Here is a 72,089-nt window from a genome sequence, read left to right as displayed (position 1 = left end):
AAAAATATATATTATTAAAAATAAAATAAAAAAATTAATAAAGAATCCAATTCAAGAAAGCAAATAAATTTGTAGTTTTTTTTTTCTGGTTGTGTGTGTTAAAATTCATGTCAAGGGGTTGGGCCGGGCCGATCAAACAAAAAAATAACACGGACAATTTTGGTCTTGGGTTGGTTAATGGGTTGGGATCATTAGGCTCAATCGATCTAGTCTTTTCAAAGCCAAATCTAGCCTCTGTCACTCTAGGCTACATCATGTAGGGCCGCACTGGATTACAAACTGCTTCATTTTTAATCAGAAATTTCAGATTCGATTCCTGGATATAGAGAAAATCCTATTAAGAGAATCACTACCAAATCGGCCGAATTTAATCAGAGTTCCACTACAAACACCGAACACCGAGTAGAAAATAAATAAAAAAAGCAAATACATTGTACTTACATACGTTCCAACTAGAATCACATTAATAATAAAATAAATAGATAAAACGTAAATGAAAATAATTTTAAAATAAAATGGGAGAGCCTTGATGCACAAACCAGACAGATACATAATGATAAGGAGGACACATGAATAGTAGACTGAAATTCTTGCCATTTAGAAATACTTTGATTAAATATGCTTGTACTTTTGAGAGAATATTGTAAATTGTCCTGCCATGATTTGCAATATATAAAGGAGCAAAAAATGTTATAAAATTCAGTGAATTACTTGAGTCAAAGATTATATTAATTCAGTCAATATAATAATATCTTTCCTCTTTTCAAATTAGTAAGTAATTTAACTATTGACTGGTCAACAAGCTATTTCCGCTCTTCCTTTTTAATTGTCATGTAGCAATTTTTGAGAGTCAATTAGATTAATTTTCAAAGCTAAATTAGATTGTATTAATTTGATATTTTAAATAAAAATTTAGATATTCAAAAACTATACAAAAAATACTATAGATTGCAATTCTTTTCATATCAATATGATAAAAAAATGCATCTTAAAATGTTAATTAAAGTTCATATCGTTTGACTCTAAAAAAAATGAAAATTAAAAAAAAAACAAAGGGAATATTAAATAAAAGAACAAGTAATAAGTGATAGAGTTTAATGAAAAGTCAATAAAATTATACAAAGAGTAAAACTCAATTCTTATTTGCATGAAAATTTATTAAGGAATTCCATAAAATGAGCTGGTTTGGTAGTCTATTAAACTTAGTAGCATAGATCATTGATGCTAACAAACAAAAAACAAAAATAAAATATAAATCATATAAATCAATATTCTTTTGTTCTTTTTTTAAAAATAAAATTAACCAAAATAATCGTCCAATAAATAGATAAATTGAAAATAATTGATGGGTATATAATATATGTATAATTCATGTATAATATGTATATGATCATATGTAATGAGTGATTAATTTATGTTTACCAACTAGAAAAAATAAACAATACATTTATCTGCATATTCGTGTAAAAATAATTTGTTCTTTTTTTTTTTGGGTGGGGTGAGGGGGTTGAATCATCCAAGTGAGAGATATAATATAATTATGTGCCCTCTCTTTAGCAGTCTCTATGTACGGTTAATCCATTTTATAATCACCATCTTTTATAACTGTATTTTATTACAACATGCATGTTTTTATTAAAATTGAATTTTTACGTTATATCTTACCTCTTTAAAACAGTCTTTTACCAAATAATAGCAATATTCATCATTATAACGATATACACTTTGTAAAAAAAAATATTTTTCTATAATAGTCTTATGCAAATTTCTATACATTATTGAAAGATAAAGTTGAAGACTTTTTGCATTCTTTCATTGTTCTGCACATTCCACCTTGTTGGTATTGTATGTATTAATTTATAAAAAAATTCAACTGATGAATAATACTATCTTTTCTAACATAAATAAATTGAACAAGTAATGAATTTCTGGTCTTTTATTCTTTTGTTTATAATCCTAAATAAAATTTAAATATCAAATATTTTGTACATGTATATAACAAATAGCTATAAAAGTGAACTCAATATCTTTAAGAAACGAGGCTATTATGGAGAGGTTAGATTGTATTTACATTATCAATTGAGTGGTATAAAAATAAGTTGTTTTTGTTTTATTTTTATAATCATGGCGTTAGGACCAATTTGTCTTTTTTCAAATTGCTCTATTATGTGTTACTTGATCTAAGAGTCTTTCGGAAACAACCTCTGTATCTTCACGAAGTAGGGGTAAGAACTGTTTATACTCTTCCTTCCCTAATCTACACTTGTAGAAATACACTGAATATGCTGCTAGTGATGGCGGTATTCGAACCAAGTTACCTCGATTAATTCCACGTAATACTTAGCATCACCTCCTATAGATACACAATTAAGTTGAGAACACGTCAAATTTTCTCTCCATAAGCTAAAAGTTAAAGTCCCGCACTGGTTGAGGGTTCAAGTAATAGTATCTTTTATATGATCTCGAACAATTTTCACCTCATAGCGGCTCAACGTCCATTTTCATAACATGATAGAAGATACAAGTGCTCATACTTCAATAGACAATATAGTAGAATGGGACTCCTATATTTTACGTCCAATGTTGTTTTATTTTTATGGAATGAGTTACTAAATTTCATTCCTTTGGAGGATTTACATCACTGTACAGTGTATTGAAAGTGCTTTTAGCAAGGAATAAATGAGCTGACAACACAAAAAAATTACACCAAACAATGGAATCTACAGGGGTTTAGATACAGATATACATCACTGTACATTGCCTTTTAACATTTCAACCAAGGTTGAAGCAGCGGCAAAGGAACTTATCTGAATTATTCAGGCAAGAAAGGCAGTCGAGCAACACCAGTGCCTCCGTTCTTACCAATCCATGAGTCGGAACCTGTGTTGTTCTGACTTGAACTGGATTTCAAGGTCTTAACAGAAGTCTTCCTGTATAGTTTCTGTGGAAGGATTTGTAGTCTCGGGTTTGATTCGGTACCTGAATACTCTGCAGCCAGTTGATAACTCTCAACCAGCTTGATTTGTTGGGCAACTATCTCAGAGCGCCTTGGGAGAAGTTCAACAGCCTCGCCACCAGGTATGACTATATACTCAATTGCAAGGCGAACCTCCTATCACGAGACAGAGAAATGTACATTCCATCAATTGAGTTTCTAATGTGAGGAACTAACTTCTTTGGTTGTGATCATCATACATATTTTGATCAAGTTAAAATTTTGTTATGATGATCATCCACCAATTATATTACTATTATCCTCTTATAGGAGTAAGAGAAAATTAAAAATAAATGGGTTAATATCTCCCCTAGAAATGCTACTGATTCACTAACAAACATATATACTGGAAGTTAAAGAGGCAAACCTCTAAGGCGTCAATCTCCTCCAATGTAGGCCTCCTTTTTGGTGCATCCTCTTGAATTTCAATATCGAATGAATCTTTTAATGGTTGTTTTGAGTGAAGAGAATCCACTCCAAGAATCATACGGATAGCTTTCACCATTTGCGCCATGGTATTTGACTGCATAATAAGCAAAGAAATGGTAATTTCAAAATACCATTTCAAAATTGCAGCTAATCTTGAGTAAGAAAAAAGATAAATCTTGGGCGTCTTTCCCCAGCCAAAGAGATAACAATGGAGGTCTCTAGATTCACAACAATCTAGAAGGTCATGCGATTGGCCCAAAACAAACAAATATGTAAGTAACGGGACATTAAGGATACCTTTACAACAAAGACAGGCACTTGATGAAATTTGGCAACGCTACGAATCCAAGGATTCTGATTCATTTCAGCACTAGATGCTAGAATAGCATCTGCAATACCAATATCATCCGTTACTTCAATTTCTTCCTCTAGCCCCATAACAGTTGCAACTTGCAATAGATCAGCTTCTTGAATCTATAATAAGACAGAAATAGATTATGCTTGAATCTACACATCAATGTCAAGTATGCACATAATGAGGAGTTTTTGTGCATCCATGAGTCCCAACATCATCATAATTTCAAAAAAATTCATATCTGTTTGCAGAATAAACACATTTTTAAGTTTCATTTCGTTGACAGGCAATATGTATACAAGTCAGTAAAACATATACTTCAAAGTAATTTCTCCAGTGTCCCCTTACAAAGTATGTGCTGGAAGCAGAAAAGCAAACAGAAATATGGCAATGTATGTAGCTCTCCAAATGATAATAGCCTAAACGGAATGACAAACTTACCTTATAAGTATAAACATACACAGGAGAGGTCTTTTTTCTGGCATATCCACTGATGCCCGATTTCTTGGAATTGGGATGCTCATCATCTTCCTCATCTGATTCAAATTTTACCTTTCTGTCTTCTTTACTGGATTGCATACTAAAATTTACATACTCTACTTTATCTTTCTTTTTTACATACTCCCTATCAGACTCTACTTTAACTTTCTTTTTTATATACTCCATATCAGACTCCACTTTGTCTTTCTTTTTTACATACTCCATATCAGACTCCACTTTAGCTTTCTTTTTTACAAATTCCCTATCGGACTCCATTTTTTCTTTCTTTTCCACTTTATCAGTTAGCTCAAAGTCATTAACTTGATCCTCTTGAGTGAACAGAGAAGACTCGATTGAATTTTCAGCTTCACTCTCTAATCCCCGTATCTCAAACAAAGGAGATTTTCCTGCGTCCACAAAAAGATAAAATATAGAACCTAATATCAGCTGCTGAACGTAGTCCAGAGATTTCGCAATGTAAGAAAATTCTGAAAGGGTAGGAAAGCAAACTCTAATATACCTGCTAATAAAGCATCTACTGTTAAATCTAGTCTATGGTGAACACGACACTGAGTTCTTGATATCATCTCAACAGCACATGTAAAGGTTGGAGGGGCTTTCCTCTCAAGAATTGTTTTCTGTACTTTCCTTTTCCTTGCTTCCTCATCACCAAGAGTAACACTCTGATTCAAAGTGAATAAAACATAATATATTAGGACTAGATGAAAAATGTTCCCTGTGAAAATCCGACTAAACATTGTTCTGAGAAACGTTAAACAAAGTTGAAACTTAACATACTGTTCACATGTATTACAAATTATAGTGCAGAGTACAATGTATAATCAGAATGAAGAGGGACAGGGTTCAACACCTCTATGCCACCAACAAGCATCTGTAAGGATGGATTTTTTATTATACTCTCAATGGTACTTCCATGAGCAGTCCCAACAAGTTGTACTCCTCTCTGAGCAATTGTACTAGCAGCCAACGCCTCGAGCTCTGTCCCTATTTCATCTATTATAATGGTTTGGGGCATATGGTTTTCAACTGCTTCAATCATTACCTGCTCGAAGTAAGAGAGACATAGCGAGAAATTAGAATACAGTTAAGAGGTTATCCAAATAGCAGGAAAGGTAAACGAATGTTAGTCCACTGCTCACATTATGCTGCAGGTTAACATTTGGGACTTGCATCCTCCTTGCACAACCAATACCTGAATGAGGAACATCTCCATCGCCTCCAATCTCATTAGATGTATCAACAATAACGACTCGTTTCTTCTGGTCATCTGCCAGCATTCTGGCTATTTCTCTGCACAGAAAGAGCTTCACATTCATTGATAGGTACCAGCCATTCTTGATTAAGATTATCAACAACAATAACATATCCAATGTAATCCCAGAAGTGGGTCTGGAAAGGGTTGTGTGTACGCAGACCTTGCCCCTATCTTGAAAGATAGAGAGATTGTTTATGATACACCCTCGGCTCAAGTAAAAGCAGTTTGACAAAAAGAAAACAACGAGAGAGAAGAAGCAAAGACACAATGAGAAAGAAAACATGACAAAACATACTTAAAGAAAAGGAACCATCACTACAGCAAAATAATACTATAGTTAAAGTGCAAGAAACACTAAATAGTAACAGAAATGGAACAACAAGAAACTCCCAAAGTAATACTACAACTACTAACATAAAGGAAAATCATGGGAGAAAAACTTAGTAACAAGTAGCGCTAAACAATAACAAGCAATTACTTTTTGGAGGTTAATACAAAGCAAACAGAAATTTGATACCTGATTAAGGTAGTTTTACCAACCCCTGGAGGACCTATCACCAATATGGAGCCACCTCCTTCAACCAAGTCACGTATGATCTCAGCACTTCCAGACACAGCTCGACCTACCCGGCAGGTAAGGCCAATAATTTGCATTTTACGGTTTCTAATTGCACTTATACGATGTAGGGAACTGTCAATACCAGAACGGTTGTCATCTGAGAAATCCCCCACCTAAAGAATGAAGCAAATTTATCAACTTTAAACAACAAATTCCATAACCATATATTCACACTATTTTTCACATATGCACTCACAGACAAAAGAGAAGTACTTCTATTCTATTTTATTACTATAAGTAGCATTCGGATCAATGAGTTTTGACTCCCACTAATCAAATCAAATAAAATAAAGGTAAAGCACAAGCTTTAGTTTTAATTTTGAACTTCTATTCTAACAAAGATGATCTCATAATCAGATCCACAATTTTCTATCCTGCTACATGACAATATTGCTAACTATTATAGTACTACATAATAGAGTCAATTCAACAATTTTCAGTTAAATTAGACACATCACACCTGCAATACTTCCTACATTTTAATTTGTTTATCTGATTTTGATTTGGCACAGAGTTTAAACTAAAGATATGTGATTGTACTAAAATGTTATTTAATCTTGTGGTTAGAGTTCACAACAAAGGAAAGATGCATTCTTTTTAAAACAGACTAAAAAGGAAAGTAACACAAACAAATTGAAAAGAGTAATATTTTTTTACTCATACAACCTTTGAAATGGCATGGTGAAGATCCTCAAGCTTTACAGGCTGTTCAGAAATGATCCAATCACCGGAAGGAAATCGTGCGAGGGGCTTCCTACCTAAATCCATAACGACCTCAATCAACTTCCCAATCTCCTGATGCATAAAGAGCTCATTTCTCATCCTCAGTGGCACTAACTCCAAGAACAAGTCCAAATCCGACATAACCTCATCCCCAGAACTCGAAGTGGAAGGCAAATTAGGAGAAAACAACGACAATCCATTTCCTGCACTGGAACGTTCCCTCGGTCTCCTGATTTCCGGTGATTGAATCGACGCCGCCGCAGCCGGAAATTTACACCTCCCACCACGTGTTCGACGAAATGCCGCTGAGAACGTAGAAGAAGCAGATTGAGACTGGTTTAAATAACAAATAGTGGAATTGGGTATGTGTTTAGCTGAATACCAAGAACTCTGAAGATCAATCAAAATAAAAGTGGAATTCAAAACACTCATTGTATCTATCTCTTCACCTCAGCTCAAAAAAAATACCCAATTTCTACACTCTTTACTGTACAAGATGTTGTGTAAATGGTTTTTGCTGAAATGTGATGAGAAATAGATGATGATGAAGAGAAGAAAGAGAAGAAGATTCGAAAGGATCTCCTACAATGGAGGTAAAGTAGGGTCCATTAAAAAGAAGAAGCCATTACAATGACCATGGAGGAGAAACCACGTGGGTGGCTTTGTTTACGGACCACACAAAATTGAGACCAACTTCTCACTACCTTGCTTAAAAAAAATTTGAATACTCATTTGCATTTTTTCCATTCAATTTGTTTATTTGATTTTAATTTGATATAAAATTTTAAAAAGTAAATTTTATTTTATTTTTGCATCGAATTATACTTTATGTTTTGCATGGGTCATAAATTTATATTTTTACATCGAATTATATTTCATGTGACGTTTCTTATAAAAAAAATGATGTTTGCTAAATAAAAATTCGATTGTTAAAAATAACTAAAGTTGAATTGAGTAAATTTGAAAGGCAATTTTATCAAGTTTGAAGTGTTCTGTTTTGGCATGTGAATAAGGCGTGCACGATAATCAAATGAAAGGAGGAAAAAACGGATTCTTCTTTGACAAAGAAAAATGGGTTTAAGGGAAGATATTTATTGGGGGGAGGTGGGAGAGAGATTATAACGTTGGGGACTATCTTTCTACGTGAACTGGACATTAATTTAAATAGTTCATTTTTTTATGATAAGAAACATCCATTATTGCTATCTTTTAACGCATACATAGTAAAATTTGCAAATCATACAAAAAGAGGTAACTTGCACTAGATAAGTCCAGTGCGACGAGCTCGACTCAGATAATAGATTTCGAACTTGAGATCTCCAACATGGAAGTCTCAAACCCTTAAATAGTTCATTTTATAAAATAAGCTAAATAAATAGAGTTAGTTTGAGCATGAATTACTTCATGTATTGAATATAGGGTGGTGAATTATTTAGGTGATTTATATAAGTAGGTTAATTTTACGATACTACTTAAATTTTGACATCATTAAAATAAGTTTTGCAAAATAGTTTCCTACTCAGAACTCGGAGCTTGGGGTTTCAAAGCTTGTCTCCAACATGGAAGTCCTAACGGATTGTCATAAGTTATAATGAATATGCATATACTAATTTTGCCATAATTTTTGTCAGAGCATTGTGACTTAAGTATGAATTGTGTGAAATTGTTCACTAGTCCTAACATATCGCCATATGTTCTAATGGATGAACAAGACTGAAATTATCAAAAGTGATAAAAATAAAATTACTTTAAAAGAATCTTGGCTTATATAAAGCCCATTATTTTGTAAAAATGTTTGAGTTTCTAATAAATTGGATTGCCTTCGATTTGATTTTGAAATCCAAATGGGTTCTTAGGTTCCATAGCCTTGATAAATGGGCCTCCAACTTTTCCAATTCATTTTGGGCCAATTTTCCTTTTACTTCACCCCAATTTTCTTCTTCGAAGCCCTTCCTTTTTTCTGTCCCTCCCTCTTGATATAGCGCTTTGCTTTCAATTCCAATTCCAAATAATATCTCATACAAAATAAGATAGGACAATTTGTGCTCGAAACTTATAAAGTGGACAAAATTGTAAACGTGGCGAACGAATAGAAGCTTGCCGTTTCAAACTCCCAGTACGTGTCTTATAACCAAGTGAATAATTTTGCATGCAGCATTTAAGACTACATTCCCAAATTGCCCCTCCACACCCATTTCTTCCCCCACAAATTATTGACTTTATTTTAATTTTTTTCAACTTTTTACATTCATATATTTAGAATTATAAAAATTACTTCCCATATTTTTAATATAAGACTATAAATTTTATTGTATTTTAATTTTTTTAAATTTTAAACTACTTGTAGTCAAATGACCAAAATAGTAATTCTACCACCTTGTACCAAGAAACCGTTTGCCTATTTCTTCTTCACGAGAATTGAAAAGGCAGAGCAACAACTTCAACAATTAGCAAAAGCACACAAACAAAAATGGAAAAAGGAGGAGGTCTAACATACGCTATAAGCGTTATAATTCTAACATGCGCATATTTTCTACTTTCCTTCCACCATACCACAACAGCAGCAGCAGCAGCAATTCCAGAAGAATTCAAAATCCGGCAAGTTACCGACGACCAAAATCCAACAACCACCGTGCACGGAGGAAGCAACCACCACCTCCTCGGTACTCCTGCCGAGCACCGATTCAAGTCATTCATTCAGGAATACAACAAAGAGTACAGTACACGCGAGGAGTACATACACCGCCTCGGTGTTTTCGTTAAGAATCTCCTTAAGGCCGCTGAGCACCAGGCTTTGGATCCAACCGCTGTTCATGGCGTTACGCAGTTTTCCGATCTGACATCTGAGGAATTTGAGAGGATGTATATGGGTGTTAAAGGTGGTGACCGGAGCTCCTTGTTGGGAGAAGTTGGGTCCCACGCGCCACCTCTGGAAGTGAAGGACTTGCCGAAGAGTTTTGATTGGAGAGAGAAAGGTGCGGTTACTGAGGTGAAGATGCAGGTGAGAATTCTACTGTATCAGTAGACACTATTTGTTGCTGCAACTGTGCTCTTCTTCGTTATATTCATGTGCATGACTTCTTCGCTGCGTCCTCATTTATGTGCACGTCGTATTTCGAAATTTAAACAAGTCGATTTTTCACTCTAATTTTTTTTATATATCTTTTAAACATTTTGAATTTTCAATTCTAGGTCAAATTTAAATTGTTGGAGTTTTGAAAAACAAAAAAGTGTAGAACTAGCTCGAGATTTCACTAGAAGGTGAAACTCCCAGCTAGTCCGCGCTAGAGGAATTGGTTTATCAAATATGCATTTCTTTTAAAGAGTGTAGGGGTTTTAATATGCTTTACTTTGAGTTGATGGTAAACCTCTCTCTAACATGTGAAGCCGTAAGATTGAGCACAACAATAACTTTTTCTCAGTCTTACCTCTCCACATTTAGTTTGAATCCCGCATTCATGTGAATCTTTATTTCAGGGAAAATTATGATTCCTCATAGTTTAGGCTTGCATAGTTTAGGCGTGCATTTAATAGTGTCCCAAGTTTAACGGAATTTTAATTATTAACTATATTTTGTAACTCTATTTAGTAAGATATACCCAAATATAAATGCTTGAAGCCACGCTCAAGTATTATATTATGCGATGATGATTGATGCACGATCTCTAAGTGAATCTTACATGTGTCTTGTTTTTTTTTTTACCTAACTTGGGGAACACATCTCCCGGTGGTTATTAATAGCACTTTTGATATTTCAATTTAAAAAAAAAAATCTTTTTTTCTACTTCAATCTATCAAAATTTTCAAGTCTGTCACATTGGAAATCCTAGTGTTTTTAGCACTTAAATTTTTCTAAATAATTAAACCCAATGTGTATATTAAAAGTTGTAGTAGATGAGAATTAATTTTAGAGGTTTTAGGGTTCAATGATAGGAATTTAAACGTCAAGCTGATCAAATTTATATATTAGTAATAGTGGACTTATACTCTCAAATCCTGTAACATGATCAATCTAGTTTTAACATGTGATGTGATAGTAGATTAGTTTCATTTTTATCGGGCTATTAGTTATTAATGCTTATTGTAAAGATTTACTATCTAATTACCCTATAGATGACCTGATCTCATTTGGTATAAAAATAAAAACAATTTCTACTAGCAACTACCATAGAAAAGTATTACCACTATATGAGTACAAATTGAGGATGATTTTTTTTTTCTTGATTTCAGAAAATTAAAGATATACTTCATTAAGCAACTCCAATAGATTGACAGTCTATTTGACAGGACGAGCGCTACTTTGAAATGATTATAAAGTCTGTAGTTTAGATTTTGGCAATATTTGTAGTATTTCATTATTTGAACATATGACTTGAAGCTTCTTATGCTTTGGAAAATCCTGTATTCGTACTCAGTTAGTAAGCACATTTGTTCAGTCGTAGTAACAATTAACAAAAATCGTTGTGGTTTTTAATGATAGACGTTCATACCATTTGTACAAACAATGCAGGGGACTTGTGGGTCATGCTGGGCGTTTAGTACGACTGGATCCATTGAAGGAGCCAACTTCATTGCCACCGGCAAGCTTCTAAATCTTAGTGAACAACAGCTTGTAGATTGTGATAACACGGTTAGCTCTTCTTCGATTTGTATATTAGATGTCCTGCATCATGCCTTTGTTTAGCACACGATACATTCATGAATCATGAACTCTCTTTTTTCTCTACCAAAGTGTGATAAAAAGGACAAAAATGCTTGTGATTCCGGGTGCAAGGGAGGGCTAATGACAAATGCATACAAGTACTTAATCGAAGCAGGAGGAATAGAAGAGGAAAATCCATATCCCTATACTGGTAAACGTGGCGAATGCAAGTTTAGACCAGACAAAATTGCTGTAAAAGTTTCCAATTTCACCAATATTCCCATCGATGAACAACAAATCGCTGCTTATTTAGTCAGTCATGGACCTCTCGCAGGTAAGCACCAACCATTTCTCAATATGATTTGTGCATGAAGGTTTCCTTTAGACTAAAAGGGTGGTTGGAAATTTGTTTTGTGTAGTCGGATTGAATGCTGTGTTTATGCAAACGTACATCGGAGGTGTATCGTGCCCATTAATATGCGGAAAGAGGTGGGTTAACCATGGAGTATTGCTAGTTGGTTATGGCTCGAAGGGGTTTTCGATTCTGAGATTGAGCAACCAGCCATATTGGATCATAAAAAACTCGTGGGGGAAGCGATGGGGAGAAAACGGCTACTACAAGCTTTGTAGAGGACATGGCATGTGTGGAATGAATACAATGGTTTCTGCTGTTATGACCCAAACCTCCTAAGAAGATGAATTTAGTAGCTAAGTTTAGTCTCTCTGGCTCCTAAATTCTTTCAAGTTAAAATAAAATTTGTAGTCAACTTCTCTTGTTAAAACTTTTAGGTATATGTATTATAAAGCTCTATTTTCTTTAAAACTTGAAAGTAGCTTGGCCCAATACCACTATGGATTCTATTATGTGGTTTTTATTGGTTAATGTTGTGAATATGTATCTGTTATCTGTTTTGATTTATTGCTTATGTTACTTCTTGATCTATTTTAGGTAGTATTTTGGTGAAGATTATTTGTTATGTTCTATTTTAAACTATCGGAAACAATCTTTCTATGGATAATAGAAGTTAGTTTTCGATTATTGATTCCAAAACTGCTGGGAATGATTTAATTTAAAGGGTAAACAACGCAAATGGTCTAATTATGTCCCTTTTCGTGTGTTTCTAAAATTATCATTCATACCATATTTTTGGTCTCTTGATATATACATGTATCTGGATGCGATTTTTGTTGTATGTATCTGAAATACATCATACTTTTTCGTTGGCTTCTCTTCCTATGTGTGTTTTAGAATGTATTTGGTGTCTCAGATTTCCATATGTTTGAGATATAATGACTCTTTCGTTCGCCTCTCTCCTCTTTATATAGATTTTCATGTATTTCGTGTGTTTCTAAAATTATCATTCATACCATATTTTGGTCTCTTGATATATAAATGTATCTGGATGAGATTTTTGATATATGCTATCAAAATTAAGTGGTGTTTGTTTTAGATATATTGTATTTAAGCGAATTTGTATGTATCTGAAATACTTTGAGATATAATGCCTCTCTCGTTCGCCTCTCTCCTCTTTATAAAGAATGTATTTATTTGATAGCAAAAGCATATCTATTCGATAGTAAAAACATATGTATTTAAGTGTGTTTGACTTGAAATTGGATATAAAATTATTAATTTCTGACAAATTACAGAATTGATAAATAAAATATAATAGAAATGTTTGCGTAATAAGATAGTTTTTTCTAATTTTAGAAGTTTAATAGATGGGCCAAGGCCCATTAATAACTTAGAGAGAATGTGTACTGGACTGAACTGGTTGGGCCTAAGGTGAAATCTATGGATTGAAATAGTTTCTCTACGGACTGAAATAGTTTCTCTACATTTGAAGTGTGGTAGGGGGCGCTTGCTCCTAATGGTGTGGTTCCATAGGATCCAAATCAGGAACGGAGGGGTTTTCCCCTTCCACCCGACTCTTTGATTTTAAGAATGAGTCATTGCTCTTCTTCGATCCTAACTGTCCAATGTGAGAAAGGACATTTAATGCGTACTACTTATTGAACCCTGGTGCTAATACGAAACACTGAATGAGAAATTATCGAGAAAGTGAAATAGAGTCACCATTTAAAGTTTAAAAATTCTAAATTTATTAATTATCTTGATTTAGTAATTATTCAGTTCACAGTTTAAATATTTACATATATTTAATAAAAAATTTAATATGAATACAATTTTTTTTAAAAAGAAAACTACTAAATTTATACGTAACATTATAGCTATACCTCTTACAATTGTTGTTTGACACGAATAATGCACCACGAAAGAAGCCTGATTAATTAACTAACAACCAAATAGTTTTTTTTTGTGCTATTTCATAAATATCACACGAATTATAGTTCGTTTGGTTAAAATTTTGAAATAACTTATGTTTTTTTTTCAAAAAAGATTCTAAAAAAGATTTTCAAGAAAGTAGTTGATGAGGAAAAAAATTGTATTTACATTGATTAATTTTTTTAAAAAAATTGAGCAATAATTCAATATTTGTTAAACTGGTTAAAAGTATTTCTAGATGTATTTTCTCAAAAAGTAGAATTTATTTATTTTCGTTTCTCAAAATAATTTCTGTTTTTATTCTAAAATATTTTTCTTCTTCTAAAAACTTGAACAAACGCCTCATTTTTTATTATTGTTTTTAAAATACAATCTTTGTTGAATCATAACAACTTTTGGCTTTAGAAAAACTTTGGCCAAACAAACTACTACTTAATTTATTGATGTGTGATTCTATAAGCTACTAGAAAATGTTCCAAAAAGAAATACTAACTACTAGAAAAGATTTTTTTTTTATTGATCATAAACTCTTAGAAATAAATGAGCTAATTTTTTCGTAACTCGTAGATTATTCATGAAAGCTTCGAGTACCTACCTACAAACATTGTTTATCGTATCTAACAACTAGTGACGAAGTCAAATTTTTTATTAAGTCGATTTAAAATTTGAAGAAGTAAACATATGAACTAGCAGAATAGTGTTCAACATTTATTATATATAAAAAATAGTTCTAACAATGTATAAATGATATAATTTTTCATCGAAGAGGATTTGGATGAATCCCTAATCATAAACTAGCTTCGCCTTTGCCAACAACCATTTTGGCCAGATGAATATTTTTTTTTTTTTTTTTAATCAGAGTTCTTGAGTTTGAACCTTAAATATGAAAGAAAAAAAATATTATAAGGGAGCACTCTTCTCCTTTTAGACTTTACATGATGCAAATCTGAAGTAAGTGAGTCTTAATGCGAAAATCGATTATTGGATAGGAACCAAAAATAAATTATTTCTCATAAAATGCCACACAATAAATTTATACTACATATAGTACCAACCACCAACTATTAACTATTGTTAGTTGAAACTCTAATTGATATTATTAATTGACTAACTAAACAAAGCTAGTTGACAACTTTTGCCAAACTATGTAACAAATTAAAGTGGAGACACCTCATTATTTCAAAGATATCCATTTTATATTTTTGGTAACTAGATTTATAGCCTGTTTGAATTGACTTATTTTTAAGCAGTTTATAAGTAGAAAACTATTTATAAGTTTAAAAAAAAATAGGTGTAGACTAACTTTTTTTTTTGACTTATAAGCTGTTTTCAACTTTTAAACTGCTTAAAATAAGTTCATTCAAATAAACTCAACTATTTATTGGGGCTTATTTTAAGCACAAAATAACTTTAAGTTGGCTAGCCAAACAGTCAAAAAAAATATTAAAAACAACTTATAAGTCAATTCAAACGGCCTCTTAATTTTTTTTACTATTGAGATTTTGCCTTTTTTGATTCAATAATCTTGTATTTATGTCATCATTATCCACTTTATAGATTTTTATTACTATATTTACTGATGGTGACAAGTTATCATATGGAGTATGATTTGTCAATGACAAATTCCTTTAAAAAATTGTTGGAAAAAGAAAGTCTATTTTTTAAAGAAAACAACATACCTCGTGTTGCACGCAAGCAATCATTTATATTAATGTAATGTAATGTATATATAATTAAAGAAAACAAATAATTATAAAATAAAAATCAAATATACTTTTTCATATATTTTCTTGATTTTCTAAAGTGACACATACCTTGTGTTAAATTTACAAACGAAATAAATCAGAAAGAGTAGAATTAACTACTTATATTGATACTATTCATATTCACTTATTTAAAATTGTCTCAATTAAAAATTTTACGCATAAGAATGAGACATTTTCAAATTTCAAGAGACACTGATTTCTTCTTATGTTTATACAAGATTTAGTGGACGTAATTATTTAATATTTGTATTAATAAAATATAACATATATATCATATACGTTATAAAATTAATCAAAATGCATATAGTCTGTTTCAAATACTATACCATAAAAAATTCATTAAATATTTTATCTTTTCAATATTATTTTCTTACACTTTTTATTGACATGACTCAAACAATTAATTAAAAACCAAAAATAAATTTTCCATGCCCCCACCATAGATCCAATTAGATACTATTTTACTTTTCATTTCAAAAATCCAAATCACAACACAAAAGACACAACTACCCCTGTCAACAGAGTTGGTACAGGGTGTGTTTAGTCAATTCACACAACACATAGCTTTATCCGCTCACAAAGACCAAAAAAAACGCCACGTCATATAGAAAATGATAGAATGAATCTGAGAAACCAGACTACTGTGGACAGCTGAAAAACATGATCCTACCAAATCTCCAAAGCCAAAAAATAAATAAAATAAATTAATAAATTGTTTATACTCGGTGTGTTGTTGATATTCGTTTTGAAGTTTGATTAATTTAAATTTATGCAAAAAAAAATTTATTTCACATATTAAAGTTTAAAGACGACTTCATTGACCCAAACTTAAAAATCAGTTTGAATTGATTTATTTTAAGTGTTTTTAAGTCAAAATAATTTTTTTAAGTAATAACAAAAATAAGCCAAAAATTAATTCAAACAGACTCGAAAAAAATGGATAGCACTTAAACTTAAAGAGTTGTCAAAAAATAAAATAAAATTATTTTTTTGAAATAAATTAAAAATGAAAAGAAAATAAATAAATTAAAATAGATAAAATATTATAATATTAATTGAGTTTACGAATAAATATTTATAAACTTTAGTACATTTTTAATGTATATATAAAATTTAATAAAAAATTATTGAATTCAGATAAACACGATAAAAGTCAATAAAATGATATTTTAATTCCCTTGTGGGTACCCTTTAAAGAAGTTCATCTATAAATATACCCACTTAGCCTCTTTACTTCTTTCTTTCTTTCCTCCCTTTTCTCTTGGGTGTCTTCACAGCAAAAAAAGAAAAAAGAAAAAAGGTACTTATCAGTCTCTAATTTTCCTTTTTTTTCTTGTTTTTTTTTATTTTTTTTATTTTTATATATTTTTCTGTTCATGTTTTGGTGATTTTTTGCATGCACTTGGTGTGTTACATTGATGTATGATTGTTAAGATGATGCCATTTGCTTTTAAATGTTTGGGAATAGAGGGGCGGAGCAGGTAGTATCGAGGGGTGAGCTCATTTAATAAAAAATTAAGCAGTTTATATATGGTTAGAATTTTTTTTTTTTTTTTATGTATATATAGCAGAATGTATTTGACTTCTTTGTGTTTACTTTTCATATTTTGAACCCTTATTAAAAAAAAATCTGGTTCTCTACCCTAGAGAGTTGTGGGTTTAACTGGGTTTTGGTGTTTTGATTGAAATTGTTGTAGGGTTTCTGAAATTTTTTATGTTCTATATCTTCAATGTAAGATGAATTGGGTACAAACTGAATTTGCTTGTCTATAAAGATCTTTCAAGTTAAGAAGAAAAAAATAGTTTTTGGCAGCTGAAATGGGAAGTAAAATTGTGTTTTAGCTGTATAATTTTTGTGAAGTTCTTTTTTTTTTTAATTACTTCTTTTTTGGATTGGGGAAGGGGAAATGGGGGAGGGGATTACAAGATGGGAAATTGAACCTCACCATAAAAGGTAAAAGTTCAGATAGCTAACCAATTGAGCTGCTAAAATAGATTGATATAATTTGGACTTATAAAAAGGATTGACATAAGTTAGGCCTTTTGATTTTGAGTTGACTTGGATGCAACGTAGTGTAGTTAGTGGATAATGGACAATTTGATGTTTTTATTATATGTTTAGATTATGTATGTAAAGAATTAAAAGTTTGTTCACTTGTTATGTTTAGATGAAAGCCTTTTGCAGTGGGGCGGAGCTTTTGAGCTAGGGCATTTGTGAAGTTCTGTTCTATATCGAAAAGGTAACAATTGTAGATGATTAAAGGATATCAATGTAATCGTTCTATATCGAAAAAGGTAACAATTGTAAATCATTTAAGGATGTCAATGCTGCTAGTTAGAAGCTCAAACTGACTTAATAGTCTCTAACTCATGATTTGTCTATGGAATGTCGAATCTAACATCTCCATAGTCTAGTTATTACTTGTCTTTAATGCTGGAAAAGAGAACATTTAAGATCTAGCTGCCCGTGGCTGTGCTAAGACTGTTTTTTTTTTCAATGGTGATCGATGGTGGTAGTAGTGGTTGGTGGTTGTGGTAATGGTGATAGTTGTCCAATGTTTGCTAGTGGTGGTGGTTGCTAGTTGTGGTGATGAATGGTTGTAGTAGTTTTTTGGTGGAGGCTGGAAGGTTACATTCACAGAAATCTTTAAGTGAAGAGCAAATAAGTGGTTGTAAAAGGGAAAAAAAGAAGAGATGTTCTGATGTCGCGGGATATAAACGATTCAGATTAAGACTCCTCTAAGTTGAAACTGACGGGTCTAAATCCTGCAAGGTTTTAAGTGATAATTAGTCCTATTTTTGTGTAACAGAATGGCAAGCAGAATTAAGATAATAAAATTCGGCTTGGGTTTTGAACAGAAGCCACTGATATTTCGTTGCATTTCAATATGCCAAAGCATGTAAAAGTGTATAGCGTCTTCCCATGGTTTCTTAACATTTCATAATACTCCTTTTGTGCTTTCACTTGGTATAATCTATATTTCTCTTCTGCAACAAGATTTTATTTTTTGTATTTACAGTATGATTTAGTCAGAATATGATTCTGTGAATGACTTATCAGCAATTCATATCTAGTACTTTCTGATGCGATCTCAAAGAGAACTTTTAATAAATGAGCAGGTCGACAATTACTTCTTCATCATCCTGAAGGGAATGATTTTTCAGTCCCGGAGGCAATGGAAGTAGATACCGGAAATTCGTGTTTTATTGAGAAGCTGCCTGTAGAAAGATTCACATCTACAACTACAAGAGAAACAAAGAAGCCTCCAGAAACTAACAAAAGCCCTGCTGCATTTGTCAATCACGGTTTGTTTTCTGATCCTTTGGAAAATTTAGAAAATATCTCTTCAACTGATCGAAGCAAAAATGTTTTGTTTTACTTAAGGAGTTGTACTTGTTGGTGAACATGCTCTATTTATGCTATAGCTCAAGATGACTTTAAGAAAACAATGTTGACTAAATTCATTTTTTGTTGTTGGGTGTGGAACCTGTTTTAACGCTCCTCTGAGTGCTCTCAATCGGTCAGTCGTTTTTGTCTCTTCCCTCAAACCTCAAAAGGTTCACAAGAGCTAGATTGTTGTTGTCCATTTATCATAAATTATGCAACTAATCACTATTAACAGACACTGAAAGGAAGAGATCGAAGAAACAGGGTGTCCTCTTTGTCTCCGCATGCATTTTTACGGAACATTAGCTCTCCTGAGTCCATTTTCGTTAAACAAAATCTTCAATTTGAAAGTGTCTGGAGGTCATCAGTAGTCTTCAGACTTCTTGTTCTTTACATTGAAAGAAATAATTCTTCACTTTAATACACTTCAGCACCAAAACTCTATTCATTAGAGCAGTTACCGTCCTTTGTACCTTAATAGAAATGAGCAACCTGAAAGCTCAGATTGGCTAAAGCTTCCTTTACATAAAAACAGACTTTCTATTCTTGGTGGCTTCAAGGAAAAATTATATCAAACTGTATGAGGCTAGACATTGTGATTCTTCTTGTGTTACTAATTTATTTTAGTTTTGTTTGTGGTGCAGCTGCTATTGCATGGCATGAGAACAGAAGAAAATGGGTTGGAGAAGTATCAAGGAAGTCAGAAAGGATACCGAAGGATCCAATTATAAGGTAACACTTTGCACCCACAGTATACAGAAATCAACTTCAGAAGAGTCCCCAATTATGTTTCATGTTTTAGATGAGAGCTGAACTTCTCCGTGCTCTTGGTAGTGCCTCAGAGAAATCCTCGATTATTAGAGATATGGTGATGAGTGGAAGTCTTTATCTTTACTGCAATGAGAAAGATAATTATACCGTCTGCATCTAAACTGTCATATACAACCGAAAAATACCAGAAGAATGTCAAGCTAGCTGCTGCACTACGGTGTTCAGTTAACAGTCCGGAATTCATATTGAGGTGGTTCAGTGGCTATGCACTTAGAGAACAGTAATAAACATATAAATAGCTCTCCGGCAAAAGAACAAGGAAAATATATGATAAGAACTTCTAGTTTTCTACTTCATATGTCCCAACTGAGCATTGAGCTACCTTTTATCAAAAGTTGATCCTTATTTTAGTCTAATGCGGGCTGTAATGCATCAGGAAATGTCAACAAGCTAGGGAGATAGAGATTTAATTTACTTGATGTTGCATAGCTTCTGTTGTTGGCACATCCATATGATTTGATGCCTTAGATATTTCTCAATCTCAACTGCTTACCTATGTTTTCTCTAGAGGAAGTAAGCTTGCGTGCAGGGCATGTAATGGATATTGCAATGTACGCATTTCTCCATCTCAAAATGGCCAAATAGAGTATCAATCTTGAAAAGTTTCACTAAGTTTTTGGACTTGCTTAATTGTATTCCAAGTACATGATATAGGCATATTGTGGAAATAAAGGAGAGCCTGGTGGTCCCATATTTTGGCAATATAGACTAGAGTTGTGGTTCCATTATTCCCCGAGTTTTGAATGTTGCGATTGGTCCTAAGGATTTGCCTATAGGTCTTTTTTCATTAAAACCCACGCTTTATTTGCGCTTAAAGCCCCAATGGACCTTAGAGCTTTTTTGGGTTTTTTTGTTTTTGATAACACTGGTTCTGCCTTCAACTTGGATCAAAACTTTTCATTTTTGTTCTTATTTCTTACCACTAGACTGAAATCTCCACGAATTTTTCATGCAGTTGGTCAACTACCTACGAAGAGTTGCTCTCTACAACTGACCCTTTCTCCGAGCGAATTCCTTTAACGGTAAGCATTCTTGAAATTTATAGTATTATTCTATCAGCAGTCTGCTCCTTTGGTGTTTCATAAGAGTGATGATCATTTGTCTAGTGTTAGTATTAATTGGATTAATTTCTGGATTTTCACAGGAAATGGTTGACTTTTTAGTCGATATCTGGCACGATGAGGGGCTTTTCGACTAGATATTTATGAAAACTTCATCTATGTATCTTGTGCAGATTATTTTGCAGACATTTGGAAATCTTGTGCATCTTCGACAGTCTTTGACCCGTAAGATATTTAGCTTGACATTCAACTTCGTCTAGCCATTGATCTTTATAGGACCTTCCATTATATGTGGTACCATTTGTAGTCATTGCCTAGTACTGTTAACAGGCGAACGATACTCCGAGAGAGTCCTAGATCTGAATCATGTTGTATCAAATATTGTTATGTATAAGTACTGAATTCTTTTAAGCAGATTCTTAATAATCCCAAAGTAGCTTTGTTTTCAATTATTTGTGCCTGTTCATATGTTATGATCATTAGCTATTTTTGGACCTAGCTGATCGAGTATTTCTGCCGTTGTCGTAATGATCTTAGAAATGGGCGGACTTGAACTTTTGATCCTAGCTTGCCGGTGACAGTGTTGAACTTCTCAACAAGTTTTTGACTTTTGACCTTGAAGGTAAGCACGGGTCGTCAAAAGTCAACTTATTTGAACTTGAAATTGGACAAGCGGGATTAAGAGCCCGTTTGGATTGACTTTAAGTTGGTCAAACCAACTTATAAGCCCTTTTTAGCTTTTGGATGTGTTTGCCTAATGCTAACTTAAAGTCATAAAGTTTTTAAAGTCAATCAAAAATGAAAAGTTAGGATTTCTAACTTTTTTTTTCTAAGTGCTTAAAATCATTTTGTTTGATCATGAAAATTACTTTTATATCTTTTATATTTTAACTAAAATTTTAAATTACCCTTTTTATTCTTTTAACCCTAAAATTCAAATACTTATTTTCAACATAAGCACTTTTATCCAAACAGTCAACTGCTTATTTATAAAAATAACTTTCAGCACTTCAAAGTTTTAAAAGCACTTCATACATAAAAGTTATTTTTTTAAGCTCATTCAAACGGGCTCAAAAAGTCCAAGATGAGTCACTTGTAAGGCCATCATTGTAAATTTTGCCCATGACGGTTTTATTTTGTTGACTCAAATGTCATAACCGACAATTCTCAACTCTAACTACAGTCTACATTGAATTTTACTTGCATTGATTTGTTTCTTGAGCTATGTCATCATTAAGTTTAAAAATATGCGTATCATGCGGATTTGTATACTGCCTTGTATAGTACATCATTACTTTTTTTCGGCGTGAGATTTGTCTAAATTGTCATAAACGCTCCTTCTTTTGAAGTTTGTTGTCTTAGAGATGTGTCCGTCCTTCTCTATCCTATCCTTATTGAAGAGCCCTCGAAGTTCCCACTAATTGGATCTACGTCGCGTAGGGCTCATTTGGGAGATTTTTTGTATTTGGGATTGTAAAATCGAAACCTCTGATTAACGAAGAAGTAACAACCACCACATTCGCTACACCATATTCTTTGGTGCCTATAATAGTAAATTGAGTAAACAATACTTTCACTAAACTAATTTACTGTCATTCCACAACTTTTTTTATGGAGTACTTTGATTCCTCCGTTCAAAAAAAAAATGACTTACTTTTTTTAGTCTGTTTTAAAAAAAAATGATCCCTTTTTTTTATTGACAATATTTTAATTTCAGGCTTTCACGTGTCATGTTTAAGGCCACAAGTTAAAAGACATTTTGATATATTTGATTAACTTTAATTTAGTACCACAAGATTGATTTCCCCCCCTTAAACTCCTTACCAAGTTAAATTAGAAGCAATAGCACTTAGAGCCTGTTTGGATTGATTTATAAGTTATTTTCAGGTTTTTTGAGTGTTTGGCTGACCAACTTAAAGTCATTTTGCGCTTAAAATAAATCCAAATAAATAATTGGGTTTGTATGAATGGATTTATTTTAAGCAGCTTATGAGTTGAAAACAGCTTATAAGTCAAAAAAAATAAGTTGGGCTGCACCTATTTTTTTTTAAAAAAAATTTATAAACACTTTTCAACTTATAAATTGATTAAAATAAATTCATCCAAACATGCCCTTACACCATTCACAATCTCCACTTACAGCTCCCTCAATTTTTGTGTACTTTTCTTCGCTGTCCCAGTCACATAATGCAAGGCCCTCCAAATGTACCACTGGGCTTTTTGCAAGGATGAGCTCCCACACTTGTTATTTCTATACAAATTAACATCTGTTATAAAATAATATATGTTCATATTATTCTCTACCATAATTTATTTTTACTATATCTTATTCTTCATCATAATTTATTTCTATTATTATGTGTTTTCACCACATTTTGTTTCTTCTTTTAGGCCTATAACTAGGCATTCTTGTAAGCATGGATGAATATACAAAAAGAGAAGAAAATAATAAGATTACTCATTTGCTCTCTCATCCTCTTCTTAAGTTGATTTGTCATTTTATTTATAACACATTATCAGCACGAAGCTTACAAATTAAAGGTAATATTAACTCGATAATTAGATTACGAAAGTGGTGAGTTTCTCTTCTTTATTATTGGTTGATTTATAAAATTTCAATTCCTTTGAAGCTTTAAATTCATTTCATTGTATCGAAATGGAGATTTATAATATGGTATGATAAATAAGAGCATTAGTTTTTCATTGTCTGTGCATAAACTAACAATCTTGACATGCATACATAAATTTACAACTTTTGTCAATGGCATATTATAGTATGTTTGCATCAACTTTATTAACTTTATTATTCACATTTCGTCTCTAAGAAAAAAAAGTTATTATTTACCTAGTTAGACCTAACTGTTATTTTCAGATGGTAGAATAGACAAGTTTTTTTTTGTTAAGATTTACCATAGGATTCATTTTGTTCCACCGTATTAAAGTGAAGGTCAATATTTTTTTTTATGAATATTAAAGTAAAGGTCAGTATTTCATTTATTTGTTTTATATAAATTTTATATTTTATATTTTGTTGAGAATTACTTTAATTAAATTGGTAATATTTCAAAAGTTTGAGGATGAATCCAAGTTCACTTGGCCAATCAGTCTTGGTTATTAGGGTAAGACGGTGGATTCAAGTTTCATCGCACCAAAATAATAAAACATCATATCCAGTCCTGATGTATTGTGATAATATATATTGGATTAAGTTCTATTGAATTATGGCTTAAAACGCCTTTATATGGATAAGACATTGAGTTTGAGCGTCAATGCACTATAGTGATGATACAATGATGACTAAGGCAAAAATAATATATTTTGATGAAAAGTCATGAAATTTGTCCCATTGAATTTGCTCTATTCCCTTAAGAAATGTGGTAGCAGTACATGATAAGTTTGAAATCTGCCTAATTGAGTTGCTCCATTCTATTGTATGAATGTGGTAACAATGAATAATAAATATGAAATATGATAAATGATTGAATAAATGAATAAGGGCATGGAGGGACAGAACTATAATAGTCATCATTGTGATAATTATAAAAGAAAGAACATTGTGGGTTCTCCAAATAGTCCTTCAAAATGTAAAAGTACTTTTTATCATCATAATGACATGAAAGGTGATTGGACTGGTGGTCGTTGTGCGACATAATAATTTGAAAAATTTATAAATCCCCCATCAAAAGAAAGGAAGATAAAGTGGTGGTACGCTTGCCCTTTCAAATTGATGTTGAGGTGTGTCATGAAAATATGATGAATTTCAAAGGCATGACAATGAATAACATAATGCCCTTTTAATGAAAAATTATGAAGCCCGTCCCACTAAAAATGCTCCCTTGTCGAAAGAAATTATTGTCATGACCCAAAATAGGTCATGAGTGTCATCCACACTTAACCTCCTACGTGGGAGAACCAAAGATACAAACCCCAACTTATAAAATATGACAATAACGCGAAAACTCAATTTATGAGAGTAAAAAGTAATTAAACCACTTCAGTCTATTAAATATGTTTTCCCAAAACTTGAAAGTCATCACTTCAAGGACATCTAATTCTAAAATATTAAGTCTGAAAATATCAAACACCAGAATAAACAAATAACTTAATATGTCCAAAAACTAAGGATATCATACCATACCCGAAAGAATCCAACACGAGCTAGAATGAATAGCTCACCCTGGAACCTGATGTGCTGGACACTGGCTAGAGTTGAGGTTGAGTCAAAGTCGATGGAACACTCGCTGCACTCCATAAAATAAAACAAGAAAAATACAAATAGGGGTCAGTACGGAACAACATATACTGAGTAGATATCATCGTCCGACTCAAAATAGAAATCAATATGCATAAAGTAATAACGGAAAATAAACCATAGCACTTAACAGGTGACAACCAACAAGATCAAGATCAAGTGACAACACAATGAACAATTACATAATCAATCGACAATATTAAGATCACACATGAGGATTCAGGTCTCTACATCACGTTCATTTGGAAAATGAGTTATTGGAGATTGGGTAGCATTAAGTCATTTTAATTTATTTTCCTTTAATATTACCATGCCGGAACGTGATATCCGATCCAAAAATATACCTGTCGAAACGTGACACCCGATTCAAATATACCGTGCTGGAACGTGACACCCGATCCAAATATACCGTGTCGAAATGTGACACCTGATTCAAATATAATTAATTTATCAATCTTTATTATTACAATCTACTTCATTAATAATATTTCATTAAACCCTCTTTTTTCAAGGCACCATTTTTGATAGGGCAAGTTTAATATTGTGGATTTTACGGTCTTGCAATTTTGGACGAATCACAACAACATACCAACCATTCAAACCACAATAATTAAATGCATAGTAAACTTCACACATTACTCAGTGACTATGAATCACTATTAAGAGTTTATCTATGATATATAATAAACCATAACCTACCTCAATCGAAAAATCAAAGTCAAACAAATTAATTCATCGGTGATTTCCCTTTCTTCGATGCCTCATGTTTCCAATCTATCAAGTATACAATATTCGTAAGCAAACGAACATGTAGACATCAATATTATATATATGTTTAACTTAGACCCAACAACTCACCCAACTCTATAATCAATTCCTAAAATTCAAGTCTAGGGTTAAGTCTTAATTCCTCAAATATCATAATTCTAATGGTATTCATATAATACAACACATATAATATTTAATTACCTCTCTCAATATATCAAAACTTGGATTATAATGTAATAACTATAAGGAAAATCCAGAAATAACGAAGAACAATTTGGACAGTGACGCACTACGAACAAATTGCAGAACCATTCTATTTCTATATGTAACCCCAATGATCACCCCTAATCACTGTCCAATGATTAGGATGACCACCCATCAAACCTTAAGCCCCCAATTCTAAAACATTGCAGCGAAATAGTAGAAAAAGAATTGTCATTTTGACATTGAAAATTTGATCTTTCTCAACTTCAATATATATGTGCGCGCGCGCCTTTTGGATAGTGCTACAACGCACACTATATTAAGAGAAAAGAAATATTTCTCTCATTTGATTATGAAATGGGCCAATATTAATACAATATCCAGCAGTACAAAAATAATTGAGGGCTCTGGAAGAGCAGCCTTATCACTACCTTGGGGAACAATGTTGGCTATTAAGTTTCAAGGTTATTCGTCAAAATGGCTATCATATTGAGACTACTAATGAAGAAAATATTGAGTACATTTATATTATAACAATAAAAGCAGGAAAAAGATTTTTACATGAAAAATTATCTGTACTTTCTTTTGGGTTATACCAAACAAGTATTGATGTAGTCGAATCACATGCCATGGTAATAAAAGATTTATTGACCATAATGAATTTATCATTTGGCATGACCAGTTGGGACATTCGGTTATAATATGATGCGCAGAATTATTGAGAATTCAAATGGACACACTTTGAAGAATCAGAAAATTCTTCAATCTAAGGAATTCTCTTGTGTTGCTTGTTCCCAAGGAAAACTGATTATTAAACCATCAGTAACAAAGGTTGGGATTGAATCCCTGCATTTCTAAAACATATACAGGGTGATATATGTGGGTCAATTCACCCTTCCCATGGACCATTTAAATATTATACAGTCTTGATAGATGCATCTACAAAATGGTCACATGCGTGCTTATTATCAACTCGCAACATGACTTTTGCGAGATTGTTAGCTCAAATTATAAGGTTAAGAGCACAATTTTTAGATTATGCAATAAAGACAATTGATCTTGATAAAACTGGTGAATTTACATCTCAATCCTTTAATGATTATTGTATGTCAGTTGGAATAAAAGTTGAGCATCCGGTCGCTCATGTTCATATTCAAAATGGTTTAGCAGAATCATTGATTAAACGCCTCCAATTGATAGACCATTGATAACAAATTTGAATATGGGGGCATTCTATTTTGCATCCAACAGCACTTGTGCGCATGAGTCCAACAAATTTTCAGGAATTTTCCCCATTACAGTTGGCTTTTGGAAGGGATCTAAATATATCCATCTTAAAATTTTTGAGTGTGCGGTATATGTCCCAATTGCTCCACCACACCGCACAAAGATGGATCCCCAAAGAAGGTTGAAAATATATGTTGGGTATGAATCTCCTTCTATTATAAAATATTTGAAACCTATGACTGGAGATTTATTTACGACAAGATTCACTGATTGTCATTTTGATGAATCAGTATACCCAACATTAGGAGGAGAGCATAAGCAATTAGAAAATAAGATAGATTGGAATTCATTGTCACTATCTCATTTAGATCCTCGAATAAATTAATGTGAGCAAGAAGTTTAAAAGTTGATTTATTTGCAAAATATTGCAAATCATCTACCAGATGCATTTACTAACCTTTCATGGGTTACTAAATCGCATATCCTAACTGCTAATGCTCAAGTTCGAGTTGATGTTCTGGTAGGACAACTTGTTCAGGAAAATGAGTCTAGGCCACACTTAAAACTTGGAAGACCAACAGGTTTTAAAGATAAAAATCCTCGAAAAAGAAAATGAATAAATGATCAAGATGATCATAATTTGGAGGCAATTATTCAAGAAGAGCCTAGAGACATAACAAATGGTGATATCACCAAGGAGGTCCAAATACCTGAAAATAATAAAAATAAAAAAATCTCAATAACTTATGTCTCGACAGAAAAAAGTGGAATCAAAATGATATTCTGATCGATAGTATTTTTGCTTATAATGTTGACATTGAAATAATACAACAAGATGAAGATCTTAAAACAAAATCTGTCGATGAATGTAGACAGAGAAATGATTGGCCAAAATGGAAGGATGCAATTCAAACAGAGTTAACTTCACTTGAAGAACATAAAATTTTTGGATCAACAATTCGAACACCTGAAGGTGTCAAGCCAGTAGGGTACAAATAAATTTTTATGCATAAACGAAATGAAAAAGGTGAAGTCGTAAGATATAAAGCACGACTTGTAACCCAAAAGTTTTCGTAAGGCCTAACATTGATTATATGGAAACATATTTCCCTATGGTGGATGCAATTATCTTCAGGTATCTAATGAATTTGGCAGTTCATGAAAAGCTTGAAATACACCTAATGGATGTGGTCACTGCCTATTTATATGGCTCATTGGACCACAACATTTTTATGAAATTTTTTGAAGGATTCAAAGTGCCTGAAGCATACAAGGATTCTCAAGAGACTTGTTCAATAATGCTTCAAATATCCTTATACGAGTTGAAACAATCAGAGCGCATATGGTATAATCGTCTTAGCAAATATTTGCCAGAAGAAGGGTTTAGAAATGATCCAATTTGCCCTTGTGTCTTTATGAAAAAGTCTAGATCTGAATTTGTAATAATAGCAGTATATGTTGATGATTTGAATATTATTGAAACTTCGGAAGAATTTTCAAAGGCAGTAAAATGTCTGAAAAATGAGTTTGAAATGAAAGACCTTGGAAAGACAAAATTTTGTCTTGGTTTACAAATTGAGTATTTTGTAAATGGGATATTTGTTCATTAGTCAACATATACTGAAAATATTTTTAAAAGGTTTTATATGGATAAAGCACATCCATTGAGTACCCCAATGGTTGTGAGATATCTTGATATTAATATAGATCCATTTTCGACCTCATAAAAATGATGAAGAGCTTATTGGTGCTGAAATACCATATCTTAGTGCAATTGGTGCATTAATGTATCTTGCCAACAATTCTAGACCAGATATAGCTTTCTCTGTAAGTTTGTTAGCAAGATTTAGTTCTTCTCCAACACGACGACATTGGAATGGAATTAAGCATATATTCAGATACATTCAGAGGACCATTGATATGAGATTGTTTTACTCAAATGAATCCAGGATATTTTTCTGATCCCATAAAGGTCGATCGAAGACATGCTATTTATTTAGATGTGTTGGTACAGCTATATCATGGAGTTCAACAAAGCAAATTATGGTTGCTACTTCTTCAAATCATGCAGAGATAATAGTCATACATGAAGCAAGTCGAGAATGCGTTTGGTTAAGATCAATAACTCAACACATTCAAGAAACATGTGGTCTTTCTTTTAAAAAAGACGTTCCAACAATATTGTATGAAGACAATGTTGCATGTATAGATCAACTGAAGGGAGGATACATCAAAGGAGACAAAACAAAACATATTTCACCAAAATTCTTTTTACTCAAGAGCTTCAAAAGAAGGGTGAAATAGATGTCCAACAAGTTCGTTCAAGTGACAATTTAACAGATATGTTTACCAAAACATTGTCAACTTTAACCTTTGATAAAATATTTCCACTATATCTTATCCTCCACCATAATTTATTTCCACTATTATGTGTTTCCACCATATTTTGTTTCTTCTTTTAGGCCTATAAATAAGCATTCTTGTAAACATTGATGAATATACAAAAAGAGAAAAAAATAATAAGATTACTCATTTGCTCTCTCCTCCTTTTCTTAAGTTGATTTGTCATTTTATTTATAACAATATCTCAATAATAATTCGTTTTTGTCATTTTATGTCGCTTGCATTGTTGATCTAAAATTTGAATAAAGAAATAAGATTATGATAAATTGACAGTCAATATAAAATAACTAAAGATATTTCTGAACTATTTAAAATAGAATAATTTTACCTACCGTTTCAATTTGGGAAAGAACTACCCACACAATTAGTCAAGTAGCTTAGAAAAGCTCTCGCACACGCTAAGTAGCTCAAAAATATATACCCTTTTCACTATCAAATAAAGAAGGGAAAAATGAATCAATTTTACTTTTGAATTATTTAAAATGGGACAATTTTGCCTGCCGTTCAGGTTAAATGCACTTAAATAAATGAAATTTTCCCTTATTCCAGAACAACCAAAGTAGAAAAGGTATATTTAGATTCATTAACTAAATAAATTTATCCTATTTCAAATAGTTTGTGGATATTTTGATCATTTCCCTTAAAAGATGGTTTACATATATAGATCCATTAACTAAACAAAAATCATTATTTTCAAAAATTGTCTCGCCTGTGAATATCTAATTACGCTCAATACATTAAATTATAATATACATGCTTCACATATATATTTTTTATCTCCTCTATTAATACTACAAATAATAACAACAATAAAGATGATGAGAACAACGAAGGGTAAAAAAGGCAATTCGAAGCATAAAAATCAAAGCATTTCGTGTTCACGCAAGATTCGAGGTAAAAGGATAATAATTTACCCACCTTTTGATGCAAGGAGGAGGAAACAGAAAAACAGCACATTGAATAAAAGTCTAAGAAACGTCATTTTGTGACATTGAGAAATCCCAATGGAAGCTCATATGGACAATCATCCTGCCCCAAATGATGATACCGTTGGGGAATTGGATGAGATGAAGAAACGATTGAAAGAGATGGCCAAACCAGACATAAAACAAGTGCTTACAATGCTAAGATCAGAATTTTCAAGATTCACCTATAAGCAGGGCGCAAATTCGAGATTTAAACTTTATGGATTCAAAATTTAATGTTCTTAACATTGTACACTCATTATTTTACAAATTTGGTCAATAAAGAAAGATCAAAGGTGGTAAAATAGACAAAGTGGTGTTTAGAGAGGGTAGATACGATACCTTGGGTGTAGAGATGATGTTTCTAATAGACCTTCGGCTCGAGGAAAAATAGTTCAAAGCTGATCAAAAAAGGACCCCAACCCCACCATATTTAATAAAAATATATTGTTGAAATCATCAATCTACCACAGCATACAAAGGATTTCAGGTTTCAATCCATCAAAGCATTAGGCTCTGTAAAAGGCCTGATCGAGTATGACCTCAAAATGTAGTAAAAGAGCATATTCATCTGGAAAAGCCAATTCTTTATATGATGAAAATATGTATTTATCAATTACAGTGTTAATTCCTAAATCCAATCCAATTGAATTACTTACATCTGATACCCTAACCCTATCTTTTATGATGCAGCTGCGTGATTTGAGTGACTTCTTCTTCTTATTGTTATTGTTGACAATCTTGATCATCATTTGTTGGGATTAATTGATAGTTTGAATGGGAAATTGAGCGAAAAAGAAGTAGAGAAGAAAATGATATGTTCTCTCTTGCTTTATTAAATAAGCTTTGGTCCCACATAGGTGGTGGAAATGAAAAGTCTCCTACTTAAAAGTAGAAGCACTCATTCATGTTGCTAAAGGGTCAAGAAGAGGATCTCCCCTCGCGCCGTCGTCGTCGCTCGCTCGGCTTCGACTTCGGACAATTGATATGATTTTTGGACCAAATTTTTTCCCTCCGTTTTTTCCAACAGATTTTTGAAAGGTTGCAACCTTGTCCGAAAAGTTGCAAACCTTTTTTCAACAGACAAATCTTTTCTCAACAGGTGCCTTTTCTTAAAAGGTGCAAACAGTCTATATATATGTCTCTTAATCCTCAGAATGTTCCATACGAAATTTTGAATATACCATCTTCTTCTTCTTTCTGCACTTTCTAAAACTCGTGTGAAATACAGCCATCAAGTGGTTCGCAGTCACCAAAAATTAGCAGTACCTCTACTTTGGTTAGTAAATCGTTCTATCCTGGGAGGAAAGATTCCAAAACCTCGGGTACTTTGAGGGGAATAATTTCTTTAAGGACACACTGTGCAGTCAGTGGGCTCGATTTTGTTCTTGCATTAAATTTCCATATTCTGTGTTTTATTACTTTTAGTTGTTGTTACTATTTTAATATTTTCCAATACAGTTTATTAACATCTTCTGCTTTGTTTTCTTCCCTCTTTCACTTCTTTTAATATTGGAAAAGGCATAGATTCCTCCTTAACTTATTTCGAAAAGTCAGTTATATGTTTAAATTATTATGGTGATCTATTGCACACCTTTACTATTTAAAAGTGAATTTATTTACTCCTAAAACCGACGTATGCTTCTTTTTCTTCACACCCACCCTCCTCTTCTTCTTCACACCGCATCCATTATCCTCTTCTTCTTCATTCTTTTTATATGTCATCACAACATCAAAGTGTGAGATAGTGAAATAACATAGGAAAATCTCCCTCCGACCACCGTCGCCATCGCAGATAAATCTTCATATGTCTTTGAAACCTACCTATCCTACCTTTACTTTCCTCAATTTACTCTCCATTTTGAATCTTGATTCTTTTTCAAAATCGAGAAAGAAGAAGAAGAAGAGATCTAGCGAAAATTCATAAAGAACTAAACTTTAAGTGAATGGGGTTGATTAGAAAATCAAGATTCTTTTGTAAAAAAATAAAAATTTGTTGCTTCGTATTTGGATTTTTGATAATGATGGTGGTGATATTTTATGGTGGGTGACGACGATGACGAAGAAGATATAAATGACCAATACCCATTTTAAAATGGAATGGGTTAATTTTGGTTGAATTTGAGGATTCTGTCAAATTAGGGGGAAAATTTGACATTTAGCCATCTGAAAATTTATCAATTAGAGTAGTTTTGCACTTTTTTTTTAAATAAAGAAATGCCAATAGTTGTAATTTGGTGGTAAATTATATTCCAAAGTATTACTGTAAATCTATACTATATTAAAAGTATGAAGACCATTAAAATGTTGGTTGAATTTTTTATTTTTCACTAAAAAATTTCATTTTAGACAATCGTCTTTTCACTATTTTCCTTCAATTAATATATCATTATTTTAATGATATTAAATATCGACTATAATAAATATAATAAATTTTTTATAAAGATATCTTATCATGGTCAAATTCCTATACGAAGAATCATTTTCTAACTAAATTAGACTTGATTAAAAAAAATAATCCAAAATAATAGGCAAAAAAAGGATTGAAAAACGTTAAAAAAAATCAAAAGTCAATATTTCTTTTTTCTTTTTGGATCTATGGTGTTATCTTTTTGGAAGATAATTTTATAGTTATTTTATTATTATTATTATTATTATTATTATTATTAATTTATTATAAATAGTTGTGTTATATTATAATGCTCATATATAATAATAAATCCAAAAAGGAATAGATGACATTTAAAATATATTTGATATTGCAGTCGAGTTTGATGAGAATCAAAAAATATGGAGGAGAGTTTTTGAGATCATATTTCACCTATAAACGATGGAGAACTATTAATACAAAGATGCAGTGAGTATTAGTTTTTAAGTTCAGGTGGTGCTACTGACAGAAAGTAATAAAAGTCTGAGGCTTATTTTTCTAACTCCTTTTTTTGTGTATGTGATTAATAGAATTTTAATTTAGTTGTTTCAGTGTACTTAAATAAAAGCATAACCAAATATGGTTAGTGATTGATTATGGTTCAATTCTGTTAATTCATGAATATGCATTGTATTGTCGTGTTTTTCATAAATCAATCAAATATCAATTATTATTTGCTATCTGTTATAGTGACACACATATATAACACTTGTACATTTAATTAATTTTTATCTTATCTATACTATATTAAAAGTATGAAGATTCTTAAAATATTGATTGAACTTTTTGCCCTTAATTAAAAGACTCTACAATAGACAAACAGTAATTTACTATTTTCATCAAATAATTATTTAATTATTAATGTAATATTGACTATAATATTAACTCAAGATTTTTAAACTTAAAAAATTAAAAAGTTCTAAAATGTATGCAAACAAGTATTAGTAGAATTATTATAGACTTCTAAAATATATAGTAAGGAGGTCAAGTTTCAACTTATTTCTTCCAATATTGCCTAAAGTTTCCAAAAGAAAAATTGTCACGTATTTTACATTTTTGAGGAAAAAAATAATTTCCAAAAAGACAATCCACAACCGTCCTAAAATATGTATTTTTTTAAAAATGTTTTTTTAATCAAAAAACAGTTTTATCAAACTAGACTAGATGTCTATTAATTTTTAAATAAATTTTGTTTAGCTTTGAATCACTTTAAAATTAGAGTTTCTTTTCACTAATTAATTGATGATATTTTGTTTAGCTTTGAATCACTTTAAAATTAGGATTCCTTCAACTAATTAGTTCATGATAGTTGTCTTTCTTTTTAAGTTTAAATTATTCTTTCAAAACTACCATATGTAAGGAAAAAAGTTAGGTATAAAATTTTCTTATGAATTGAAATCTTGATAGTATTTATGATTCAAAGAGATAAATTTTATTGTGATTTGAGATAAGTTTTTTTAAAAATAGATTTTAGTATATTTTTGAAGTTTCTAATAAATAAATTATCATGTATTCTTGATGGACAATTGCTAATTGAGAAGTTTTTGTGAAATCTTGAGATATCTTATGATTGAAGAAATAAATTTACTTGTGATTTGATGCAAGTTTTCTAAAGTTTTAGTATGTTTCAGATGTTTACAATTTGCTACTATCATGAACTAATTAGTTGTCTTGACACTCGCCAAACCTAACCATAAAACAAGCCTCTCCAAATGTACCACTATATCTTTTGCAGTCTTGACCTTCCACACTTGTTATCTCTGCACAAAATAAATCAAGATCCACATATTTAAGAAGTTGTGACTTGTGCGAGCTTGTTCATATTATCGATATAGCGGATTTATAGGTTATAGATTTTTAATTGACATCGAACATGTGATTCATCTTAGTTAATGGATACACAATTAAATATTTTTAAATATAAATACAGAGTTTAAGCAAAAGTTACTAGATTCATCCGAACCCCTAAATAATATTCTACCTTCGCACATGAGGGGTGTGGGCGTGTTGAGAATATAATTAAGTAATAAAAGTGTATTCTCTTTAACATCTTAAGCTTTTATACGAAATTATCACACACAGGAGGTCACGGGTTCAAGCCTTGGAAACAGCCTCTGGCAGAAATGCAAGGCAAGGCTGCGTACAATAGACGCTTGTGGTCAGGCCCTTCCCCGGACTCCGCGCATAGCGGGAGCTTTAGTGCACCGGACTGCCCTTTTTTAATAGATAATTACTCTTAACACCCTCAATTAGAATCTTAATGTTTCATATTGACTTGTCTCCTCTATTAATAATACAAATAATAACAATATCAGAAAAATGAAGAGTAAAACTTTTACCCTAAAAGGATGACTTTTTTTTCTCACCCTTTGATGCAAGGAGGAGGAGGAAGCAGAAAATCAGCAGGAAGAAAATTTGAGATTTGGCCATCTGAAAATTTATCAATTAGAGTAATTAAGTGTGGTTTATGGTAATCATTGTTTAGCACATTTTTATAGGGAACTAAGAATAGTTGTCAATTGGTCCATTTTGTTAATTATCTGGTATCCAAAATATTAAACCACTAATTAATTGCAGATTACTAAGAGAAATTGGATATATGCACTTGTCCTTTGGTTGAGTTGGCCCGATGACAATTTATTTTGCATTTTCTTTTTAATTTCTGGAAGTATTTTTTTTTCCTACTAAAAATTTAGTCTATAGAATTAAAAATGGAGATTTTAATTGGTCTTGCTCAATAAAGGCCAATCTTACCATTACCCCGCAAACTAAAAAATGATGTAAAATATAATTGTTCTTGTCGGAAGGAACAGGTTCTTTCAATAGTTTTTCTACTGTGTTGTCAATTTTATTAGCTTTTGATTTTTGTATTTTTTTGATGCGTAAATTGTCATTTGTACAATATTTGTCGATTATCATAACATCATATGATTTTGAATGAAAATTCAGATTAAAGTAGCTTTCCAAATAATGATTAACAGTTCACAAAGCACTTTATATTTTTTCAATACTTCATCATCAATTATTTATCTCTTAATTACTTTTTAAGCCACTCTCCTCACTCATTATTTCGCTAAGTATTTACTCATATTAAGAAGGGAAAAGGGTCAAAAATACTCCCAATTTTAATTTATTAGTTTACTTTATTCTTATTATTAAAATTAAGTTATTACTATCCCTGCCGTTTGTAAAGTGTGCACTTATACCCCTAATTTGACAGAATCCCCAAATTCAACCAAAATTAACCCATTTCATTTTAAATGACCAATACCCATTTTAAAATGGAATGGGTTAATTTTGGTTGAATTTGAGGATTCTGTCAAATTAGGGATATAAGTGCACACTTTACAAACAGCAAAAGTAATAGTAACTTAATTTTAACGATAGAGATAAAGTAAATTAATAAATTAAAGTTAAGGAATATTTTTAATCCATTCTCCGAGAACATTTCAATCTATCAAACTTTTTAAAGCATTTTTCTTTCTTCTCTTCTTAGAACGTGTTGGTGTCTGAATAGATAATGCTTGTAGTTGATGATGAAAACGTATCAAAGGGGGTTGTTTATATAATGGAAAAGAATAAAAAAATTTTTAAACTATGTGTATTGTTCAAAACTTGGATGAACTTATTTGAAGTAATTTATAAATTGAAAATTGTTTATAAGTTTTAAAAAATAAATAGATGTAGATTAATTTATTTTTTTGATTTATAAATTATTTAAAATAAATCTATTTAAATAAATTTAATTATTTATTGAAACTTATTTTAATCATAAAATAACAAAATGACCAAACACTCAAAAATACTAAAAACAGATGATAAATAATTTATAAATCAATGCAAACAGACTCTAAATATCCGGGAAAAACCAGCCTCGAAAATAACGAACCGTTTTTTTTTTCGTAATTTTCTCGAAAAGAGTGTTAGCAGTTTCTCGGAAAGTGCACTCACTCTACGCAAACCGTTAGCTCACTTTCTTCTCAAGCAAAACCATTTTCACAATATTTATTTCTCACAACAAAAACACTTTTGCTTCAAACACCAAACATGGTTCAAATGAAGCTTTCGCATTTTCTCTCTCATCTTCTTCTTCTTCTCCTTGTTATTTCTCCTTCATCTTCATTCGCGAAGATTTCAATACTACCTTCGAGGTTCGCATCGAAGCAAGCTGAGAAATTGATTCGGGAGCTCAATTTGTTTCCTAAGGAATCCGACAACATCGTCGATCGGGATCCATTTCCGACCGCCGATGATGCTTCTAGAATCGTCGAAAAGCGATTATCATTCCCTAATTTGGCGAATTCTAGTGTTTCGTTTGAAGATTTGGGGCATCATGCTGGTTATTATAAGATTAAGCATTCTCATGCTGCCAGGTACCTTTTGAAACCCTAGGCTAATCTCTATTATGTTGTTGTTTGTAATATGGAGTTTAAAAAGAGTTGTTTCGTTATATTATATTTAGGAATAAGATAATGGTTTAAAAATTAATTCGATATATATAAAACGTCACATCAAAACCCGATTATGGATAAATAAATGGATTTGAATATCTTGTTAATTGTGACAGTTACATTGAGATGATATCAGTCATTTTCAAGCATCCGTAAATTAAAAATTGTCATGTAAGTTGGAAAATGCTAAAGTTGGTTAAAGTTCCACATTGGTTAGAGAATCCATTAGCGGTCTGGTAATATGGACTTCGAAAATTCTTCAAAAGGAGCTAGCTTTTAGACTTGAGTTAGACTCAAGTGTGATATCTTTATATGGTATCAGAGCTAGTTCATCCCCGTTTAGGATCCTGGTCCATGCTCCCTTTCGGCATGTGCGTGAAAGGGGTGTAGTCGGTTAAAATCCCACATTGTTTGGAGAATGGATTGATAGGTTTGCTTATATGGACCTGGGCAGTCCTTTTGAAGGTGAGTTAGACCCATATACCATATCTTTACAAAAAAAAAGGAAGTACAGTTCTGGTCGCCTAATTCCTTCCTGATGAAGGTGAAGTTTTCTTAGATTTCCATGGTCTATGCCTTCAACAAAGGTCTAGTTTCAGGTTTTTAGGGGTGGGGTAGGGTGGGGGGTCACTTTCTCCTATGCGTGTTGGATTGCATTTTGACATGTTTGGACTGGAACAAGTTCTGTGTAGTCTTATGTCCCACATCCTTGTATGAGCTCCTTTATCTACCTACTCGTTCACTTCCCGTTTAGGAAACTCGAATTCAACAGTTGAAAATGGATCCAAGTAGAGTGAATTGGTATAGCCAAATTCATACAGCCAAATGTAATTAGTGTGGGATTGAGATGTAGTAGATTAATTGGTTAATGTAGAAATATTCTGTTGCATTCATTTATTTATCTTCAGGTATCAGTATTAGTAATTTTTGTGGAGAAATGTGTTTACTGTTAGATAGTTAAATAACTACCTCTTATTTTATCAAGACAATTCTCTTTTTAAGTCATTCAGTGTGCTTAGAGATTTACATCAGCTTGTTTTGTTAAAATGTTTCTCCTTGGTGAGTAATTGTTAAAATATACATCTCCTGGGAAATCCTTCCTTATATCTTCATGCTCTGGTCTAACTTATCAACCAGCTCCTTCTTGTTGTTGTGTTGTCTCTTGTTGATCGAACTGTGTCACCTTCCATTTGTAGGTTGTTCTATTTCTTCTTTGAATCACGCGGTAGTAAGGACGACCCTGTTGTCATCTGGTTGAGTGGAGGGCCTGGTTGCAGTAGTGAGTTGGCCCTTTTCTATGAAAATGGGCCTTTTTCTATTTCAAAAGATCTGTCACTTGTGCCGAATGAATATGGGTGGGACAAGGTATTTTGACTATCTCAGAAAGTGGCTTTCTAGTCTTAGTAGTTTCTTGTCAGTTAACAACTATATCTTGTGGTGCATAAAGAAAAAGCTTGTGCTTAAGCAATAGTCGCAGTTTACCTTCTTGTTCTTTACTCGATGGTTCAGCTTGATTGCAATAAGATATTCTCTTGTTTCTACACTGTGATATATGAAAGTTAATAGTAGTACATATATGGCCCATGGACGAATGGATTTTGCACTGCCAATATTTGTGGACGTGCTTTATCCAGTTAGCTTAATAACTTGTTCATTGTGGAAGTTCCTATGGTGATATTATCTTTTTTTTTTAAAAAAATAATAATTGGAAAAGGCAATTAAGAAACTGTTTTGGGACAACATATTCATAATTTTCAAAAAATTTTCCCTGAAAAAGAAATGGCAAGTATATGTGCTGAAACAAAACAGTTTATAACATGTCCATAACTGGTTCAATATTTGCATAAACAGATGAATCATCAATACAAAGACATCAGTTCTTGACTCCACTCACCAAAGCTTTGATAATCCAAGCTTCTGCATATCCTTCTCCGAGAGTAAACTGTGTCCATGAAACTAGATCAATGTTGACAAACGTTTTCCTTCTCAAAAAAGTTACATTTCCCTGATGACATACTTCTGCCTGCTTTCTGACTTCTACTCTTTGAAATCAAATTACCTGCATGGCAGTTCGATACTGCAGATAGGAATGTATTTTAGGTTCCACAGGAACTTCAGTTTCGGTGCTGGTGGTTTGAGTTTTGATTGAAACTTGGAATTTGATTTTCGAGTCTTACAGGATGAAGTTTTTTGCATTTGTTTCTTAAATTAAAGTAGTTGGTTCATTTTTGTTATTCAAATATTCTTTATGTCCTTCAAGGACACTGATTTTCAAATCTGAAGAAATGATGTCTGCGTGTTAATTTTGCAGGTATCAAACCTTATCTATGTAGACCAACCTACAGGTACTGGCTTCAGTTACAGTTCTGACAGGCGTGACCTCTGTCACACTGAAACATGTGTTAGCGACGACTTGTATGACTTTATCCAGGTTTGAAAATAAACCCCTAAAGCAACTTGGAGCCTTTTTTTTTTATACATACACACACTCCTGTAGAATTTATCCATTCAAATCAGAGTCTTATGATAACACTATGGCTTCCAAATGTTTTCTTACCTATCAATTCCTGGTTTGATGTATGTTATTCATAAGGTTTGCTACATTGGGTAATTTATACTTCTTCTAAAGGATGATAAGCATTCCACCTATCAAAAACGGGCGATGAACTTTTTTTTATTATGGAGAAACTGTACTTGGGGGTGAAAATACAACTTCAGTATCCTGATCACAAACATACTACAAGGATACAAAGTCATTTATAACCTTTTTTTGTTAATAATATTATTGTCTTCGGTAGTGTGCAGAATGATAAACAATTACTAAACACCTGCGATCTTCTTTCAAGAATTCGTTTATGAAACTTTTTCTATCTCACCGAAGTTGTGATATTGACAATAGACATGAGTCATGATGCTTATTATGGAAACAATGGGATGAGTTGGAGAAAAGACTGAAATTAGTAGGAGAATTCTTTAACAATGATATATTTATTATCACCTAGTATGGTCTAATGATGGATTGCTATGGTGATGTAAGACACCTCTATCTCGTTGCTGACCTGTCTAGAATTGGCTCCTGGTGAAAAATTTAAGTACTGGTGATAGTAAGGGTTTTATTGATGTGTCTGAGATCCCTTTCAAATAGCTTCTTGGACTCTGGGAGTGTGCTGTGCTTGTCGGTTCTCTTGTCTGTGTGTTGATCACCAGTGTGTGAGATGCAAAAAGGGGTTACACTGTTGTACACGGGGTCTTCAAAGAGCTCAAAAGGCTCAATTTCTGAACACTAGTACCGAGCCTTAAAGAACTAATGACCTTTTACACGTATAGATGATAGGAGAGATGTTATACACTAGGATTCGAGCCTTACACTGTGCTGATGAGTGAGCCTTATAGGTGTTTGATGCATGTGATCTGGTCCCAGGCAAAAAAGAGGCATTATCATAATTTGGGTTCTTTTATCTTCCAAATGCATTAATGGCAAGAATGTGGTCACATTGCCAGCACATCCTGTCCCTTAACCTTTTTGCAGTATTCAGTAACCTTCTTCGTGGAATGGTTTCCTTGGTTTTTTACCTGAACTTGCAGCTGATTGCTGAATTTTCTTCTAGATGACTTGTTGGTTAGTTATTTCCCTCTTGCATGTTTTTAGTTAGCATGTATAACAGCTTTCAACCTGGAAGATTTACCAGAACTTGGCCTAACCACCTTAAGACACTACACAATTACCTATTCGGCTCTTACCCATTGTATTCAGATGAATTCCATGTCAAATGTTTTCATCATATTATCAGTTGACAACATGGGTATACAGATTTTAGTGTTTTTAACTCTACTAGTCTGTTTCTTCAATATTTGAATGATGATTGTGGTTTGATTGTTAATTTCTTCCTTTTTGGTGGAGTCAGTACATTTTTCTAAGTTGATTTGTAACAGAGACAATGATAATCCTGATTTTTTTCTGTTGATATGATCATTAATAATGATTTAGGCTTTCTTTGACGAGCATCCAGAGCTTGTAAAGAACGAATTCTACATAACCGGAGAATCATATGCTGGGCACTACATTCCTGCTTTTGCTGCAAGAGTACACAAAGGAAATAAGGGTAAAGAAGGAACACATATAAACTTAAAGGTACCACATTTCACCAGCTGTTGTGTTGTTATTTCCTTAATCACGTGCCTTGACTTCATTGGATGCATTTGAATAGGGATTTGCCATCGGGAATGGTCTTACAGATCCCAAAATACAATACCGTGCATACACTGACTATGCATTGGACATGGGATTAGTTTCGAAGTCTGATCATGATCGTATCAACAAACTACTTCCAGTTTGTGATGTCGCAGTAAACCTTTGTGGTACATCCTGTTTACTTTCTTTCTTTCCTCCATATCATTTGACTCATTTGGTCTTTCCCTGGGGTGAAAAGGGATAAAAAGGGGGCTGGGGGATCGTCCTGACATAATTGGATGTTCTTGCGCTCACAGCAAATCAATTCTCTGTACTCTGTTTTGCTTCTCAGTTTCTATGTCTGTTTTCCTCCTTTTAGGCACTAATGGGAAAATCTCTTGCTTGGCGGCTTATTTTGTTTGCAATTCTATATTCACTGCTGTCCGTGCAAGTGCTGGGGTTGACATCAATGTAAGTTCTTATCCATTTCAGTCTATCATTCATTTCCTACTAATTGTAGTGCTTGTTAAACGTATTCTGTACTTTGTAGAGAAATAGGTGTGTCAGCAGCCTCAGAGTAGAAATGATCCTAGAAATTTATCTTTTATAAATTGTTGTCAGAGATTTTTATGCCAATAATTAATATAGAGAACTTCTACTGTAATGTTGGCCAAAGATCAGTGTAAGTGGAGAAACATGGTCTATATTCAATTATTCATATAGCCAATCCCAATTTGTTTGGGATACCGGTGTAGTTGTCCTTTTTCACTTCAAGGTGATCTTTTAAATTACTCAGAGGGTCACATTATCCTGCGACATGCCTTCCAAAGTTGTGAACTAATGACTAGTTAACTATGTTTCTGATTAATTATGCTTTTACCTGCAGCACTATGACATCAGAAAGAAGTGTGTGGGACGACTTTGCTACGACTTCTCAGACATGGAGAAAATGCTGAATCTGGGCTCTGTTAAGCATGCTCTTGGCGTTGAGGATATAGAGTTTGTCTCGTGTAGTACTACTGTGTACCAGGCAATGCTTGTTGACTGGATGAGGAACTTGGAAGTAGGAATTCCAACCTTGCTCGAGGATGGAATAAAGCTGCTTGTGTATGCTGGAGAATATGATCTTATTTGCAACTGGCTTGGTAAGCATCAAATTATCCTTGAGCTCGATAATGGAAATTTGTTAAATAAATTTTTGGGAAATTACAGTTTCAAAAATAATTAAATGTTGGGATGTCACAAAATCATTTCGTTACCAGGTAACTCAAGATGGGTTCAGGCCATGGAATGGAAAGGTCAGAAAGAGTTTGTAGCATCTCCCGAAGTCCCTTTTGAAGTGAATGGTTCTGAAGCAGGATTGTTGAGAAGCCACGGACCTCTAAGTTTCCTCAAGGTGCCTTTCTTTATCGACCCTGCATCCATCTATTAACGATCTTATTGTTCATTTTATAATGATAAATGTTTGAGCTAAGTGTCTTGTGGTCAAATATATAATAGGTTCATGATGCTGGACACATGGTTCCAATGGATCAGCCTAAAGCTGCCTTAGAAATGCTGAAGAGGTGGACTAGAGGCACCCTTTCTCAGCAGACGACTGAGCCCGAAAACTTGGTCGCTTCAATATGATGTGTGATTATGCGCTTTTCATAGTTTTCAGATATCTGTAAATGTTTGCTCTATCCTGATGTTAGGTGTGGCCTCTTTGGCAATGACTAAGAATTTCTTGACGTTTTGTCCAAACTTTCTTTATCCACTGTGTCTGTATGTTTGAACGAAGCAATGGTGAAACTTTCTGGGTCGCATTTGGGGCATGATAAACATTTGAAGTCAAAAAGGCATTTAGTAAAATATGCATGTCTTGTTGTTGGAAACTAAGAACATAATCAGACAGTTTGATGCATATTATCTTCGTTCACAAGTATAGGAACAAAAAGTTCTCTTCCTATGTATATTTTCTTAATTTCTTTTTAAGTAAATCTTTTCATTTATCTTTTTCTTTGGAACTTTTTCTTTGACATTAGCTATCATTTGACGACAGTGATACCTTTTTTTAAAAATAAAATAGTAGAAGCTTAAAAGTTTTTCTTTCTTATTGGGTTTCCGGTTCAGTAACAGTAACGATTTAAGTTATTTTTTTAACCGATGAATCGGTAATCCAATAATTTACATTTCTACCTTAAGTGGACTAGCTATCTGAGGCTTTAGTGCAATTAGCTTATAAGTTACTTATAAGCTGTTTTTAGTTTTTTTGAGTATTTGAATGGTCAATAAATAATTAGGTTTGTTTGAATGAATTTATTTTAAGCATTTTACATGATAAAAATAACTTATAAGTCAAAAAAAAAGTTGCTAATTTCTAATTGTCTCAGTCCGCTAGGGGTGTCTTGTTGTCTCATTTTCTATTTTTCCCTCCTCCTTGTGTTCTTTCGTTTAATTTTTAATCTAATGATTATCTTCAAATATTTGATTTTCATGATAAAAATATGATTTTTTTTCGCTGGATCCATAATTTTCGGCGTACGGATAAAAAGTGAAACATAATAGGAAAAATAACGACAAAGTGATCCTTAATGTATGAGTAATACTTTATTTTGATCATTAATATATTTCACTTGATTGAAATAATTTTTAATATATAGCAAAGGTGTTCATTTTGGTCCTTAATATATATAACTTGATTGAAATCATCTTTAATGTATAACAAAAGGTGTTTATTTTGGTCCTTCATCCTAAATCTAACATATTTATAAAAAAAAGTGTTAAATTTAACTATAAAACACATGTGGCTTACAAAATCCACCATTGTTGTCTTCTTTGTTAATTCCAAAGAAAGAACTCCGTAAAATCTAATACAATTTTCTCTATTTTCTCCAATAAAATTTACTATTTTTTTCGTTCCTAAAATATTATTCCATCAACTAATAAAAATTTATGTTTTAAGCCAGAAAAAATAGTAAATTTTGTTAAAGAAAATAGAGACAATGGTATTAAATTTCATGAATTTTTTCTTTGAAACTAACAAAAAGACAACAATAATGAATTTTGTAAGCCACTTCTCTTTTATTTTTTTCCACACTGAATGGTGAGCATTCCAGTGTCAAGGAATTCATGATTTCCTCAGTAATGGAATTATGATAAACTTATCAGAGAAAAAGTACATTGTAGCAGTTCACATTCTTCAAAATACCCCCACCAAATGAAATGACAAACCAATTGGTTCTTTACTTTTATTCCTAAAATAAATAATAGATGAACTTAGAGAATCCAACCCCACAGGAGGATCCAGAAAACTGCTCATCATGCCGAACTTAGTAGCCCCAGTAATCATTTCGAATTTCATCATCAAATTTCTTCTTTAACTCGGGAAGCTTCGCAAAGTATTCTTCTGCTGTCATGGTACTGAGTTTTTTCTTCAACTCTTGCACTTCAGCAATTTCCTTCTCTAATCTTTCAGATTCCTTGAGAGATTGCTTCTCAGCTTCTTTCAGTTCCACCAACAACGCATCAAATTTGGGTTTGTATTGAGGAGTAACTGTGTCCTCAAACTTGAGAATCTAAATGCTTTCATAGGCTTCTTTGTACATGTCTACCAAGCGAGAACCAATTCCTTTCCTGTAATATTCCCAGTTAATGGACTCAGGCTCCTGGCTGAACTTGGTTTGAAGTTGGGAGTTGACATCATCGAAGGCACGACGTAGGTTAGAAAACTCCTTGCGAGCTTCATCGGTGACAAGAAGCTTCGCCATTCCTTCCCAATCAATAGTCCGGCGATCTTCTTCACTGTTCCGCTCATTTTTTCGATCTCTTTTTCTCTTCTCTCTTCGCAATCTTTCGGCTGTATGTTCGATATGGTGAAAGTCGGGTCCACAACTAAATTTCACACTTTTAGGAATAAAAAATGCCTTGAACTATTAAAAATGATATAAAAATATTTCTCATTGTTTAAAATTTCCTTGACATCAATCTTTAGGTCCAAAAAATAACCTTTCTTTAACAGATGAGATAATTTTTGTACTATTTTCAATAGTTCAAAATAATTAAATTGTAATCAATACATGACCGCCGCATATTTAAAAAAATTGTTGAAATTATTTAATTAAAATTTTATTAAATAAATTTTGAATCGTACATAATTGGTGCATGGACGAATGGATTTTGCGCTGTCATTCTGGAGATATTTGTGCACGTGCTTTATCCAGTTAGTGGTTTTCACAATAAGTACTTTTGTAGAAGCATGCTACTTTTAATGGCAGAATACCAGTTAGCGTAATAGCTACTTTATTGTGGAAGTTCCTATGGATGTTATCATTTTTTAAAACAAAGGAATATTTGGAAAAGACAATTAAGAACTGTTTTGGGACAACATATTGCTCGATCCGTTTTCGGTTTTTCCCCTTATCAAAGAAAAGAAGGCGATTAAGAATATGTTGTGAAACAAAATAGTTAATAACATGTCCATATCTGGTTCAATATTTGCATAAACAGACGAATCATCAATTCAAAGACATCAGTTCTTGATTCCGCATACCAAAGTTTTGATAATCCAAGCTTCTGCAATCTGCATGCTCCTTCTCCGAGAGTATACTAGTAGCCACCTAAATTGAATGTAAATGTCAATTTCACAGACTTAAATTGATACTTGTCATCAATGTGGAAAAAAACAATCAGTGTGACCCATTGCTTTGCTTGCACATAGTGCATCTGTTATGAGAAATGGCATTCTCGGAATTTGAGATGGTTACAAAGTTTTAGTAATTATGGAGTTACCATCAACCAGACTTGAAAAAGCCTTTGCGATTATTAAGAAAGGGTCTGTGTTTACTGGAATCTTTTTGCTTTGATTATGACAGGTTTTGGCCATTCTTTTTTATTAGACTACAGATAGGAAAGAATTTCAGCTCTTAGAGGAACCCCAGTTTTGGTGGTGGTGGTTTGAGTTTTGATTTAAACTTGGAATTTGATTTCCGAGTCTTACAGGATGAAGTCTTCCCTGTGTTGCACATTTGTTTCTTAGATTAAAGTAGTTGGTTCATTTTCATTGTTCAATTTTCCTCTGTGTCCTTCAAGGACACCAATTACCTTCACTGATTTTTCTATCTGAAGAATTGATGACTGCATGTTAATTCTGCAGGTATCCAACCTTATCTATGTAAACCAACCTACAGGTACTGGCTTCAGTTACAGTTCTATCAGACGTGACCTCTGTCATAATGAAGCATGTTGTTAGTGATGACTTGTATGACTTTATGCAGGTTTGGAAATAAACCCCTAAGGAAACTAGGAACCTTTTTTATATATATATGTGTGCGTGCGCGCACTCCTGCTTAATTCATCCATTCAAATCATAGTCTTATGATGACACTATGGCTTCCGAATGTTTTCTTACCTATCAATTCCTGGTTTCATATATGTTATTCACAAGGTTTGCTACATTGGTTAATTTATGCTGCTTTTAAAGGACGATAAACATTCCACCTATCAAAAAAGGGTGGTAAACTTTTCTTTATTATGGAGAAACTGTACTTGGGGTGGAATAACAACTTAAGTATCCTGATCATAAACATCCTCAGGGCTATAAAGTCATTTATGACCTTCCTTTTTTGTTTATAAAATTGTTGTTTTTGCTTAGTGTGCAGAATGATAAACAATTTCTAAACATCTGTGATCTCCTTTCAAGAATTCGTTCATGAAGTTTTCTCTGTCTCACTGAAGTTGTGATATTGACAATAGACGTAAGCAGTGAAGTTTATTATGAATGGGAGGAGTTTGGAGAAAGACTGAAATTAGTAAGAGAATTCATGAACGACTATATATTTGTTATCACCTAGTAGGGTTTGCTGATATCAGCAACTATTGTGGGTGGATTGCTATGGTGATGTAAGACACCTCTATCTCATCGTTGACCCGTCTAGAATTGGCACCTAGTGACAAATCAGAAGTATAGATGACTAAGGGTTTTATTGATGTGTCCGGGATCCCTTTCAAATAGCTTCTTGAACTCTTGGAGTGTGCTGTGCTTGTCTGTTCTTTTGTCTTTGTGCTGATCACCAGTCTATGTGTGATATACAAAAAGGGGTTACACTGGAGCCTTGAAGAACTCATGATCTTTTACATGTATAGATGATAGGAGAGATGTTATACACTATGACTTGAGCCTTATATTGTGCTGATGAGTGAGCCTTATAGGTGTTTGATGCATGTCATCTGGTCCAAGCGAAAAAAGAGGCATTAACGTATTTGGGGTTCTTTTATCTTCCAAATGCATTAGTGGAAAAAATGTGGTCAAATTGCTGGAATGGTACCTTGTTTTTAATTGCTGAAGTTTCCAAGGGATGACTTGTTGGTCAGTTATTTACCTTTTGCATGCTTTTGGTTAGCATGTATAACAGTAAGCTGGTAGATTTAGCAGAACTTGGCTCTTAAGACACTACACAATTACCTACTCGGGCTCATACCCATTGTATCATTCAGATGAATTCCCTGTAGAATTTTGTATCATATTATAAGTTGACAACATGGATATATTGCTTTTAGTGTTTTCCCTCTACTTGTTAGTTTCTTCAAGACTTGGAGGATGATTGTGGTTTGATTATAAATTTTCTTGTGCATTGTGGTACATCGGTTAGTTTGGTTTCTTCCTTTTTGATGGAGGCAGTACATTTTTCTATGTTGATCATTAATAATGGTTTAGGCTTTCTTTGAGGAGCATCCAGAGCTTGTAAAACGACTTCTACATAAATGGAGTGTTATAATTCAAGTTTTGATGCATCAACAAACCATGGGACCTGATCGGGGACCTGGTCGGCTTGGTCAACTGTAAAAGCTGCCACCACCTACTGTGGTTGGTGGGCAGCAGCTAGACGACAAAGACGTCCAGCCAATCAGAAGGTACCAGGTTGTTTCGTCCATATGCTAAATACTATCTTTGGGACATGAAACAAATTAGTTTTCATACATCATTTTTACAAGGCAAAAGAAAAGGGTGTGTGTGCTCAAAAGAAAGAACACTTCCTCAAGGCAACAGAGACTTGATCGAGCTACTATTGAAGAATAGTTTTTATGTTGTTGCTTTGTTGTAATGTTGAATCTAGTGTTCTAAACATTGTAAAATCAGTTCTTATCATATAAAGGAATATTGATTACTTCTCTTTGTATTGTCATTGTGACTTCTTTGCTAGAGTTAGCATTGAAGTAGTTAGAAAAGTCTACATTAACCTAGGGGTGGTTGTGTAATGGGCAATAGTCTTATTGCTTAGTTTCCGGGTCATTTCTAGAGCTAGCCTTGATCGGAGTGTTGAAGTCTTCGGCAACTAGAGTGAGTTGGGGTAGTGGGCAATAGTTATATTGCTTAGGATCGAAATCTTGTGATAAGATGTTGCAAGCATAGGGGTGAAGAGGATTTGTATCTAGTTACATAGGTTGTAATAGATCACTTTGCTCTTGCATCTAGTGAAGATTGGTTGGAAATCCTGTTGGATAGGTCGTGGTTGTTTCTCCCTTGAGTAAGGAGTTTTTTCACATAAAACTCTTGTCTTGTTCAGTACTTGCATTAGCTGTCCGTTTTTTGAGCATTCTGTTAATTGACTGTGTCAAAAGACCTGGTCCCCTGACTCGTGTGGTGAACGCATATATTCTATCAATTGGTATCAGAGAAAGGTTCTCTAATCGGCTAACACCCAGAGAGATTTCTGTAAAAGAATGGCTTCTCCACTGAATTTGGATGAAGGACAATCATCTACAAGCCCCCTTGTTTCAATGGCCAGTTCTATAGCTGGTGGAAAACTCGCATACATGACTTTCTTGTGGTTGAAGATAATGATTTGTGGGATATTATTCTTGATGGACCTTTTGTTCCCACAACTGAACTTAAGGAAGGAGAGGTTACCAAAATTGTGCCAAACACTAGGCAATAATACAGTGAAGCTGACAGGAAGAAAATTGAGAAGAACTATGTTGTCTCCAAACTCACACGCAAGTATCTGTTCTCTCAAAAGTAATATAGTGGCTCTTTTTGAGAGCCGAATGTCGAACTCACAGGGACTATACAACTAGGCTTAGTTAACTTTGCAATGAATTGAATTATTAATGTGTGTCTCAAAAAGTTGAGTTTGTTTATATCTATGAATGATACTACCAAAACTAGGTGAAACTTTCCAAGTTAAGGATAGACAACAAATATGTTTCAATGGTGATCAAGCATTAAAACAATTAAAACAAGAATATAAGAGTAACTTCATATGAAACCCATTTTCAACCAAAGCAAACAAGAATTAAACTTTCATCTTATGGCTACAACCCAAGAACAAGGGGATTTAGCCTCTCATAGTTTGTGAGACAATTACATGAAACATTTGTAACATAAACTTGAATCGAAGATGAAAAGAAAGGAGAAAAATATCACCAAACTAGGTTTTCTTTCGTCTTTCTTCCGCCTCCTTCCGACAAGAACAAGTGTTGTTATAAAAAATATAAAAGTGCTCTTTATAGCATCAAAAAATGCGTTGTTAAAGCAATCGCACTAAAGTCCGCAATGCGGACTTTGTCTTGTTCCAATATAACATTTCATTTTCCCGCTTTTGTGACGAATTCAACTTGCACATGTCCAAGGTCTGCGATGCGGACTTGTCGCGGACCACACTTCTTTGCCAAATAATTTCACGTTTCGATTTCTAATCATCATATTTTCAAGGTCCGCAACGCGGACTTGTCGTGGACCACACTGCCTCATGAAACAATTTCATTTCTTCGTTTGTTGATTCTTCATGGCCAGGTACGCGATGCGGACTTGTCGCGGACCACACTTCTTAGCCAAATAATTTTACGTTTTGATTTCTAATCAACATATTTTCAAGGTCCGCAACGCGGACTTATCGTGGACCACACTGCCTCATGAAATAATTTCATTTCTTCGTTTGTTGATTCTTCGATTCAGACCCCCGGCACCTAAACAAATTGTGGGCTAACACACACGAAGAACTAGCAAAATGGCCTAATTCTTATTTCATTGCAAATAAAATGCTCCTAAACCTCTCTAAAGTACTGCCGGGGCTACTGGTATCGTTCCCCAGGTCGTTACGGACGCTACTATGGAAGAATCCAAGAAAATTAGACCCAGACCTCCGGCATCTAAAAAATCTGTGAGCTAACACACACGAAGAACTGACAAAATCGCCTAATTCCTATTTCGTTGCCAATAAAATGCTCCTACACCCTTCTAAAGCACCGCCGAGGCTATTGGAGTCATTCCATAGGTCGTTACGGACGCTACTTTGGAAGAATCTAAGAAAATTCGACCCGAACTTCCGGCACCTAAAATATACGTGGGCTAACAAACACGAAGAACTGGCAAAATTGCCTAATTCCTATTTCGTTGCCAATAAAATGCTCCTAAACCCTTCTAAAGCGCCGTCGGAGCTACTGGAGTCATTCCCTACGTCGTTACGGACGCTACTATAGAAGAATCCAAGAAAATTCGACCCAAACCCTAGCACCTAAAAAATCCGTGGGCTAACATATACACGAAAAACATGCTAAATTGCCTAATTTCTATTGCGTCGCTATTAAAATGCTCCTAAACCCCTCTAAAGCGCCGCCGGGGTTACTGAAGTCGTTTCCTAGATCGTTACGGATGCTACTATGGAAGAATCCAAGAAATTTCGACCCGGACCCCCAGCATCTAAAAAATCAGTGGGCTAACATATACACGAAAAACTTGCAAAATTGCCTAATTCCTATTGCGTCGCCAATAAAATACTCCTAAACCCCTCAAAAGCGCAGTCGGAGCTACTGAAGTCGTTCCCTATGTCGTTACGGATGCTACTATAGAAGAATCTAAGAAAATTCGACACAAACCCCCGGCACCTAAAAAATCCGTGGCTAACACACACAAAAAACTGGCAAATTACCTAATTCCTATTGCGTCGCCAATAAAATGCTCTTAAACCCCTCTAAAATACCACTGGGGCTACTAGAGTCATTCCCTAGGTTGTTACAGACGCTACTATGGATGAATCTAAGAAATATTCGACCCGAACTCCCGGCACCTAAAATATACGTGGGTTAACAAACACGAAGAACTGGCAAAATCGCCTAATTCCTATTTCATCGCCAATAAAATGCTCCTAAACCCTTCTAAAGCGCCGTCGGAGCTACTGGAGTCATTTCCTAGTTCGTTACGGATACTACTATGGAAGAATCCAAGAAAATTCAACCCGGAACCCAGCACCTAAAAAATCCGTGGGCTAACATATACACGAAAAACTTGCTAAATTGCCTAATTTCTATTGCATCACCAATAAAATGTTCCTAAACCCTTTTGAAGCGCCGCCGGGGCTACTAGAATCGTTCCCTAGGTCGTTACGGGCGCTAATATGGAAGAATCCACGAAAATTCGACTCGGACCCCCGACACCTAAAAAATCTGTGGGCTATCACACACGAAGAACTGACAAAATCGCCTAATTCCTATTTCATTGCAAATAAAATGCTCCTAAACCCCTCTAAAGCGCCGCCGAGGCTGATAGAGTCGTTCCCCAGGTCGTTGCAGATGATACTATGGAAGAATCTAAGAAAATTCGACCCGGACCTCCGGCACCTAAAAAATAAGTGGGCTAACACACACAAAAAACTGGCAAAATTGCCTAATTCTTATTGCGTCGCCAATAAAATGCTCCTAAACCCCTCTAAAGCACTGCCGAGGCTACTAGAGTCGTTTTCTAGGTCGTTATGGACGCTACTATGGAAGAATCCATGAAAATTTGACTCGGACCCCCGGCACCTAAAAAATCTGTAGGCTAACACACACGAAAAACTGGCAAAATCGCCTAATTCGTATTGTGTCGCCAATAAAATACTCCTAAACCCCTCAAAAGCGCTGCCGAGGCTCTGGAATCGTTCCCTAGGTCGTTACGGATGCTACTTTGGAAGAATCTAAGAAAATTCAACCCGAACCTTCGGCACCAAAAAAAATCTGTGGGCTAACACACACAAAAACTGACAAAATTGCCTAATTCCTATTGTGTCGCCAATAAAATACTCCTAAACCCCTCAAAAGTGGAGTCAGAGCTACTGGAGTCGTTCCCCAGGTCGTTACGGATGCTACTATAGAAGAATCCAAGAAAATTTGACACAAACCCCCGGCAGCTAAAAAGTCTGTGGGCTAACACACACGAAAAACTGGCAAAATCGCTTAATTCCTATTGCGTCACTAATAAAATATTCCTAAATCCTTCTAAAGCGCCGCTGGGGCTACTGGAATCGTTTCCTAGGTCGTTACGGATGCTACTATGCAATAATCAAAGAAAATTCGACTCGGGCCCCTGGCACTTAAAAAATCTGTGGGCTATCACATATGAAGAACTGACAAAATCGCCTAATTCCTATTTCATTGCAAATAAAATGCTCCTAAACCCCTCTAAAGCGCCGCCGAGGCTACTAGAGTCGTTCCCAAGGTCGTTGTGGATGCTACTATGGAAAAATCCAAGAAATTTCGATCCAGACCTCCGGCAGCTAAAAAATAAGTGGGCTAACACACACAAAAAACTAGCAAAATTGCCTAATTCTTATTGAGTCGCCAATAAAATGCTCCAAAACCCTTCTAAAGCACCGTCGGGGCTACTAGAGTCGTTTCCTAAGTTGTTATGGACGCTACTATGGAAGAATCAAAAAACGTTTGACTCGGACCCCCGGCACCTCAAAAATCTGTAGGCTAACACATACGAAAAACTGGCAAAATCACCTAATTCGTATTGTGTCGCCAATAAAATACTCCTAAACCCCTTAAAAGTGCCACCGAGGCTCTGGAATCGTTCCCTAGGTCGTCACGAATGCTACTTTGGAAGAATCTAATAAAATTAAATCCGAACCATCGGCACCTAAAAGATCCGTGGGCTAATACACACAAAAACTGACAAAATTGCCTAATTCCTATTGTGTCGCCAATAAAATACTCCTAAACTCCACAAAAGTGCAGTCGGAGCTACTGGAGTCGTTCCCTAGGTCGTTACAGATGCTATTATGGAAGAATCCAAGAAAATTCGACACAAACCCCCGGTAGCTAAAAAATCCGTGGGCTAACACACAGGAAAAACTGGCAAAATTGCCTAATTCTTATTGCGTCGCCAAAAAAATGCTCTTAAACTTCTCTAAAGCGCCACCGCGGCTACTGGAGTCATTCTCTAGGTCGTTATAGAAGCTACTATGAAAGAATCCAAGAAAAATCTACTTGGACCCCCGGCACCTAAAAAATCCGTGGGTTAACACACACGAAAATTTGGGAAAATCGTCTAATTTCTATTGCGTCGCCAATAAAATGCTTCTAAACCTCTCTAAAGAACCGTCGAGGCTACTGAAGTCATTCCCTAGGTCGTTACAAACTCTTCTATGGAAGAATATAAGAAAATTCGACCAGGACCCCCGGCGTCCAAAAAATCTGTGGGCTAACACACACGAAAAATAGGCAAAATTGCCTAATTGCTATTGCGTCGCCAATAAAATATTCCTAAACCCTTCTAAAGCGCCGCCGGGACTACTGGAGTCATTCCCTAGGTCGTTACGGACGCTACTATGGAAGAATCTAACAAAATTTGACCTGGACCCCCGGCACCTAAAAAATCTGTGGGCTAACACACATGAAGAACTAGAAAAATTGTCTAATTCCTATTTTGTTGCAAATAAAATGCTTCTAAACCCCTCTAAAGCACCGCCGGGGTTACTGGAGTCGTTTCCTAGGTCGTTACGGATGCTATTATGTAAGAATCCAAAAAAATTCAACCCGGACGCCCGGTACCTAAAAAGTCCGTGGGCTACGCATACGAAAAACTGACAAAATCGCCTAATTTCTATTGCGTCGCTAATAAAATGCTCCTAAACCCTTCTAAAGCACCACCGGGGCTACTAGAGTCGTTCCCTAGGTCGTTAAGGACACTACTATAGAAGAATCAAAGAAAATTCGACCTTGACCCCCGGCATCTAAAAAATCTGTGGGCTAACACATAAGAAAAACTCACAAAATTGCCTAATTCCTATTGCGTCGCCAATAAACTGCCCCTAAACCCCTCTAAAGCACTGCCGGGGCTACTGGAGTCTTTCCCTAGGTCTTTACGGATGCTACTATTGAAGAATCCAAGAAAATTCGACCTAAACCCCTGGCACCTAAAAAATCCGTAGGCTAACACACACGAAACACTGGCAAAATCGCCTAATTTCTATTGCGTCGCTAATAAAATACTCCTAAACCTCTCTAAAGCGCCGTTGGGGCTACTGGAGTCGTTCCCTAGATCATTACGGACGCTACTATGGAAGAATCTAAGAAAATTCGACCTGAACCTTCGGCACCTAAAAAATCTGTGGGCTAACACACACAAACAACTGGCAAAATTGCCTAATTCCTATTACGTCGCCAATAAAATACTCCTAAACCCTTCTAAAGCGCCGCCGGGGCTACTAAAGTTGTTTCCTGGGTCGTTACGGATGCTACTATGTAAGAATCTAAGAAAATTCGACCCCGACCCCTAGCATCTAAAAACTCTGAGGGCTAAGACACACGAAGAACTGGCTAAATCGCCTAATTCCAATTTCGTTGCCAATAAAATGCTCCTAAACCCCTCTAAAGCGCCGCCAAGGCTATTGAAGTCATTCCCATGGTCGTTACGGACGCTTCTATGGAAGAATCCAAGAAACTTCAACCCTTACCTCCGGCACTTAAAAAATCCGTAGGCTAACACACACGAAGAACTGGCAAAATCGCCTAATTCCTATTTCATTGCCAATAAAATGCTCCTAAACCCTTATAAAGCGCCGTCGGGGCTACTGAAGTCGTTCCCTAGGTCGTTACAGACTACTATGGAAGAATGCAAGAAAATTCAACCCAAACCCCTGGCACCTAAAAAATCTGTGGGATAACACACATAAAAAACTTGCAAAATCACCTAATTTCTATTCCGTCGCTAATAAAATGCTTCTAAACCCTTCTAAAGCGCCACTAGGGCTACTGGAGTCATTACCTAGGTCATTACTGACACTACTATGGAAGAATTGAAGAAAATTCAACCTGGACCCCCGACACCTAAGAAATCTGTGGCTAACACACACGAAGAACTGGCAAAATCGCCTAATTCCTATTTCGTTGCCAATAAAATGCTCCTAAACCCTTTTGAAGTGACGCCGGGGCTACTGGAGTCGTTCCCAAGGTCTTTACGGATGCTAATATGGAAGAATCCAAGAAAATTCGACCAAGACCCCCGGCACCTAAAAAATCTATGGGCTAACACAGATAAAAAATAGGCAAAATTGCCTAATTCCTATTGCATCGCCAATAAAATACTTCTAAACCCCTCAAAAGCATAATTGGGGCTACTGGAGTCATTGCCGAAGTCATTACGGATGCTACTATGGAAGAATCCAAGAAAATTCGACCCAAACCCCCGGCACCTAAAATATTTGTGGGCTAACACACGAAAAACTGGCAAAATTGCCTAATTCGTATTGCATCACCAATAAAATACTCCTAAACCTCTCAAAAGCGCCGCTGGGGTTACTGGAGTCGTTCCCTAGGTCGTTACGGATGCTACTATGGAAGAATCCAAGAAAATTTGACCCGAACCTTCGGCACCTAGAAAATCCGTGGGCTAACACACAAAAAACTGGCAAAATTGCCTAATTTCTATTGCGTCGCCAATAAAATACTGCTAAACCCCTCAAAAGCACCATTGGAGCTACTAGAGTCATTCCCCAGGTCGTTATGGATGTTACTATGGAAGAATCCAAGAAAATTCGACACAAACTCCCGGCACCTAAAAACTCTATGGACTAACACACACAAAAAACTAGCAAAATTGCCTAATTCCCATTGCGTCGCCAATAAAATGCTCCTAAACCCCTCTAAAGCACCACCGGGGCTACTGGAGTCATTCCCTAGGTCGTTACGGACGATACAAGGGAAGACTCCAAGAAAATTCAACCCGGTCACCCAGTACCTGAAAAATCTGTGGGTTAACACACCTAAAAGACTGGGAAAATCGCCTAATTTCTGTTGCGTCGCCAATAAAATGCTCATAAACCCCTCTAAAGCGCCACCGGGGCTACTGGAGTCGTTCCCTAGGTCGTTACGGATGCTACTATGGAAAAATCCAAGAAAATTCAACCCATACCCCCGGCACCTAAAAAATCTGGGGCTAACACACATGAAAAACTGGGAAAATGACCTAATTCCTATTGCGTTGCCAATAAATTGTTCTTAAACACTTCTAAAGCGCCCCCGAGGCTACTAGAGTCGTTCCCTAGGTCGTTACGGATGCTACTATGGAAGAATCCAAGAAAATTATACCCGGACCCCCGACAATTAAAAAATCCGTAGGCTAACACACACGAAGAACTGGCAAAATCATTTAATTCCTATTTCGTTGACAATAAAATATTTCTAAACCCCTCTAAAGTACCACCGAAGCTACTGGAGTCGTTACCCAGGTCGTTATGCATGCTACTATGGAAGAATCCAAGAAAATTCGACCCGTACCCCTAGCACCTAAAAAATCCGTGGGCTAACACACACGAAGAACTGGCAAATCCCCTAATTCCTTTTTCGTAGCCAATAAAATGCTCCTAAACCCCTCTAAAGCACCACCGATGCTACTGGAGTCATTCCCTAGGACGTTACAGACACTACTATGAAAGAATCCAAGAAAAATCTACTTGGACCCCCGGCACCTAAAAAATCCGTGGGTTAACACACACGAAAAACTGGGAAAATCGTCTAATTTCTATTGCATCGCCAATAAAATGATTCTAAACCCCTCTAAAGAACCGTCGAGGCTACTGGAGTCATTCCCTAGGTCGTTACAAACTCTTCTATGGAAGAATCTAAGAAAATTCGACCAAGACCCCTAGCGTCCAAAAAATCTATGGGCTAACACACAAAAACAATAGGTAAAATTGCCTAATTGCTATTGCGTCGCCAATAAAATATTCCTAAACCCTTCTAAAGCGCCGTCGGGACTATTGGAGTCATTCCCTAGGTCGTTACGGACGCTACTATGGAAGAATCTAACAAAATTTGACCTGGACCCCCGGCACCTAAACAATCTGTGGGCTAACACACATGAAGAACTAGCAAAATTGTCTAATTCCTATTTTGTTGCAAATAAAATGCTTCTAAACCCCTCTAAAGAACCGCCGGAGTTACTGGAGTCGTTTCCTAGGTCGTTACGGATGCTATTATGGAAGAATCCAAGAAAATTCGACTCGTACCCCTAGCACCTAAAAAATCCGTGGGCTAACACACACGAAGAACTGGCAAAATCCCCTAATTCCTTTTTCGTAGCCAATAAAATGCTCCTAAACCCCTCTAAAGCACCACCGATGCTACTGGAGTCATTTCCTAGGTCGTTAAGGACACTACTATAGAAGAATCAAAGAAAATTCGACCTTGACCCCCGGCATCTAAAAAATCTGTGGGCTAACACACAAGAAAAACTCACAAAATTGCCTAATTCCTATTGCGTCGCCAATAAACTGCCCCTAAACCCCTCTAAAGCAATGCCGGGGCTACTGGAGTCTTTCCCTAGGTCTTTACGGATGCTACTATTGATGAATCCAAGAAAATTCGACCTGGACCCCTGGCACCTAAAAAATCCATGGGCTAACACACACGAAAAACTGGCAAAATCGCCTAATTTCTATTGCGTCGCTAATAAAATACTCCTAAACCCCTCTAAAGCGCCGTTGGGGCTACTGGAGTCATTCCCCAGATCATTACGGACGCTACTATGGAAGAATCTAAGAAAATTCGACCTGAACCTTCGGCACCTAAAAAATCCGTGGGCTAACACACACAAAAAACTGGCAAAATTGCCTTATTCCTATTACGTCGCCAATAACATACTCCTAAACCCTTCTAAAGCGTCGCTAGGGCTACTAAAGTTGTTCCCTAGGTCGTTACGGATGCTACTATATAAGAATCTAAGAAAATTCGACCCCGACCCCTAGCATCTAAAAAATCTGAGGGCTAAGACATACGAAGAACTGGCTAAATCGCCTAATTCCAATTTCGTTGCCAATAAAATGCTCCTAAACCCCTCTAAAGTGCCGCCAGGGCTAGTGGAGTCGTTCCATAGGTCGTTACGGATGCTACTATCGAAGAATCCAAAAACATTCGACCCAGACGCCCGACAACTAAAAAATACGTGGGCTAACACACATGAAAAACCAAAATAATTGCCTAATTCCTATTACATCGCTAATAAAATGCTCCTAAACCCTTCTAAAGTGCCACTGGAGCTACTGGAGTCGTTCCCTAGGTCAATATGGATGCTACTATAGAAGAATCTAAGAAAATTCGATTGGGACCCCCGGCACCTAAAAAATCTGTGGTCTTACACACACAAAAACTGGCAAAATTGCCTAATTCCTATTGCGTCTCCAATAAAATACTCTTAAACCCCTCGAAAGCGCCATAGAAATTGCCTAATTTCTATTGCGTCGCTAATAAAATGCTCATAAACCCTTCTAAAACATCGTCGGGGCTACTGGAGTCGTTCCATAGGTCGTTACAGATGCTATTATGGAAGAATCTAAGAATATTCAACCTAGACCCCCGGCACATAAAAATTCTATGGGCTAACACACATGAAAAACTGGGAAAATCGCCTAATTCCTATTTTGTCACCAATTCGGTACTCTAGAACCCCTGTAAGGCACCGCCGGGGCTACTGGAGTCGTTCTGCAGGTCTTACGGATGCTACTATGGTAGCATCCAATAAAATTTGACCCAAACCCCCGGCATCTAAAATATCCGTGGGCTAACATACACAAGAAATTGGCAAAATCTCCTAATTTCTATTGCGTCTCCAATAAAATACATCTAACCCATCTAAAGTGTCGCCGGGGCTACTGGATTCATTCCCTAGGTCGTTATGGATGCTACTATTGAAGAATCTAAGAAAATTCGACCCGAATCTCTCGCACCTAAAAAATCTATGGGCTAACACACAAAAGACTGACAAACTTACGTAATTTCTATTGCGTCGCCAATAAAATACTCCTAAACCCCTCAAAAGTGCCACCGGGGCTACTGAAGTCATTATCTAGGTCGTTACGTATGATACTATGCAAGAATCTAAGAAAATTAAACCAGAACCGTCGGCATCTAAAAAATTCGTTGGCTAACAAACAAAAAAAACTGGCAAAATATCCTAATTCCTATTGCGTCGCTAATAAAATGCTCTTAAACTAATCTAAAGTGACGCTGGGGCTACTGGAGTCGTTCCCTAGGTCGTTAAGGACGCTACTATGGAAGAATCTAAGAAAATTCGACCCATACCCCCGGCACCTAAAAAATCTGTGGGCTAACACATATGAACAACTGGCAAAATAGTCTAATTTCTATTACGTCGCCAATAAAATGCTCCTAAACCCTTCTAAACCGCCGCTGGAGCTACTGGAGTCGTTGCCTAGGTTAATACGGATGCTACTATTGAAGAATTTAAGAAAATTCGACCGGGACCCCCGACACCAAAAAGATTTATGGGCTAACACACGAAAAACTGGCAAAATTGCCTAATTCCTATTGCGTCTCCAATAAAATGCTCTTAAACCCCTCTAAAGCGCCATCGAGGCTGCTGAAGTCATTCCCTAGGTCGTTACGGACGCTATTATGGAAGAATCCAAGAATATTTGACCGAGACCTCCGGCATCTAAAAAATCTGTGGGTGAACACAACTGAAAAAATGAGAAAATTGCCTAATTTCTATTACGTCGATAATAAAATGCTCCTAAACCCCTCTAAAGCATCGCCGGGTCTACTGGAGTCGTTCCCTAGGTCGTTAGGACGCTACTATGGAAGAATCCAAGAATATTCAACCCGGACCACCGGCACATAAAAAATCTATGGGTTAACACATACGAAAAATTGGGAAAATTGCCTAATCTCTATTGCGTCGACAATAAAATTCTACTAAATCCCTCTAAAGCATCGCTGGGGCTACTGGAGTCCTTCCCTAAGTCATTACGGATGATACTATTGAAGAATCCAAGAAAATTCGACCCGGACCCCCGGCACCTAAAAATATTATGGGCTAACACACACAAAAAACCGACAAAATTACCTAATTCCTATTGCGTCGCCAATAAAATGCTCCTAAACCCCTCTAAAGAGCCATTGGGGCTACTTAAGTCGTTCCCTAGGTCATTAAGGATGCTACTATGGAAGAATAAGAGAAACTTCAACCCGGACCCCCGACACCTAAAAAATCTGTGGGCTAACTTACACGAAGAACTGGTAAAATCGCCTAATTGTTATTTTGTTGCCAATAAAATTCTTCTAAACCCCTCTAAAGCATTGATGGGGCTACTGGAGTCGTTCCCCAGGTAGTTACGGACGCTACTATAGAAGAATCCATGAAAATTCGACCTGGAACCTCGGCACCTAAAAAATCCGTGGGTTGTACAAAGAACTGGCAAAATCGCCTAATTCCTATTTTGTTGCCAATAAAATGCTCCTAAACCCTTCTAAAGCGCCGTTGAGGCTACTGGAATCGTTCCCTAGGTCGTTACGGAGGCTAGTATGGAAGAATCCAAGAATATTCGACCCGGACCCCCAGCACCTAAAAAATTCGTGGGTTAACATACACGAAAAACTAGGAAAATTACTTAATTTCTATTGTGTCACCAATAAAATGCTCCTAAACCCCTATAAATCGCCGTTGGGGATACTCGAGTCGTTCCCTAGGTCGTTACGGACGCTGCTATGGAAGAATCCAAGAAAATTCGACCCAGATCCCCGGTATCTAAAAAATCTGTGGGCTAACACATATGAAAAACAGGCAAAATAGCCTATTTCCTATTGTGTCGCCAATAAAATTCTCCTAAACCCCTCTAAAGTATCGTCGGGGTTACTGAAGTTGTTCCATAGGTCGTTACGGACCCCCGGCACCAAAAATATCTGTGGGCTAACACATATGAAAAACTGGCAAAATTGCTGAATTCCTATTGCGTCGCCAATAAAATGCTCCTAAACCCCTCTAAAGCGCCACTGGGCTACTTAAGTCGTTCCCTAGGTCATTACGGATGCTACTATGGAAGAATCAGAGAAACTTCGACCCGGACCCCCGGCACCTAAAAAATCTGTGGGCTAACTTACACGAAGAACTGGTAAAATCGCCTAGTTGTTATTTTGTTGCCAATAAAATTCTTCTAAACCCCTCTAAAGCGTCGCCGGGGCTACTAGAGTCGTTACCCAGGTAGTTACGGACGGTACTATGGAAGAATCCAAGAAAATTTGACCTATACCTCCGGCAGCTAAAAAATGTGTTGGCTAACACATACGAATAACTGACAAAATTGCCTAATTTCTATTTTGTTGCCAATAAAATGCTCCTAAACCCTTTTAAAGCGCCGCTGTGGCTAGTGGAGTCGTTCCCTAGGTCGTTACGGACGCTACTATGGAAGAATCTAAGAAAATTCGACCCGGACCCCCGGCACATAAAACATTCGTGGGCTAACACACACGAAGAACTGCCAAAATTGCCTAATTCCTATTTTGTTGCCAATAAAATGCTCCTAAACCCTTCTAAAGCGCCATCGGGGCTACTGGAATCGTTACCTAGGTCATTACAGATGCTAATATTGAAGAATCCAAGAAAATTCGACCCGGACCCCCAACACCTAAAAAATCCGTGGGTTAACACACACAAAAAACTAGAAAAATTGCTTAATTTCTATTGTGTCACCAATAAAATGCTCCTAAACCTCTCTAAATCGCTGTCGGGGCTACTGGCGTTGTTCCCTAGGTCGTTACGGACGCTACTATGGAAGAATCCAAGAAAATTTGACCCAGATCCCCGGTATCTAAAAAATCTGTGGGCTAACACATACGAAAAATAGGCAAAATAGCCTATTTCCTATTGTGTCGCCAATAAAATTCTCCTAAACTCCTCTAAAGCATCGTCGGGGTTACTGCAGTCGTTCCATAGGTCGTTACGGACCCCCGACATCAAAAAAATCTGTGGGCTAACACATATGAAAACTGGCAAAATTGCTAAATTCCTATTACGTCGCTAATAAAATGCTCCTAAATCCTTCTAAAGCACCGCCGGGGCTACTAGAGTCGATCCCCAGGTCGTTACGGACGCTACTACAAAATAATCCAAGAAAATTGGACCAGGACCCCCACACCTAAAAAATTTGTGGCCTAACAGACATGAAAAACTGGCAAAATGGCCTATTCTTATTGCGTCGCCAATAAAATGTTCCTAAACCCCTATAATGCACCTACGGGGCTACTGAAGTCGTTCTCTAGGTCGTTACGGATGCTACCATGTAAGAATCCAAAAAAATTCCACCCGGACTTCCAACAACTAAAAAATTCGTGGGCTAACAAACACGAAAAACTGGCAAAATCACATAATTCTTATTGCGTCGCTAATAAAATACTCCTAAACCCCTCTAAAGCGCCGTCGAGGCTACTGGAGTCGTTCCCTAAGTCATTACGGATGCTACTATGGAAGAATGCAAGAAAATTTGACCCAGACCCCCAGCACCTAAAAAATCTGTGGGCTAACACTTACGAAAAACTGGAAAAATAGCCTAATTCCTATTGCGTCGCCAATAAAATGCTTCTAAACCCTTCAAAAGCGTCGCCAGGGTTACTAGAGTCGATCCCCAGGTCGTTATACATGCTAATATAAAATAATCCAAGAAAATTTGACCCAAATCCCCGGCACCTAAATTATCTGTGGGCTAACATATACGAAAAACTAGCAAAATAGCCTAATTCATATTGCGTCGCCAATAAAATACTTCTAAACCCCTGTAAAGCACCGCCGGGGCTACTAGAGTTGTTCCCTAGGTCGTTACGGATGGAAGAAATCCAAGAAAATTCAACCCATACCCCCGGCACCTATAAAATCTGTGGGCTAACACAGATGAAAAATTAGCAAAATAGCCTAATTCCTATTGCGTCGCTAATAAAATGCTTTTAAACTCTTCTAAAGCGCCTCTAGGGCTACTGAGTTGTTCCCTAGGTCAATAGGGATGCTACTAAGGAAGAATACAAGAAAATTCGACCCAGACCCTGACACCTAAAAAATTTGTGGGCTAACACAAAACAAATATTGGCAAAATAGCCTAATTTCTATTGCGTCACCAATAAAATGTTTCTAGACCCTTCTAAAGCGTCGCCAGGGCTACTGGAGTCGTTCTCTAGGTTAATACGGATGCTACTATGGAAGAATCCAAGAAAAATTGACCGGGACCCCGGCACCTAAAAAGTCCGTGGGCTAACAGATACAAAAAACCAGCAAAATTGCCTAATTCCTATTACGTCTCCAATAAAATATTCTTAAACCCCTCTAAAGTGCCACCGAGGCTACTAGAGTCATTCCCTAGGTCATTACGGATGCTACTATAGAAGAATCCAAGAAAATTCGACCTGGACCCCCGGCACATAAAAAATCTGTAGGTTAACATACATGAAAAACTGAGAAAATCGCCTAATTTCTAATGCGTCGATAATAAAATGCTCCTAAACCCCTCTAAAGCGTCACCGGGGCTACTGGAGTTGTTCCCTATGTCGTTACGGACGCTACTATTGAAGAATCCGAGAAAATTCGACCCAGACCCCTGGCACCTTAAAATATTTATGGGCAAACACACTCGAAAAACTGGGAAAATTACCTTATTCCTATTGTGTCACCAATAAAATATTCCTAAACTCTTCTAAAGCACCGCTGGGGCTACTGGAGTCGTTCCCTAGGTCGTTACAGACGCTATTATGGAAGAATCTAAGAAAATTCGACCCGGATCCCCGACACCTAAAAAATTCATGGGCTAACACATATGAAGAACTGGCAAAATCTCCTAATTCCTATTTCATTGCCAATAAAATGCTCCTAAACCTTTTTAAAGCGCTGTCAGGGCTACTAGAGTCGTTACGCAGGTAGTTACAGTCGCTACTATAGAATAATCCAAGAAAATTCGACCCGTACCTCTGGCACCTAAAAAATCTGTGGGCTAACACATACGAAGAACTGACAAAATTGCCTAATTCCTCTTTTGTTGTCAAAAAATGCTCTTAAACCCTTTTAAAGCGCTGCCGGGGCTACTGGAGTTGTTTCCTATGTAGTTATGGATGCTACTATGATAGAATCCAAGAAAATTTGATCCGGACTCCCGGCACCTAAAAAATCTGTGGGCTAACACACACGAATAACTGACAAAATTGCCTAATTCCTATTTTATTGCCAATAAAATGCTCTTAAACCCTTTTAAAGCACCGTCGGGGTTACTAGAACTGTTCCCTAGGTCGTTATAGATGCTACTATGGAAGAATCCAAGAAAAATCGACCCGGACCCTCGGCACCTAAAAAATCCGTGGGCTAACAAACACGAAAAACTAGCAAAATCACATAATTCTTATTGCGTTGCCAATAAAATACTCCTAAACCCCTCTAAAGCGCCATCGAGGCTACTGGAGTCGTTCCCTAGGTCGTTACGGATGCTACTATGGAAGAATCCAAGAAAATTCGACCCGAATCCACGGCATCTAAAAAATCTGTGGGCTAACACATACGAAAAACTGGCAAAATAACCTAATTTCAATTGCGTCGCCAATAAAATACTCTTAAACCTCTTTAAAGAGACGTCGGGGCTACTGGTGTCGTTCCTTAGGTCATTGCGGACGCTACTATGGAAGAATCCATGAAAATTCGACTCGGACCCTCGGCACCTAAAAAATCCGTGGGTAACACACACAAAGAACTGGCAAAATCGCCTTATTCCTATTTTGTTGCCAATAAAATGCTCCTAAACCCTTCTAAAGCGCCGTTGAGGCTACTGGAATCGTTACCTAGGTCGTTACGGATGGAAGAATCTAAGAAAATTCAACCCATACCCCTGGCACCTATAAAATCTGTGGGCTAACACATACGAAAAATTGGCAAAATAGCCTAATTCCTATTGCGTCGCTAATAAAATGCTTCTAAACTCTTCTAAAGCGCCTCTAGGGCTACTGAGTCATTTCCTAGGTCAATAGGGACGCTACTAAGGAAGAATCCAAGAAAATTCGACCCAGACCCCGGCACCTAAAAATTTGTGGGCTAACACAAAAGAAATATTGGCAAAATAGCCTAATTTCTATTGCGTCACCAATAAAATGCTTCTAGACCCTTCTAAAGCGTCGCCAGGGCTACTGGAGTCGTTCCCTAGGTTAATACGGATGCTACTATGGAAGAATCCAAGAAAAATTGACCGGGACCCCGACACCTAAAAAGTCCGTGGGCTAACAGAAACAAAACACTGGCAAAATTGGCTAATTCCTATTACGTCTCCAATAAAATATTCTTAAACCCCTCTAAAGTGCCACCGAGGCTACTAGAGTCATTCCCTAGGTCATTACGGATGCTACTATAGAAGAATCCAAGAAAATTCGACCTGGACCCCCGGCACATAAAAAATCTGTAGGTTAACATACATGAAAAACTGAGAAAATCGCCTAATTTCTAATGCATCGATAATAAAATGCTCCTAAACTCCTCTAAAGCGTCACCAGGGCTACTGGAGTTGTTCCCTAAGTCGTTACGGATGCTACTATTGAAGAATCCAAGAAAATTCGACCCAGACTCACGGCACCTTAAAAAATTTATGGGAAAACACACTCGAAAAACTGGGAAAATTACATTATTCCTATTGTGTCGCCAATAAAATGTTCCAAAACTCTTCTAAAGCACCGCTGGGGCTACTGGAGTCGTTCCCTAGGTCGTTATAGATGCTATTATGGAAGAATCCAAGAAAATTCACCCCGGATCCCCAACACCTAAAAAATTCATGGGCTAACACATATGAAGAACTGGCAAAATCTCCTAATTCCTATTTCATTGCCAATAAAATGCTCCTAAACCTTTCTAAAGCGTTGTCGGGGCTACTGGAGTCGTTACCCAGGTAGTTACAGTCGCTACTATAGAATAATCCAAGAAAATTCGACCCGTACCTCCGGCACCTAAAAAATCCGTGGGCTAACACACACGAAGAACTGACAAAATTGCCTAATTCCTTTTTTGTTGCCAAAAAAATACTCTTAAACCCTTTTAAAGCGCCGCCGGGGCTACTGGAGTCGTTTCCTATGTCGTTATCGACGCTACTATGGAAGAATCCAAGAAAATTCGACCCGGACTCCCAGCACCTAAAAAATCTGTGGGCGTTTAACACACACGAATAACTGGCAAAATTGCCTAATTCCTATTTTATTGCCAATAAAATGCTCTTAAACCCTTCTAAAGCACCGTCGGGGTTACTAGAACTGTTCCCTAGGTCGTTACGGACGCTACTATGGAAGAATCCAAGAAAATTCGACACGGACCCCTGGAACCTAAAAAATCCGTGGGTTAACACACACGAAAAACTAGGAAAATCGCCTACTTTCTATTGCGTCTCTAATAAAATGTTCCTAAACCTCTATAAATCATCGCCAGGGCTACTAGAGTCATTCCTAGGTCATTACGGATGCTACTATGGAAGAATCCAAGAAAATTCGACCCGGATCCACGGCATCTAAAAAATCTGTGGGCTAACACATACGAAAAACTGGCAAAATAGCCTAATTTCAATTGCGTCGCCAATAAAATGCTCTTAAACCTCTTTAAAGAGACGCCGGGGCTACTGGTGTCGTTCCTTAGGTCATTGCGGACGCTACTATGGAAGAATCCATGAAAATTCGACTCGGACCCTCGACACCTAAAAAATCCGTGGGTAACACACACAAAGAACTGGCAAAATCGCCTAATTCCTATTTTACTGCCAATAAAATGCTCCTAAACCCTTCTAAAGCGCCGTTGAGGCTACTGGAATCGTTCCCTAGGTTGTTACGGACACTAGTATGGAAGAATCCAAGAAAATTCGACCCGGACCCCCGGCACCTAAAAAATTTGTGGGCTAACACACACAAAATACTGGGAAAATAGCCTAATTACTATTGCGTTGCCAATAAAATATTCTTAAACTCTTCTAAAGCGCTGTCGGGGCTACTAGAGTCATTCTCTAGGTCGTTACGGACACTACTATGAAAGAATCCAAGAAAATTCGACCCAGACCCTAGCACTTTAAAAATCCATGGGCTTAACACACACGAAGAACTGGTAAAACCGCCTAATTCCTATTTCGTTTCCAATAAAATGCTCCTAAACCCCTCTAAAGCTCCGCCGGAGCTACTGGAGTCATTCCCCAGATCGTTACTGTAAAACCCCTCAAAATTTTTCCCTAAGATTCGGACCCTTCATGTTTTCGGGTAGGGTTGGACTCGAGTATTGTGGAGCATTCGCGTGAATAAGACAAGTCGTTGAGAAATGTAGCAGCGTTCGAGGTGATGTGGGGTCATAAAGGACCCCTAGGACCAAAATTAAATCCAAAGATTCGTCATAGCTAAGTTTGAGGAGGAGTTCGCATAAGGGGTTGACTTCTAATAAGCCTATCTTTCGAAAGACAACAATCTGGGTGGCCCATGACCTATTAAATTAAAAGTCGTTGAGTCTTCTTTCCAACGCCACCAAGGATGTAAATTTTGGAGTTTGGAGTTGAAATATATGACGCTACTAAGACGAACTAGCGCGGCAGGAATTTCATTTTTTGGCCTGGGTTGCAACTGCCGGGGAAATGGCCTTGGCGCTACAATGGCACGATGCACCACTATCTCGCCAGAAACATGCCTCAGTAGTTTGGCCCCTGGCGCGACGCGCCACTAAAAGTTGTGCAGGGTTTTTCAGGCCAAATTCTAAAACCCAGAAACTTTGGCCTTGGCGCTATAAGGGCGCGACGCGCCACTATCGCGCCAGAAACATGCCTTAGTAGTTTGGTCCTTGGCGCGGCGCGCCACTGCGAGATGTGCAGGTTTTAGGCGTAATTGGCCTGGCGCTGCTATGGTGCGATGCGCCACTATCGCGCCAGGTGCATTTTTGCCTATTTTTCAGAACTTTTGAGGAGGGGCAATTTGGGAACTTACCCAAATTATATATATGTTACCCTTGGTCTTTTGGGAACACATTTTTTACAGCCTCACTCTCTCTCTAAAAGCCCTAGGAGCTTCTCCCTCTCTCTCTTCTTCTTCTTCTTCTCCATTTCCAACAAAGAAGAGTTCCAAGAGCTTCAAGATTTGAGTTCTCCATTGAAGACCCAACCTCAAGTTTTTCTTCAAGTCTTCTCTAAGGTATGTAAGGCTATCCAAAACATGGGCTAAGTCCACCCATGTTCCCTACTCTTGCTTTGAGGTTAGATGTCCATGAAAAATGGAGTTTCTTGGTATGGTTCATGTTTGAATGAGTTTTGTCCCCTATTTATTTAATGCTATATGTGCTACGGGGCTACCAGAGTCGTTACCCAGGTAGTTACGGATGCTACTATGGAAGAATCTAAGAAAATTCGACCCGTAGCTCTGGCACCTAAAAAATCCCTTGGCTAACACATACGAAAACTAGCAAAATTGCCTAATTCCTCTTTTGTTGCCAAAAAATACTACAAAACCCCTCTAATGCACCTCTGGGGCTACTAGAGTCGTTCTCTAGGTCGTTATGGATGCTATTATGTAAGAATCCAAAAAAATTCCACCCGGACACCCGACAACTAAAAAATCTGTGGGCTAACACACACGAAAAACTGGCAAAATCACATAATTCCTATTGCGTCGCCAATAAAATACTTCTAAACCCCTCTAATGCACCAATGGGGCTAGTAGAGTCATTCTCTAGGTCGTTACACATGATACTATAGACAAATCTAAGAAAATTTGACATGGACCCCCGACACCTAAAAAATCTGTGGGCTAACACACATGAAAAATTGGCAAAATTACCTAATTCTTGTTGCGTCGCTAATAAAATGCTCTAAACCACTCTAATGCTCCGTCGGGGCTACTGGAGTCGTTCCCTAGGTCATTACGGACGCTACTATGGAAGAATCCAAGAAAATTTGACCGGGACCCCCCGGCACCTAAAAAATCTGTGGGCTAACACACATGAAAAACTGGCAAAATTGCCTAATTCCTATTGCGTCGCCAATAAAATGATGTTAAACCCTTCTAAAGAACCACCGGATCTACTGGAGTCATTCCCTAGGTCGTTACGGATGCTACTATGGAAGAATCCAAGAAAATTTACCTGGACCCCCAGCACCTAAAAAATCCGTGAGTTAACACACACGAAAAACTAGGAAAATCGCCTAATTTCGATTGCGTCGCCAATAAAATGTTCCTAAACCCCTATAAAGCTTCGTCGGGGATATTGGAGTCATTCTCTATATTGTTACGGACGCTACTATGGAAGAATCCAAGAAAATTCGATCGGGACCCCAGCACCTAAAAAATCCGTGGGCTAACACACATGAAAAACTGGAGAAATTGCCTAATTCCTATTACGTCGCCAATAAAATGATCTTAAACCCCTCTAAAGCACCACCGGGGCTACTGGAGTCATTCCCTAGGTCGTTACGTATGCTACTATGGAAGAATCCAAGAAAATTTGACCTGGACCCCCGACACCTAAAAAATCCGTGGGTTAACACACACGAAAAATTAGGAAATTGCCTAATTTCTATTGCGTTGCTAATAAAATGCTCCTAAACCCCTCTAAAGCATCACCGGGGCTACTGGAGTCATTTCCTAAGTCGTTATGGACGTTACTATGGAAGAATCCAAGAAAATTTTACCCGAATCCCCGGCACCTAAAAAATCTATGCGCTAACACACTCGAAAAACTAGGAAAATCGCATAATTACTATTGCATCGCCAATAAAATGTTCCTAAACTCTTCTAAAGCACCACCGGGGCTACTGGAGTCGTTCCCTAGGTCGCTACCGACGCTACTATGGAAGAATCAAAGAAAATTCGACCCAGACCCCCGTTACCTAAAATATCTGTGGGCTAACACACACGAAGAATTGGCAAAATTGCCTAATTCCTATTTTGTTGCCTATAAAAGGCTCCTAAACCCTTCTAAAGCATCGTCGGGGCTACTGAAATCATTTCCTTGGTCGTTACAGACTCTACTATGTAATAATCTAAGAAAAATCAACCCGGACCCTCGACACCTAAAAAATCTGTGCGTTAACATACACGAAAAATTAGGAAAATCGCCTAATTTCTGTTGTATCGGCAATAAAATGCTCCTAAACCCCTCTAAATCGCCGCTGGGGCTACTGTAATCATTCCCTATGTCGTTACAGACGCTACTATGGAAGAATCCAAGAAAATTTGACCCGGATCCCGGGCATCTAAAAAATCTGTGGGCTAACACATACAAAAAATTGGTAAAATAGCCTATTTCCTATTGTTTCGCGAATAAAATGCTCCTTAACCCCTCTAAAGCACCGTCGAGGCTACTGGAGTCATTCCCTAGGTCGTTAAGGACGCTATTATGGAAGAATCCAAGAAAATTCGACCCGAACCCCCGGCACCTAAAAAATCTGTGGGCTAACACATATAAAAACTGGCAAAGTTGCTTAATTCCTATTGCGTCACCAATAAAATGCTTCTAAACCCTTCTAAAGCGCCGCCGGGGCTACTAGAGTCGATCCCCAGATCGTTACGGATGCTACTATAAAATAATGCAAGAAAATTCGACCCGAACCCCCGGCACCTAAAAAATCTGTTGGCTAACACATATAAAAACTGGCAAAGTTGCTTAATTCCAATTGCGTCGCCAATAAAATGCTTCTAAACCCTTCTAAAGCGCCACCGGGGCTACTAGAGTCAATCCCCAGATCATTACGGCTGCTACTATAAAATAATCCAAGAAAATTCGACCTGTACCCCCCGGCACCTAAAAAATCTGTGGGCTAACACACATGAAAAACTGGCAAAATTGCCTAATTCTTGTTGCGTCGCTAATAAAATGCTTCTAAACCCCTATAATGCACCTCCGGGGCTACTGAAGTCGTTCTCTAGGTCATTACGGATGCTACTATGAAAAAATCCAAGAAAATTCAACCCAGATCCCCGACACCTAAAAAATCTGTGGGCTAACATAGACGAAAAACTGGAAAAATAGCCTAATTCCTATTGCGTCGCCAATAAAATGCTTTTAAACCCTTCTAAAGCGCCACCAGGGCTACTAGAGTCATTCCCTAGGTCAATACGGACGCTAGTACTGAAGAATCCAAGAAAATTCGACCGGGATCCCAGGCACCTAAAAAATCCGTGTGCTAACACACATGAAAAATTGGCAAAATTGCCTAATTCCTATTGCGTCTCCAATAAAATGATCTTAAACCTCTCTAAAGCGCCACCGGGGCTACTGGATTCATTCCCTAGGTCGCTACAGATGCTACTATGAAAGAATCCAAGAAAATTTGACCTGGACCCCCGGCACCTAAATAATCCGTGGGTTAACACAC

The 72,089-nt window shown here is 35.9% G+C and overlaps 4 protein-coding genes and 1 pseudogene across 6 annotated transcripts; 3 read left to right on the top strand and 2 right to left on the bottom strand.

The window, feature by feature from the left end:
- Window positions 1–2,531: 2,531 nt before the first annotated feature.
- LOC129899249 (protein SEEDLING PLASTID DEVELOPMENT 1) lies at window positions 2,532–7,534 on the bottom strand. Its single transcript, XM_055974139.1, has 9 exons — window positions 6,821–7,534; window positions 6,053–6,267; window positions 5,420–5,570; window positions 5,131–5,322; window positions 4,780–4,942; window positions 4,221–4,666; window positions 3,722–3,898; window positions 3,363–3,518; window positions 2,532–3,112 (listed from the first exon to the last, which is right to left on the bottom strand). Exons 1-9 carry the CDS (start codon window positions 7,307–7,309, stop codon window positions 2,813–2,815), a joined length of 2,289 nt encoding a protein of 762 aa, XP_055830114.1. The 5' UTR covers window positions 7,310–7,534; the 3' UTR covers window positions 2,532–2,812.
- Window positions 7,535–9,262: 1,728 nt separating this feature from the next.
- Window positions 9,263–12,484, top strand: LOC129886275 (probable cysteine protease RD19D). Its single transcript, XM_055960891.1, has 4 exons — window positions 9,263–9,878; window positions 11,388–11,507; window positions 11,610–11,853; window positions 11,939–12,484. Exons 1-4 carry the CDS (start codon window positions 9,348–9,350, stop codon window positions 12,208–12,210), a joined length of 1,167 nt encoding a protein of 388 aa, XP_055816866.1. The 5' UTR covers window positions 9,263–9,347; the 3' UTR covers window positions 12,211–12,484.
- Window positions 12,485–16,782: 4,298 nt separating this feature from the next.
- LOC129899235 (uncharacterized) lies at window positions 16,783–21,301 on the top strand. Of its 2 annotated transcripts, none has more exons than XM_055974122.1 (6): window positions 16,783–16,872; window positions 17,741–17,812; window positions 18,693–18,878; window positions 19,605–19,692; window positions 20,747–20,813; window positions 21,026–21,301. In XM_055974122.1, exons 3-6 carry the CDS (start codon window positions 18,749–18,751, stop codon window positions 21,110–21,112), a joined length of 372 nt encoding a protein of 123 aa, XP_055830097.1. In that variant the 5' UTR covers window positions 16,783–16,872; window positions 17,741–17,812; window positions 18,693–18,748; the 3' UTR covers window positions 21,113–21,301. The 2 variants fall into 2 exon arrangements, with proteins under 2 accessions (XP_055830097.1, XP_055830104.1); XM_055974129.1 differs by having other exon boundaries at window positions 20,936–21,301.
- A 15,679-nt stretch (window positions 21,302–36,980) lies between these two features.
- On the top strand, window positions 36,981–43,669 carry LOC129899228 (serine carboxypeptidase-like). Its single transcript, XM_055974110.1, has 9 exons — window positions 36,981–37,472; window positions 38,747–38,915; window positions 39,862–39,981; window positions 41,539–41,682; window positions 41,759–41,909; window positions 42,101–42,192; window positions 42,608–42,866; window positions 42,984–43,117; window positions 43,222–43,669. Exons 1-9 carry the CDS (start codon window positions 37,147–37,149, stop codon window positions 43,348–43,350), a joined length of 1,524 nt encoding a protein of 507 aa, XP_055830085.1. The 5' UTR covers window positions 36,981–37,146; the 3' UTR covers window positions 43,351–43,669.
- Window positions 43,670–44,816: 1,147 nt separating this feature from the next.
- On the bottom strand, window positions 44,817–45,517 carry LOC129899220 (ATP synthase subunit d, mitochondrial-like; annotated as a pseudogene). Its single transcript, XR_008769488.1, has one exon. The product of XR_008769488.1 is annotated as an ATP synthase subunit d, mitochondrial-like (transcript).
- Window positions 45,518–72,089: the final 26,572 nt, after the last annotated feature.

This window comes from Solanum dulcamara, chromosome 1 (assembly GCF_947179165.1).
Source record: "Solanum dulcamara chromosome 1, daSolDulc1.2, whole genome shotgun sequence".
Taxonomy (NCBI): Eukaryota; Viridiplantae; Streptophyta; class Magnoliopsida; order Solanales; family Solanaceae; genus Solanum; species Solanum dulcamara.
Note: the sequence above shows the minus strand (reverse complement) of the source record. Positions and strands in the feature narration are given on the sequence as shown.

What these genes read in the sequence shown, in the direction of transcription:
- LOC129899249 (XM_055974139.1), bottom strand. Translation starts at nt 7,309, where the DNA reads ATGAGTGTTTTGAATTCCACTTTTATTTTGATTGATCTTCAGAGTTCT. An exon ending in TTCACCATGCCATTTCAAAG is followed by an intron (nt 6,268 to 6,820) that starts GTTGTATGAGTA and finishes TTCATTCTTTAG; the next exon opens with GTGGGGGATTTCTCAGATGA. An exon ending in AGGAGATTGACGCCTTAGAG is followed by an intron (nt 3,113 to 3,362) that starts GTTTGCCTCTTT and finishes GTCTCGTGATAG; the next exon opens with GAGGTTCGCCTTGCAATTGA.
- LOC129899235 (XM_055974122.1), top strand. Translation starts at nt 18,749, where the DNA reads ATGGAAGTAGATACCGGAAATTCGTGTTTTATTGAGAAGCTGCCTGTA. An exon ending in TGCTGCATTTGTCAATCACG is followed by an intron (nt 18,879 to 19,604) that starts GTTTGTTTTCTG and finishes TTTGTGGTGCAG; the next exon opens with CTGCTATTGCATGGCATGAG. An exon ending in CCGAGCGAATTCCTTTAACG is followed by an intron (nt 20,814 to 21,025) that starts GTAAGCATTCTT and finishes TATCTTGTGCAG; the next exon opens with ATTATTTTGCAGACATTTGG.
- LOC129886275 (XM_055960891.1), top strand. Translation starts at nt 9,348, where the DNA reads ATGGAAAAAGGAGGAGGTCTAACATACGCTATAAGCGTTATAATTCTA. An exon ending in TTACTGAGGTGAAGATGCAG is followed by an intron (nt 9,879 to 11,387) that starts GTGAGAATTCTA and finishes CAAACAATGCAG; the next exon opens with GGGACTTGTGGGTCATGCTG. An exon ending in TTGTAGATTGTGATAACACG is followed by an intron (nt 11,508 to 11,609) that starts GTTAGCTCTTCT and finishes TCTCTACCAAAG; the next exon opens with TGTGATAAAAAGGACAAAAA.
- LOC129899228 (XM_055974110.1), top strand. Translation starts at nt 37,147, where the DNA reads ATGGTTCAAATGAAGCTTTCGCATTTTCTCTCTCATCTTCTTCTTCTT. An exon ending in AAGCATTCTCATGCTGCCAG is followed by an intron (nt 37,473 to 38,746) that starts GTACCTTTTGAA and finishes TTCCATTTGTAG; the next exon opens with GTTGTTCTATTTCTTCTTTG. An exon ending in GAACACATATAAACTTAAAG is followed by an intron (nt 41,683 to 41,758) that starts GTACCACATTTC and finishes GCATTTGAATAG; the next exon opens with GGATTTGCCATCGGGAATGG.